At 33.9% G+C, this 72089-nt stretch overlaps 2 protein-coding genes across 3 annotated transcripts; one reads left to right on the top strand and one right to left on the bottom strand.

Moving 5' to 3' along the window:
* Nucleotides 1-16675: 16675 nt before the first annotated feature.
* LOC129953940 (triosephosphate isomerase) lies at nucleotides 16676-17891 on the top strand. The gene is made up of 3 exons (XM_056067498.1): nucleotides 16676-16740; nucleotides 16931-17495; nucleotides 17563-17891. The coding sequence occupies exons 2-3, from the start codon at nucleotides 16959-16961 to the stop codon at nucleotides 17767-17769; spliced, it is 744 nt and encodes a 247-aa protein (XP_055923473.1). The 5' UTR covers nucleotides 16676-16740; nucleotides 16931-16958; the 3' UTR covers nucleotides 17770-17891.
* Nucleotides 17892-28929: 11038 nt separating this feature from the next.
* LOC129953939 (uncharacterized protein CG45076) lies at nucleotides 28930-68264 on the bottom strand. 2 transcript variants are annotated; one of them, XM_056067496.1, is made up of 8 exons: nucleotides 68001-68264; nucleotides 47618-47653; nucleotides 46664-47176; nucleotides 41814-41917; nucleotides 41591-41721; nucleotides 41111-41281; nucleotides 30354-30558; nucleotides 28930-30294 (listed from the first exon to the last, which is right to left on the bottom strand). In XM_056067496.1, exons 1-8 carry the CDS (start codon nucleotides 68076-68078, stop codon nucleotides 29523-29525), a joined length of 2010 nt encoding a protein of 669 aa, XP_055923471.1. In that variant the 5' UTR covers nucleotides 68079-68264; the 3' UTR covers nucleotides 28930-29522. The 2 variants fall into 2 exon arrangements, with proteins under 2 accessions (XP_055923471.1, XP_055923472.1); XM_056067497.1 differs by lacking the exon at nucleotides 41111-41281 and having other exon boundaries at nucleotides 68001-68262.
* Nucleotides 68265-72089: the final 3825 nt, after the last annotated feature.

Here is a 72089-nt window from a genome sequence, read left to right as displayed (position 1 = left end):
AAGACCGCATATAATAACATCAATAGGGACGAGGTGTATACAGCCATGTCTAATTTTGGCATTCCTGCCAAACTTGTGCGTTTGTGTACGATGACCATGGAGAATTCAACTTGCTCCATAAAGGTTGGAAACAGTTAAACCAAACCTTTCGATGCCAGATAGGCTTTAGACAAGGTGATACGCTGTCATATGATCATCCTCCAAAGAATAATTTACGGTCACTAATTGTTTTCCCGTCTTCCCGGGATCTCTAATTTAATCATTTAGGACTTTGGTAGATCCTGGTTGATGCTCTGATCAAAACCAGGGGTAGCAAAGATGTCCTGAAAAGTAACCGACTAAAAACTCAGCGAGTGGAACCAAAGCGAAAGAACATTTATTTGCTTAAAACTAAGGCGAATTCAATATTGGACAAAAATTGCGACTGGTATAATTTGCGCTCCAGATTTAAATTCAAATAATTAGCAAACTATTTAGTTGTTAACAATTTTATGACAATTATTAATTAACCAATTAATAATAAAAATTATAATATTTCTGAAAACTTTATAATGCTCCAACATTCCGCCTCCTTTGAAAGGACTGGCTTCCAAACGGAACAGCTGCCAGCTTTCGAATTTGTCGTCGAAACTCTCCAAGAGCTGTTTTTATATCAGCTACTCTGACACGACCATCTTGACCTTTTATGATTTTTGTGACTCTTCCAAAGAGCCACTTTTCAGGGGATAGGTAGTCCTCGTGGATAATGATGAGGCTACCAATTACGATGTCTGGGCTGTGTGACGCCCACTTTCCTCGACCTTGGAGTTCTTGTACGTATTCAGATGAACACTGCTTCCAGAAGTGTGTTTTGAAAGCGTTAATTCTTCGCCATCTCTGTAAATAGCTAATGTGAGAGACGTGTTGCCAGCTGGCTCGGGAATTGCTTTAAGCGATGTCCCAATGAGAAGATGTGCTGGCGTTAGGGCTTCGAAGTCGTTGGGACCAGTAGGCATGGGACCGATAGGCCTGGAGTTCATTTCATCCTCAATCTCCACCAGCGCTGTCAACAGTTCTTCAAAGGATAACTTTGCACTTCCTTAATTGCAGTATAGGTGGCCCATTGCTACCTTTACGGCCACTTCCCAAAGTCCACCAAAGTGGGGTGCCCTGGGGGGTATAAAATAAAAATATGTATTGGCATTAGAACAAAAATTTACAATATTTTTTGGATGAAATTTTTAAACAACATATCCCGTAGTTGCCTAAGTTTTGACTGAGCGCCAACAAAGTTTGTGGCGTTGTCACGGTGGATGTATCTTGGAAGACCTCTACGTGTCTGAAACAGCTTCGAGATGCACTGCTTTCGACGAAAAAAAAAAAACAGCAAAATAGGTTTTGTACGGAACCTTGCCTAGAATCTTATAATAAGTGCAAATTGGACCACAGAAGTCCACCCCACAATGGACGTGATGGCGTTAACCTTTCTGCAGACAAATCTCCCATAACCTGTTTGAACAATTTAGGCCTATAACTCGAACAATGTGCATATTTTCTACCTTCTTGATATCTCCCGAATATTGACCATCCAAAACCTTTGCCTAGCTATATCGACAAGAGTTTTTGGACCAGCATTTTTAGGGATCTATACAAGATTGTACTTGCTACCCGTGCGTTTAAATTTAACAGAACTCTATGACTCATTTGAAGAAAATTCTCGAAACCTGACACATTGAACTCTTAGATGGTTTGTTTTATTTAAATTAAAATGCACCCTTTACTTTAATGGCGTATTTAACTTTATGAATTGTTTCACTTCAGTTAGTAATCAATTTTAATACTAATGAACTTTTCCTAAATCTTTGAGGTTTCGTACACAAATTTGGTACTCAATATATTCCAAAAGACTTTTTCCACCTGGCGAAATTTGTTTTGCTTTGAATAAAAAGAGAAAGAAAAACAAACTCCAGACTTTTCTGAGTTAATAATAATTTTAGGTGAATATCCAGAATAAACATACAATCTTAGGTACCCATAAATTAACTTTCTGTAGCTTCAAAGCATCATAGACCAAACCTATACTCTTTTGTATATTAAACCAGAATAAGACCGAGAGCAAGAAGAATGGAGCTGTTGATGATGATGAAGAAGAAGATCCAGAAGAAGAAGATCCAGATGACGAACCAAAAAATTATATCGATAGCTAGATTGCAGCAAACGTCTTTTGGGGGCTTCATTTTGAACTTGTTTGTCGAGCCGTCCCAGAGTTGAGGATAAATCAAAAATCCAAAAAGCATTCTTTGTTGCTGTTGTTGTTAAGTTATGTGTTTGGTCCAAAACTTTGACTTGCACTCTCCCTTTCTCTTGATGCCAGCTCCATCTCTAGACATCTGAAAATCTCTACTTTATATCCAATGATGTGTATCAAAAATGTGAAGTAAAACGAAGAAGAAGAAGATGAGATTGTTTCTTAAAAGAGGATCTCAATCTCAAGTACTTCTTCTTCTTCTTCCTATACCTACCGCTACCTTAAGGGTTTTACCGAAGTCTGCAAGGAAATTGATATAAAGAGACTTTGCTTACTTTACTTTCGCTTCGCTTCAATTTTCAGTCAGTTTTCAGCAACTTGAAAAATTGAAATGGTTTGGTGTGGGTGAGGGTGAGGGTGTAGGATTGGGAGTGGGAGTGCAAGTGGAAGTAAGTTAAGCTCCTAGCTTACGTCGCCATTGCCGTCGTCATCTTCGTCATCGTCCAACAAAACCAAAAACCAAACATCAACCACCCGCTGGTATTGCAAAGATACTAAGATTTACCCTACTTCAAGGCGCACCACACCTGATCTAAGCTGGGATGCTTTATGCTTTATACCTTATGCCGTATGGTTGATGATGGAAGAAGGATGAGTTGGTTGTTGGGATGTTTAAGTAATTGGATGCTTTAACTGCTGCTGTTTGGATCCTTTTCACGGTGTTTGCTCCTTTGAGTTAATTATTGACTTTGAAGAGATGTTCAAGTTGTTAATTTATGCGTCGACGCGGGACATATGGTTTTGCAATATACAATAATTGTATATATTTTGTTATATACAACTTTATACCTTTATGTATCCCATGATCTTAGAGAAAGCTTCAAGACAGAAACAGAGAGGAGCGTTGCATTGCCGCCGAGCCTAGCCGGAACCTCCTCCGCCACCACCGCTCAGCTCCGCCAAGAGTAAACATGAGGTGAATATGTTTTTAATGGTGCTGCTTTTGAGAAGTGTCAATTAAATTAATGGAATATTCATGCTTTTGTTTGTTTCTTTATCACAAGCAAAACACATTTCTATTCAAAGGCAAAGATTATGACAATGCGGAGAAGGGAAATGAATAGATTAATTTATGACAACCGCCGCATAAACGTGTTTGTAATTTTAAATTGTTTTTTGAAGGATACATCAGGTAAAATGTTAATAGGGATGTATGAATTTATTTCATTCATTATATTGAATGATTTGAATTTAATTAAGAATGTTAGAGTGGAAGACCGATGGGAGACGACATCAAATCTTTGAAGTAAATACAATGAATATATTTGTTTGTTTCTTAGAGTTTTATAGAGCTATACCAGAGCTTTCATTTGTACTTTTATAAATCTCTAACGACCTTGCTTTGTAATTTTTCATAAACTTTGATGATTATTTCAGGTTTTAAAAGATTTAAGGGTTAAGATTTATGAACTTATTTTAATACTCATACGCCCAAGTGAGTAGATTTTGTATAATATATCTAACATAAAATATTATAACTACGTGTTTTTTTTAACCTAATAGCCTTACTTACTAACTTAAGGTCTTTTCATCAATGCAGACAAGACCAAAAACAACCGAAGAATTTTTCTCTGGAAGCATCCTAAGATGAGCTCTTCTTTCTTTAACAGCGTCCAAGCTTTGCACCATAAATATGAACCGGGATGATGAGAGTCTTATAGAAGGTGACTTTGGCTGTTCTAGAAAGGACTTGACTACTCAATTACGTTCTAAGTCCAAAGAAGCAGCGATTTGCAAGAGTTATTCTTCGTTTGATTTCAGCGCTAGAGTCATTGAATTTATGCGGTGCATTGGTCGCAATGCTCAAAAACGCTACACTGACATCACGCTTTGAACTTCCAATTATATCAATATTATCGGCGTATCCGAGTAATTGGATGGACCTATTAAATATTTTGCCTACAAGGTTGACGGTTGAGATTTGCACAGTTTGTTTTAAAACGATATTGAAGAAGTCGCATGACAATGCATTCCCTTGTTTATCTATTCCGACCCTAATAAAGCAGCATTTATTCCCCATCGTCATTCTGCACAAAACAATAAGTTTGATAGGGATGCCAAAACTAGACATTGCTCTGTAAAGCACTTAAAATTAGATGCTGTCATCGCGGCTTTAAAATCGATAAGCAGATGGTGTGTATCGATTTGAAGTTCCTGGGTCTTTTCCAAGATCTGTGGTAATAAATATTTCGTCAATGCTGGGCTTTTCTGGTCTGCGACCTGACTGATATGGACTTATCTAAGGATTTTTGCGCGATTTTCAGAGATTGATGTAGGTCTCTTTTCTTGTCAGCTGCATCAGCTTTGTTGGACTTCAGTTTATGTGGGGTCGATGTGGGGTAGTCGGAATTGTTATTCTGCGTCCTCTTAGTTGAGTGGTTCTATCTCTCTTACAGCGGGATTTGATTCGTCTTTCCGTTATATAATTTGAAAAAGTTGTCTTTCCGTATTCTCAGTGGCAGTGTCTTGAGATTGTAGCCGTCTAACGTCGAATCTTTTCCCAGTGCTTCCATTTTTGGCTTAGATCGTGATATCCTTAGCCGTACCTAGGCTACAACGAGGTAGTGGTCCGAGTCAATGTTGAATCGTCGGAATGCTCAGACATCCTGTATACTGAACAAATTATTACTTAATAGAAGGCAATAAAAACCATGAGTTGATTATGATGATAAGAAACAACTGAAGAATTGAAATATCTGAAGAACCATTAAACGCCAACGGCTTTAGTTTAAAAAAAGAGGCTGGGTTAACCAAAACGTTCGTACGTCCTTACGTTCGTACGTTCGCGACATTTTTTTCGTCGTCCATAGCTCAAGAACCAGAAAAGATATCGATTTCAAATAAATTTTGTTATACAGATAATAAGGCAGAAAGATGTAGAAAGGGCTCTCAAGAAAATTACGTGGGTGGTTTTTTTACCATAGCAGTTTGAAAAAAAGTTGGACATTTTGGTTAACCCTTAATATCTTACGAACCAAAAACGCTAGAGCCTTGAATTAAATTTTATATAATATATTGAAACGTGATATCAAAGAAGTATATTTTTTCCATTTCATCCATTTAATGGTTTTTTTTTATAAATCAAAAAAACTGAAAAAAAATGTGTCACCTCGAAAATCTTACGACTAAAATATGATTTCATCTCCAAAACAATTTTGTGCAACGAAAAATAATGTTTTTGACATCTGATAAAATTTTGAGAAAAATCGAATTGACAGTTTTTTTTACAAAAAATTGAAAACCGAAAAAAATTAACAAAAGTTGGTAAAAATTGATTTTAGACTCAAATATCTTTTTAAAAATTGTAGATATTTGTGTTAGAGTTTAAAGAATTAAAACAGTCCACGATTTAACAACGTTATAAAAGCTGTACTTTATTCAAAGAAGTATATATTGAGAGTGATTAACATAACATAAGAAAACAAGAAAAAAGCAAATACTCTAGAATTGCATTGCTATATAATAGACGTGAATTTAGACTTTTATAAACAGCGCACAGTAGTGCTTAAATGTTATGAATTATAACAGTCCCCCTCAATGCAATTATCAAAAGCTTATACATAAGCAATATTTAAATTTTAATATTTGATTCCCATTAAAGTTGAAAGCTTCTCGTGTTTTGTTCTGGTCAGATTTTTTGTAAAGATATCAGCGATCATCTCAGATGTCGGGGTGTACTTCAGCTCAATCAAACCATCTTCATACAGTTGACGCACAAAATGATATCGAATGTCTATGTGCTTGCTTCGAGGATGAAATACAGGGTTTTTTACAAGCTGCTGTGCACCTAAATTATCAGAATGGATTAAAATAGATTTAAATGATACCTTTTCATATTGGAATTCATTTAACAAATTCCGAAGATACGATGCCTCTTTAGACGCCTGCGAAAGAGCCATATATTCCGCTTCTGTGCTGCTCAAAGCGACAGAAGTTTGTTTCTTCGATTCCCATGATACTGCTCCACCTCCCATCAGAAAAACAAAGCCGGTATTCGATCGACGGTCATCAATATTACCAGCCCAATCTGCATCTACGTATCCAGTAAGTTTGGTTGGTGTACTTCCATAAGTTAGCTTAGCATTGATGGTCGTCATTAGGTATCTCAAGAGATGCTTGGCTGCTACAAAGTGCTCGGTATACGGTTCTACGTTGAACTGTGAGAGTTTACATACAGAGTACATTATGTCAGGACGGGTTGATACCGCAATGTAGAGAAGTGCTCCTATCAACGACTGATACTTCGTTGAATCTATGCGTTCTCCTCCACTATTATTACCTTTCACTAATTTCATGCCGGGGTCCAAAGGTGTATATCGGGGTTTACTTTCCAATAAGTTAAACTTCATGGTAAGTTCCTTGATATATTTTTGTTGATGGATTTCGATTTGATCACCTTGCCTTTTGATTTGAATGCCCAAGTAATAACTCAGCTCACCTTTGTCCACAATGTCAAATTCAGAGCCGATCAGAGACTTGACAGATTTCAAATCTTCATAGTTTGATGCAGCAATTATCATATCATCAACGTATATGCCAACAATACATAACACATTACCATTACATTTTGTGTAGACACACGTATCGCCATTACAACGCCGAAAACTGAGTTTTTGCATTGTGTCATTTAGTTTTCTGTTCCATTCTCTTCCTGCTTGCTTTAGCCCATAAAGGGATTTTTTAAGTCTGCATACACGATTAGGGAACTGCGGATCAACAAATCCTTCAGGTTGATGCATGAATACACTTTCTTTCAAATCACCATGTAAGTAAGCGGTTGTTACATCGACATGGTGTAAATGAAAATTGAACTGTGCAGCCATAGCGATTATAAGACGAATTGTAGAATAGCGAACGACAGGGGCGAATGTCTCGTAATAATTGATCATATATTTTTGTGAACAGCCTTTTGCAACCAGGCGGCATTTATAACGATCTATAGAACCATCTTCGTTATGTTTAATGCTGTAAACCCACCTGCATCCAATTATTTGGCAGTCATCGGGAGGGTCAACCAATTCCCACGTTCCCATCAATGAGAGTGCATCAAACTCAGCTTTCATAGCTTCTCTCCATAGGTTATTTTCGGGGTGGTTGATTGCTTCAGTAAAAGAACAGGGAATGGACATACCTTCTTGAACAGCGTTGATGACCTGCTGGTTAAATTGCTTTGCTGGACGGCCAACCTTTCCAGTCCTTACGATTTTCGGACGACCAGGTAAGTTTTTTGTCTGGGGTGCGACACTGGAACACGATGTTGTTGGCTGTTGGGACAGTTCCAGTTCTTCTTTCTCTGCCTTCATTGGATGTTCTTCGTTTGATTCTGTCACATTTTGAGACAATGAATCTAAATCTGTGTCTAAAAAATCATAAACGTTAGGACTCAATTCTTTATCGTTTTCAAAAAAATGAACATCACGACTCTTGACAATTTTACCTGTAGCCATGTCTAGTAACCGATAGGCTTTTGGCTCATCGGAGTAGCCAACAAACGTATACTCCTTACCTTTTGCCTCAAACTTTGACTTGCCAGGTTGCTTCATTAAAACTACTGCCTTGGATCCGAACACACGAAAATGACTAACTGAAGGTTTCGCACCACTCCAGACTTCATAAGGTGTTTTATTACCCAAGACTTTTGTTGGACATCGATTTCGCAAATAAGCAGCAGTGCATATCGCCTCAGCCCATAAAGTTTCAGGAAGAGATGAACCTATGAGCAAACATCTTGCCATCTCCACAAGTGTCCGATTTGCCCTTTCGGCCACACCGTTTTGCTGCGGTGTGTGAGCTACAGTTAACTGCCTCCTTATCCCGTTATCTCTTAAAAAAACAGAAAACTGATTGGAAACGTACTCTGCTCCATTATCGCTACGGATCATTTTAATTGCTCGCCCTGTCTCTCGCTCTACATCTTTCTTGAATTGCTTAAAAATTCCAAGAACCTCGTTTCTTCTTTTAATGATATAGATGTACATTTTACGTGACTTGTCATCAATGAAGCTCACAAAATAGCTACCACCTCCAGCTGAAGCTGTCCTCATCGGTCCACAGATGTCTGTATGGACTAAATCAAGGATTCCCTTACTCCTGCTGAGTGATTTCTTAGGAAATGGTTGTTCGCTAATTTTGGCCTTTGCACAAACTACACATTCAAGATGATTTTCACTACCAAGCTTGAGACCTAGGACCATATTCTTCGTAGAAAGTTGTTTTAAGCTGCTTCCATTCAGATGCCCGAATCTTTCGTGCCATCTATTAAAAGAACTTGGATTCATTTCATGAGTCCTCAAACTAAATGCTAACTCATGGCTCACACCACAAACAACGTACAAATCTTGACGTTTTTTAGCTTTTAAAACAACTTTATTGTTTTGGCCTCTTACAATTCCAAAATCTCTACCAAATTCAACTGCATGTCCACTAGCCGTAATCTTACTCACTGATAAGAAATTCCCCCTCAATTCGGGAATAAAGAAAACATTTCTCAGCGTTACGTCACAATCATCAGTACTAATTCGAACCGTTCCTACGCCACTGGATGTAACACACACATCTGTTGCGAGTTCTACTGGTGTCCTAGGAGCATCTTCTAAAGACGAAAACAGATTTTTATCACAGCACATATGAGATGTGGCACCGCTGTCTATGCACCATTCGTTTCTACCCAAAACTCCATTTCCATAGGCAGTATTAGAAACTATGCCAAAAGCTGCCTCGTTCCGGTTGCTCATTGATGCGGTGCATTGAGAAGCGAAATGACCTCGAACACCGCATTTAAAACATTTGCCACGTTTGTTTAGTTTTTTATCCAAATTGCCTTTTTTTGAGTGTTGAACTGGACCTAGCTTTGATTTTGCTCTTATAGCTAACACATGCTGACTACTGCTACTCACGTGCTCTTTGTCCCTATCATTTCTCCTTTGTTCCTCCTCTGTCAATTTAACCTTTAGAGAAGCCAACGTGGGCAATCTATCGCGACTCTCAATAGCTACTATAAAATTCTCGTAATCATCAGGAAGACTACAAAGCAGCATTATGGCAAGTAACTCATCTGGCATCTTAACATCGATCTCATAAAGCTTCTCAACAGTAAGGCAAAAATTATTGATATGGGCAGACATAGATTGCCCTTCATGCATTTTATTTGATAATAATTGCTTGAATAAACTTACTTGTCTGGCTGGTCCAGATGGCTTATGAATCGATGCAAGAATGTCCCATGCCTGCTTTGAACTTCTGCTCTGCTTTACGTGAATGAGCTCTGATGGTTTCACGCTGAGTAGGATTGTCGAAAGCGCCTTACTATCCGATTTATCCCACTTGGTTTTTTCCTCCACAGTAGCATCTTCCTTGAGTTTGGTCTCACCGCTAACGTACTCCCAGAGATCACAATGCACGAGCACGCTCTTCATCAAAACCTCCCATGCACAGTAGTTATCTTTATCAAGTTTCTCTATTTGATATAATGATGCCATGATTTTTAATTTAAGAAAATAAGTGATATACGACAAACGCAAAAAATTATTTTGAAACTAATTGAAATAAAACTTTTAATTTAGATAGACTTTTGTTCTTAAAAAAAATGTGACCTGGGCCCATAACCTGTTAGAGTTTAAAGAATTAAAACAGTCCACGATTTAACAACGTTATAAAAGCTGTACTTTATTCAAAGAAGTATATATTGAGAGTGATTAACATAACATAAGAAAACAAGAAAAAAGCAAATACTCTAGAATTGCATTGCTATATAATAGACGTGAATTTAGACTTTTATAAACAGCGCACAGTAGTGCTTAAATGTTATGAATTATAACAATTTGCTTCAAACTAATTTTATTTTATAAGAAATGTTGTTTTGAACATTCGATAAAATTTTGAAAAAAACCGAATTGACAGTTTTTTACAAAAAAAAAAAACAATACTAAAACTTGGTAAAAATTTACTTTCGACTCAAATAGCTTTTCAAAAATTAAAAATATTGGATTCGAACTTATTTTATTTCACAGAAAATATTGTTTTCGATATTCAGTAATTTTAATATAAAAATCCAACAGTCCGTTTTTTCATAAAACATGTTTTAAGCAAGACAAATTGACAGACGGGATGGCGAGTTATCAGTGTGGGTCGCATCCCAGCCTCTTTTTCTTATAGAAATAATCCAAATTAAGACCACAAAATTTAGAGTAAGTCTAAGAAAAATCACATGTTTGAACCAAACAATTATTATGGGGTCTGCTGTTATTTTTCGTAATTATAAAATTTAATAAAAAATTGATGATCTCTTATTCAAGGTTTCTTCTTAAGAACTTGAATATTTACTCTTTTTCAAAACAATTTTTATGAAAATAATTTAAAGCATGACTAAAGTTTTTTCAAATTCTAAATTGAGTAAAAACAAAAGTTTTAGTTGTTTTTGACAGCAAACCACTTTTTGGTGAATATAGTTGAATTACTAACAAATCTTTAGATTAAATCTTTACTTATACAACTTAACTGTATAAGCTTTATGACTCAAATTGCCCTCCCCCCCCCCCCCTGGATCGTCCATTGGTCGTTGAAGAATTTGTGCTGTGTTTTTGGAATAGGGCTGAATATCCGATTCATATTATGATCATGGTCTAATCTTCAGTCAAAATTAGTACTTTTAGCAACAGAGTTTAAGGAAGTAAAATACAAATGTTGTTTTCATATACAAAAAATAAATAATTTAAAATATGATGGGGATTAGTTTTGAATTGAAGGGAATTCCTTCGAATACCACAATTCCTACGAATTACCGCAATACGACTAGTTTCGAATTGAAGGGAATTCCTACGAAAAAGCAAACAAATTATCTCCCAGGGGGGTCATGACCCCTACGACCCCCCCCCCTGTATCTGCCATTGGTAGGAACTTACGTATACACGCACGTACAGACATATCTAAAAATCTTTTATTTCGACTCTAGGGACCTTAAAACATCGAGAAATGTCAAAATTTTCAATTCGACAAATCGGACATATAACAATAACTTTCTATGGGAAGTTAAAAACGCCTAAGGCTCTGGCCACGCAATGAGAGACGTACACAAATTTAAACACATGAAAACAAATGGAGGTGGCCACATAAACCTTGTGCGACTAAGCGAATTTTTTGGTGACAGAGGGACGTGGCACTATGGTAAAGAGCAGATGAAAAACACTTTTTAAAAATGTTGTGAATAATAAATGATTTTCGTCTTAATTGTTGCTTTATAAGTTGTAGTTTATTATTCAATGCTTTTTTGTTGTTAAAAATAATAAAAGCCCACAACTAGCGTTAGAAAATGATATTACGAAATTAGGGTAAATCTGAATGAAATAATGCAAGTCTTCAAACTTTGATTACTAGTAATAGTTGCAGAAAAAGTCCTAAAGTGTTACACATATTTGGAAAGCTTATACATTGTAGATTTATAAGCAATTGTTGTTTTTAAGCTTTAGAAATAGTCAATGACACAGTAAAGTTAAACAAAAATAAACTCGAAATTCCTTGATGTTTTAATTTCGACGAAAATTTTAAGGATTAGCTGGACTTGACTAGATTCTAACATGTATGTAATTTTGTAGACATGGTATATACCTATATCATGTATAAAATTCAGCTGCAGCTTTTTGCGGCCCCTGAAGTTACGACTTATATGATGAACTACAAAACTGCAAATGGAGTTATTGTAAAATTACTATTATTGATATAAAAAGTCCCATACTTTGTGTACAATCTTTTGGTATATACCTTCTCTCTATATTCTTAGAAAAAAGGGGAAAGGTTATTCTTACCCTCCCCTATTTTTGGAAGCTTTCTAGTTTTCAAAAGAAACTCCAGAGAAAACTAAAACAATTGTAGAAAATATTAAAATAAAAATTACGAACTCGTTATCATCTTTGGTAAATAACAATGGTTTTGACAAATACACCATCAACTTCCTCATGTACTTACGGCTAGACCAGATTATGAAAATTCTCTCCAATATGGGCTTTTAACCTTGCATGCCTAAATGTATGGTATTTATTTTACACATATTGTAAACAAGGAAAGAAAATTTTAGTTTAAAAGCGTTTTCGGGATGAACTTGGTTTATTTATATATGTATAAACCAAAACAAATAAGAGGGAATTCCAACAATGTATTTCCATTCCAACAAAGACGTCTAGGATATTTTTTTATAATCCCAGTATTCTTGCACAAATAACAGGTGTAGATGAGATCCTTTTTTAAATGTTATTCATAATTTTGAAAGCTTTGTCATCTGGCCAAATGATTGACTTTCAGAAGTTTGGAGAATATGCCCCAGAAACGACAAGACTTTATGTAAATACATATAACTCGTGTTATATGCCATTATCTGTGCACAAAATTTTGATTTACAGAGAGAGCATTATTTGCGGTACTACCAATTGGACAGCTTTCAGAAGATGCTCTCGAAACAAAAACTACACAATTCTAGACTGCATACCGCCCGTAAATGTTTTAGAGCATCAACAATTAAAGACGTTTTTCATAGCCTACCGTATACATCAGATCCATTCATCTCAAGTTCTCAAGTATTCGAAACCCTAAAACTTTTAAAAAGGAATCTGCTTATTTCAGATCCCAAAGTTGTGATAGAATGAAAAATCAGCTTGCTAGATTACTCCAATCCTTTAATGTCTAGGAAATTATTTCCGATTTTAAACCAAATTGTTTCGTAAAACGTTTACGGGTCCTTCTGCTTTTATAGCAGCCACCATTACTTTGTTTTCCTCTCCCAACCACCTCGATTGTTGGAAACTTTTTGTCAGCATCAGCTACAGCTTGCAGTAGAATAGGAAAATAATGCAACTTGCTAAAGTAATGAGAGCCAGAACCAGAATCAGCTGAACACTGAGTTTGGCAATGTCTGCCATCAATACTGCCAAAACAGTTTAGGAAATTACCAGCGCTGGTAGCAATCGTTTATAACAATTCGAAGGTGGTCAGCTGTTGGTAAAGGCATATATTCTTCGACAAGTTCTTTCCATATGTTACGTACTGTGCTTCTAACGAAAAGCAAAAACTAAATCTCCAAGCGAATGACCTGCGAAAAATTTGAAAACATAGAGAATACAAAAATCGTTATAATTGTAAGTATAATCATATTTTAAATTTTAGGAGCCAATGTAAAACTTAGCTGGAAGAACTCTAAATACACTATCCAAAGGGCTCTTCGAAAAGTTCCACGTACTGTATCGAGATCCGAAGCTCCACCAACAAAAACGAGATGGCCTTTTTTTGAAACGATGGCTTTTACGAAGCAGACAATTGATTCAGATCCAAATGTGGGAAATCAGAAAATTATTTAATTCCTCAAAACATTTTTTTCTCTGAAACAATATCAATATTACTGGACGAAGACGATGTGGCTTTTTCAAGTGTCAATTAACAAACACTCCTACTAGCACCAGCTGACTTAAAAATTTGAGAAAAAATATAACAAGAGAGCGTCAACATACAATTTGGAATTTTTAGAGTTAGAAAAGTAAAAACTCCACGTTTTAAAGACAGAGGGAGAAAAAAAGAAGAATTTTTCGAAATTCTTTTGCCATTTATGGGACAATTTAAAAATTTCCAAAAACTTTAGATAAAAGTCATTTAAAATAATATATTGGTAAAGAAGAAGTATACAAAAAATAACCTTTAAAACAAAACCAGACGTTGTTCTGGACTAATTTATTTTTTTGTCATGTTAATTTTGATCCAACTTTTTTCCACAGCAAATCAAAAGATGTTACGGTCATACAACAATATTTTCAAAATCTATCTGGAAACCTGCGAACATTTTGATATAAATGATGAAATTCACCGTTATTTGCCCTTCGCGATTTATGGAGTGTTCACCATATCTACGGATTCTCTATCTTATTAAAAATCTATAAATATGAACTCGACTTTCAACTAATAAGCTACGAGGATTCGCACTTGACAATGGCATTTTCCCAACTAATCGCTCAGCGACGTCGATTAGAAATGGCCACCCATCGCTCAGAGACTCGTCTTTAGTCGCTCATTGTGTGGTCGGAACCTAAGGCAAATCGCTTTAATGGCTAAATCACAAACACGCTTCAGCTTCGGCTTCGCCTGACGTTTACGAGTTCAGCCATAGGAATTTAATGCATGCTATCACAATGGAGCTTCGACCTCACGTTCCGTTTGACAATCGTAAGGAAAATAACGTAATGTGACTCCAAACGAAAGCTCAAGTTCAATTATCTGAACATTTGCTTTGTCTGACAACTCAACAGCTGTAAAAAAATGTCAACAATCAAAATATTTGCTCTTTATAGGGATGAAATAATAAAAATGTCATTCAAAGCAACCTCGAAGCAGGCCCATGTTTACTGACAGAAATCTGTCATTGGAATTGTGTGAAATAGGAACCTTTTAAATACAAACACTTACAAAATTAAAGAAATCCACTTTTTGAAGTGAATTTTATTTGGATGCTCTAGAATTGAGACTTAAACAGATTATTAAATTTCGCTGAACGAATAGCTAATTGAAAACCAATAATCGTTTCATATCCATTAACTTAATTCAAAAGCTTTAAATCTCTAGGGATCTGAAGGGACTTATTTTTTACTTTAATTTATTTTTATTTAATTTTTGAAGAAATTATGTATGTTTTTCAATGTAGCTATTTTCTTAAATTCAAGAACCAAACATTTGTCTCTCCACAATTTTTAAGTTTTGTTGACTTAAATATTTCAAAATATTTTCAAAAAATTCATGCATAACAGTAAATATTTAAGGTTTTTCTTCTAGCATCAGACTGATAACGATAATAGCTTACAAAACGTTGCTACGCAAAAAGTTGTTTCTGGAAACTTCATCATTTCCTGTATTTTTATATCTAGCGTTCTCCGCATTTATAGAAAAAGCTACATTTCAGCACAATTTTTAGCATTTTTGAGTGCAAAGCACACCTCCCCCTCCCCCTGATTAAAAGTCTGGATTCGCCCTTGACACTTCTCGAGTAATATGAACGCAATACCTCATAAGTATTGTAAATAAAAATGGAGTCTCTTTTCAGGTAATTGACCTGAAAAAATATCTTTCTTCCGTGAGCGCTATAGAGCTCATATCTGGCAACACTATACATCATTTGAAAGGTCTTGACATAACCTACAAAACAACGCTATGCATGATTTGTTTCGATATATGCGTTCAACAGTTGTAGACATGTAAACATGGAGTTTCGACCATTCAGAGCCGATGAAACAACACCATGGATAACCCAACCGGCAGAAGACCGCTGTTGACGAATACCAATCAAACCATGGAAAATATCGAGTAAGACCGACATGTGACATCTCGTGACATCGGCCGAGAGATCGGCGTTAGTCCCCACACCATTTTAAACCATCTGCAGAAGGCTGGATACAAAAAAGGTTGATGTTTGGGTGCCGCATGATTTGACGCATAAAAACCTTTTAGACCAAATCAACGCCTGCGATATGCTGCTGAAGTGGAACGAACTCGACCCATTTTTGAAGCGGATGATGATTGGCGACGAAAAATGGATCACAAGACAAAACGGTCGTAGTAGAAGGCCGTTGTATCGTCCCAGACAGTGACCAAGTAGGGATTGACAGCCAGCAAGCTTGTGGAAGGGGATCATCCACTATGAGCTGCTCCCATATGGCCAGACGATTAATTCTACTATCTACTGCGAACAACTGTACGTCTTGAACCAGGCGATCGACCGGGAGCTACATCAGCTCGGATGGGAGGTTTAATCGCGTCCACCATAAAGCCTGGACATATCGCCAAGTGATTACCACCTGTTCCTGTCCATGGCGAACGCCCTTGGTGGTGTAAAGTTGAACATAAAAGTGGCTTTTGAAAAGTGGATGTCCGAGTTCTTCGCAAATAAGGAGGACTCCTACGAGAGGGGCATTATGAAGTAACCTTCTAGATGGAAACAGATTATCGAACAAAACGGCGCATATTTTAACTAAATCCTTAATGCTTTTTATTAAATTAAATTAAGGGAGATATTTTCCAACCTTTATGGTCACCATAAATTATTTCGACGTAAATTTTAATAAATTATTCATTTAATAACTCGGAACAACTAAAAATATTTATTTTTTTTTTATTTTAAATAATTTTGTAAAGAGTTTTTTGCATTTTTGAAGAACTTGCAAAACCGCCGATATAATTTTACAAAGTAAATAACTACTTTTAAATTTCAAACTCAACGACTAAATCCTAAAACAAGATGTCATCCTACATCCGGCCATCATTTATCAGAGACAAACACCTCATGCTCCGCCATCTGCCTTTCAATTTTCTAACCACACTTAATTGATAAGAATTTTTTTGCACTAATTCGAAATGTCAAAATCTCGCCGAGTAAAAACAAGGTCAAAGAAAGGTTATTCTTATTCTGTTTCAGCATTTCATCAGCAAAGGTGTGTTTTTTCTCGTTGTTCTTTAATTAAAATAAAATTAAAACAAATATTTTTCAATTATAAAAGTCATTCAAAATGTTATTTACAATAATCTTCACATTATTCCATCACCAGATTACTTTATTTTACTTGAGAATTATGTGAAAAGTCGAAGAGAAAAATTGACGAACCTCTTTTTCTTCTAATGTAGGCAAAAACTCATCCTCAAATAATTCAAAATGGGTCGTAAATTCTGTGTCGGTGGTAACTGGAAGATGAACGGCAACAAGGCTGAAATTGCCGAAATCGTCAAGACTCTGGTTGCCGGTCCCCTCGACCCCAACACCGAGGTGGTCATCGGCTGCCCGGCTGTGTACATCTCCTACGTGCGTGGCCTCCTCCCTGCCACCATTGGAGTTGCTGGCCAAAACTCGTACAAAGTTGCCAAGGGTGCATTTACCGGAGAAGTAGCACCAGCTATGTTGAAGGATGTTGGCGCCGATTGGGTTATCTTGGGCCATTCGGAACGTCGTCAAATCTTCGGCGAAACTGACGACCTCATCGGAGAGAAGGTCGCTCACGCCCTCGCCGAGGGTCTGAAGGTTATTGCGTGCATTGGTGAAACCCTGCAGGAACGTGAATCCAACAAGACCGAGGAAGTTGTCTTCAGACAGATGAGCGTACTCAGCAAGTACGTCAAGGACTGGACAAACGTTGTCGTCGCCTATGAGCCAGTGTGGGCCATCGGCACCGGCAAGACTGCCACTCCAGAACAGGTATAGTCTTTCTTTCTCAAAGGATTTCAAATTCCAACTAAACTTTAATTTTGTTTTCTATTTTAAGGCACAAGCTGTTCACTCTGTCCTCCGCAAGTGGTTGGTTGACAATGTCTCCCAAGCCGTCTCCGATTCACTGCGCATTCAGTACGGTGGTTCAGTGACCGCTGCCAATGCCAAGGAACTCGCCTCCCAAGCAGACATCGATGGTTTCTTGGTTGGTGGTGCTTCCCTCAAGCCCGAATTCGTTCAGATCGTTAACGCCAAGCAATAAACGATATAATTGTCATCATCATTGAAATCAGGAATTTCAGGTTATCCATCATCTTTCCTAGAGTAGCAAAATTAAATTTAGATTTCTATAAGAATAAAGTAAACAAAAAGTTAAGAGCAAAATTTTGTATTTTTGTCGAAAGTATGTTTTGTTCTATAGCCCTATCATCTCAATGTTAAATCGGGCGTTCATGTCATTTCGTAGAGTGTTTTAAGTAGTTTAGGTGTTCCATTATAACAAATATGAAACCTAGCCTACAATAGACGAACTACAAAGTGACGGGAATGCTCATAATGTTAAAAATGTTTATAAAATAATGTAAAAAAATAAAACTCGATCTAGAATCGTTAAAAAAATCAAAGAAATACAAATTTGTCTTATGTTTTAAATGTTGGGATATTTTCAAAATTCTATAAAGAATGGGCGTGCAATTTTGTGTACGATCAAAAGGGCACGTAGAACTTGAGTTCTAGGATCAAACATTAATCACCAGGTGGCTTATCATTTGCAAATTTAAATTTCTTATTGTTTTAGTGTTTTACAGATTACGCAATCAGTTTTTGTTGCATTATTTTATTTTCGAAAACGAAAGCAAACGGATATAAATAGAATATCTTTGTTTGTGATTGCGAGTGACAGTACTTTTGAGATGATTATGATGAGCAGAAAAGAAATAGTGTTCCATTCTTCTTTAAATTGTTTTATTTATTTTATCTAAAGCTGAGTTATGACTAAAAGCTTTGAGTCGTTAATTTAACCCAAATATTAAATTTTTTCAACTAAATACCTACATAAATCTAGGGATATTTCGATAAAGAATTCATATGGAAAATTCTACAAGAAGAACACGAAATGCATAATGTTGGAGTCTCCTAATTTTCTTATGTGTTATATTAGCGCGATTTCCGTATATTTTATAGTTTCGCATCGTGTATTTCTCCTGAAAAAAAGTTGGACAGTGTAAATGAGATGTAAGTTTGATATGCGCACATAGGGGAATTTTGGTACCCTTTTAATGCCAAAAGCACAAAGCAGTGCAAGTATAAGGAAAGATGAAAATAATTTTGAAGAAGGCCTCTGAGCGAATTCGTTCTGAGTTCATGAGAGTGTAGAAAACGGGACTAAAGAACGAATTTCTGCTTTAGAATATGATTGAAGTTAGGCTCGAGTACATGGGAATGAGTATTCTTGGATGTACGATTATTACGGCAGAATTACTGAAGATCATGAATCCTATTGGATATGCAGCTAGAGCATTATTCATTGACAAAAACGATAACAAAAAGTGAGACAAGAAACTTTACGACGACGTTCAAGTACCTTCAATAAGTAAATTATGCTGGTGGTCGCATTCGCAAAACTAGTGGCTACATAGTCAAGAAATTCTGATTGGCTAAATCTAACTACAAAAGTAGTTGAAATTTCCCCTCCGACGTAGTTTACAAAATTTCGACTACATGCTTGGTAAGGACACAAGAATTAAAATGGAAATTAATATTCCGGCATTTAAATACGAATGGTAGACATGTGCATTCAAGAGGACACAAGCGTCCACAGGTTTTTTTCAAAACCCACCTCTGTCTATCAACTCCTACTCTCACCTCCCCGCGGGGAACATCGGGTGCCTAGTACCTCAACAGGAGATTGGGTTCCAACCTCAGTGGAAAGTTGTTGGCAGCAAACGAGAGAGAGGGGGAATGAGGTGTTTCCACTAAGGCACCTCTCGTTATCCAGACGGCAGAGGTAGAATTCTCGTGATGGAATCAACGGTGGCGTCTACAGTTCCAGTAAGGTTGCACTACTTAGTGAAGACCTTATAGGGCTTCTTCGACATATTCGGAGCCCAGGAGCGGTTTATCCAGCTCCCCGTCCTTGGAGTTATACTAAGGAGCTGGCCCTCTAGGTTGGGGGTTGTGCCGTCGGGGTGACTTCCTGGCCACGTAAAAAATACCTTTAGTTGCGAAGCACCAACAAGCCTCGGATACGGACGGATTCACTGTTGACAGCCCACGCAAACTAAATAAGGATAATGAACTTCGGATCTGCACGTGGAATGTTAGGTAGGGCCGTACTTTGCTACCGAGAACAAAGACACCGTCTATTTAGGTGTGGATTTGTTGTTGGAACTAGACTCAGGCAAAAAGTCTAGAGTTTCAACAGTGTGAGCGAGCGCATCACGAAAATCAGCATCAAGGCGAAATTCGCTAACATAAGCCTAATAAGCGTGCATGCCCCAACAGAGGGGAAAGATGAAGACACCAAAGAAATATTCTTCGAGCTCTTGGACAAGACATATGAGCAGTGCCCTGGCTATGACATTAAAATTGCTAGGAAGAGAAGACATCTTTGGTGGGATAATCGGGAGATACAGCCTGCACGACATCACCTTCAAAAACAGATTCAGGCTGATCGATTTCGCTGCGGGGCGAGACGACCACAGTCGATGTTGAGAATATGGAAAGACCACTTCTCCAAATTATATAACGGCTCTGACGAACCGTAGAACCACACAACCTAGGGGACGAAGATGAACAATTCCGACCTCGACGAAGTGAAGATACCTATATCTAAACTTAAGTCAAACAAAGCTGCTGGAGCTGACCGCATCGCTGCCGAACTATTCAAAACAGCAGGCGATGACTTGGTAGGGAGCATGCAACAACTCATCTGCAAAATATGGTCGGAAGAAAGCATGCCCGATGAGTGGAATCTCAGCATAGTGTGCCCGATACATAAGAAAGGAGATCCTCTAAATTGTGCCAACTACAGAGGCATCAATCTTCTTAACATTGCGTATAAGATCCTCTCTGCCGTATTATGTGAACGTCTGAAGCCATTCGTCAACAACCTGATTGGTCCTTATCAGTGTGGCTTCAGACCAGGAAAGTCCGCTATCGACCAAATATTCACACTACGGCAGATCTTGGAACCAGGAGCTTCAAATCGATACCCACCATCTCTTTATCGATTTTAAAGCCGCGTATGACAGCATCTATACGGAAGAGCTCTACCGAGCAATGTCTTGTTCTTTTGCCATTCCTGTCAAACTTATCCGTTTGTGCATAATGACGATGGAGAATGCACGCTGCTCTACCAAGATCGGAAAAGATCTTACCGATTCATTTGATGTCAAAAAAGTTTTTAGACAAGGCGATGCACTGTCATGCGACTACTTCAACATTGCTCTCGAAAGAATTGTGCAAAACTCAACCATCAACACTAGAGGCACAATCTTCCAAAAGTCCATCCAATTACTCGGATACGCAGATGATATTGACATATGTAATTGGAAGATCAAAGCTTGATGTCAATGAGGACAAGACCAAGTATATACTGTCATCAAAAAAGGACACTGAACACCAACGTCTTGGACAAAACGTCACAATGGACAGCTATAACTTCGATTTAGTTCCGTACTTTGTCACCAGCGCTGAAATCAAACGAAGAATAACTCTTCCAAATCGCTGCTTCTTTGGACGTAGAGGGCAATTGAGAGTCCTCTCTCGAGCATCTAAAATCACCATCTATAAGACACTCATCATCTCGGTTCTCATTTATGGCGCTGAGGCTTGGACCTTGTCAAATATAGATGGGAGCGTCTTAGGATGCTTCGAGAGAAAAATTCTTCGGGTGATTTTTGGTCCCATACGCATAGATGGAGAATAGAGGAGAAGATATAACGACGAATTGTACGAGCTGTACAGAGACACTGACCTAGTTAGCAGAATTAAAGTCCAACGGCTTAGATGGCTAGGTCATGTAGAGCGGATGGACATCAACGCTCCAGCCCGGAAGGTCTTCGAATCCAATCCCGTGGACGGCGCAGTAGAGGATGACCGCGACTCAGGTGGTGCACCCAGGTGGGAAAGGACCTCAACCAAGTTGGCGTGCGAAACTGGAGACCGGTAGCTAGGGACCGAGCTGGCTGGAGACGCATGTTGGTTGAGGCCCAGGTCCGCCCGCAATGTAGCGCCACTTTAAATAAGTATCATATATTGATACCAAATGAATGTATATTTTGAAAATAATCCTATTAACGGTTTGTTTTATAAATCTAAAAAACTGAAAAAAAAAATATTGTCACCTCAAATATTTTTGGATTACATAATGAATTTATCTCCAAAGCAATTTTGTGCAACGAAAAATAAAGTTTTTAACATCTGGTAAAATTTTGAGAAAAATCGAATATACAGTTTTTTTATAAAAAATAAAAAAATAAAAAAAATCATTACTCAAAGTTGGTAAAAATTGAATTTCGACTTAAATATCTTTTCAAAACTTTGAGATATTAGCTTTTAACTACTTTTATCTTTTAGAAAATATTGTTGTCAATATTCAAACAAATTTTGAGAAAATTTAATTGACAGCTTTTTTAACAAAAATTAAAAACTAAAAAAACAAACAAAATGTACTTTCGACTCAAATAGCTTTTCAAAAATTAAAAATATTGTCTTCAAACTTTTTTTGTTTCACAGAAAATTTGATATTCAGTAGTTTTGTTATAAAAATCCAACAGTCCGTTTTTTCATAAAAAAAATAAAATCTACAAAAAATATTACGCAAATTTGGTAAAAATTTATATCGGTTCTTGATATCTTTCAAATTAATTTCATTCATCCAGTGTGTACAAATTTAAGAAAAGCTACTGAAATTGGTAAACATTTGTTTTCGACTAAAAGTCTATTTAACAAAACTAGATTTTCAAAAATGTTGTTGGTAATTTAAAAATATTTAAGAATAATTCAACTAAAACTTTGAAGCAAGACAAATCGACAGACGGGATGGGAAATTATCAGTGTGGGTCGCATCACAGCCTCTTTTTTTGGAAATTCTATTAAGGTAGCGCAGTTAATTTCGTTGGGTTGTTTAATTATGGTCGTACGGTTGATCCTGTGGTTAGGTGTTTAGAAGTTGGGACAAAAGTTTAACAGATGTTCAACTGTCATTTTGTTTGGGTGGTTGCAGAATAAGAAGGAATTGTTGGTTGCCGTTTTGTTAAGTAGGTGTTTATGTGTGAGGTTTGTATAGCCTTAGCCTGATGATTGCTCTTGTTTCGTGGCGAGTAAAGGTATCTGGTATGTGAACCGGAATACGGAAAGGATTAATAGAATTCGTATAATAGTTATTAATGTTTTTGTAATTGCTTAGATATTTTTGATTTTGATTAAGAAGTCGTATGGATTGACAGCATTTGATGAGATTAGTGGTGAGTTGGCAGCTAACTTTGCAGCAGTATCTACCGCTTCGGCTTCAGAGATAAGAGGCTATAAGAAAAAATGCAAAATTTGCCATTCCTTTTTTCTGAGTATTCTATAGCATGTATACTGCTGATTCGGCAGTTAAGATGTTGCTTAATTAGTGAAGGCTACTTGTTTGTACATTATTGTAGTTTGAATCAACTACCGCATATCTTCTCTTGAATAAACATTTATCGTATGTGAAAAATTGAGGTTTTGAGGTTTAAATGCAGTTTTGTTAATCGATTCTTTGTCTACAATTCTTTGTTATCGGTTTTTTTTGTATCTATTTAAGTTTCCGAAATAATCAGTGTGCCTTATGTCGTATATCTAATTTCACTAACGGTTTGAGTCATTTTTGTATCGTATGTGTCAAAAACAGGTACACATACGAAAATTTTACACATACGACAATTTTTCTTATGCATATCAGGTTTTCCCACGATTCGTTAAATAATTGTCGTATATGCCATTTCTTTGAACACATACGACAATAATTTACTAAATACTAGTATGTGTTTGTCGTATGTCCCATAGGCCATAGCCCATAACTATTAACACAGATGAGGGTGAGGGTAGTTTAGTTTTTGAGTTCAATATCAGTTGCAATTAATATGTCACAGATGCAAGACGACGATTCTCCTGCTCCAAGTTTTGCGGAAGAAATGTATGCGTAATAACTATGAAAATGCATGCAATGAGTGTATGTTTTAATTCTTTTTGTCTAATTTTTTAAGCATGGGTGACGAAATATTAGGTGAGGACTTTTCAGCTGACGATGAAGGCAATGATCCATCGTACCAACCTCCAGCAGCAAACGAAAAAAGTACATTAAAACATTTTTATGATTTTGCCAACTCCACATTCTAATCAAACTCAAATCCGTAATCTTCCATCTGATTATATTACAAGAGTTACAAGAAAAAGAAACAGGAACCCATTGTTGTGGAAACAAAATTTAAGAAAAAGTCTTCGAGAACAGGGTCTTTCGTATGAAGTAAAAAATTGAATAACAAGACCTTCTAAGGTGTTGGGTCCGACCTGTTCATCACTTTATTTCTATAATTGTTGCAATAATATTACTGATAATCAAAGACAGGACATCCACACCTATTTCTGAGAGTTAACGTCTGAAGAAAAAAAAGATTGGACATTTCAGTAGAAAGGTTGACATAAAACGGAGGCGGGAAAAAAAACTAGAAGTTCGTCCAAAAAAAGGTAAGTTTTAAATATTATTTCCAGGTCAGAGATGAAGAGTTACAAGTATGCAAAAAGTATTGCCTAAACACGCTAACTATATCAGAAAAAAAACATTTCCTATTTTTTCTCAAAATTTTACGATAATGAGCAAATAAAAAAAGGCAAAAAGCGCGGGCGAAAGTGTACTGATGAGGATCGTATTAAGAACGTTAAAGATCATATTTCCAGCTTCTCCGTTGTCGATTCTCATTATTGTCGTTAGACAACTTCACGGCGATACTTAGAATCGCACTTAAATTTACAACGAATGTACGATTTACGAGTATATAAAGTTAAATTTGAAAATCCAGTTTCAATTGGCATCTACCGCAACATTTTCAATACAGAGTTTAATCTTTCTTTCCACCACCCAAAAAAGACTTGTGCGATAAATGCTCTCCCTACAAAGTAAACAAAGGGTGCTGTACAGAACGTGAAACTTCTTGGGACTTGGAGAAAAGATATACTAAAGGAGAGAGAGATAAAGATTTACAAAATATTGATGAGAATACTGCCACTTTGATGTATGACTTGGAAAATGTTTTCACCTTGTCGAAATGTACACTTCAAACTTTTATTATAAAAAGAAATCTGTGTTTATAATCTCACAGGCACGCTTATTATTCCTAGATTTGCTAAAGTGACTTATTGTGTTATGTGGTATGAAACTGTTTGCGGAAGATCTGGGAATGACATACGAGCAAGTGCACTCAAAAAAATGTTGAACACAATTATGGAAGATCATCCAAATATAAGCACTTTAATCTTGTGAATTGATTCATGTGTTCCACAGCGTGATCGAAAAATATCTAAGAAATATTAAAATACCAAGACAGCTAACTTTAATCCGTTTTATGCAAAAAAAATAACTTTCCTTACGTTTTGTGAAATACAAAACAAATGAACCAGAAGGACTTTAGAAATTAATCTTTAAAATCTGAAAAACTCAACTTTAAGCAAGTTCTATATTTTAAATGCAAATCGATCTTTTACCACTAAGACTATTTAAATGAAATCGGGATAAAAAAAAGACATTCAAAGAATTATGTTATAATAACGTTAAATTACATACGAAATCTCGTTTAAAAAATTCTACAAAAATAAATCTATGGAATGAAGAGCTCCGCATACATTCAACCAAAAATATGGATGCGAATAAGAAAAACGATTTTAAAACAATACGTTTTTTTTAGTTTTTCTTAAAATAATTATTATCAATTAATCAAAATGTGCTCTGAAATAACGCAAATTTATGTTCAAAAATAATTTATTTATTTAATTTTTTTACTTTATGAGAGGGTTTTGTTATTAATTATTAAAGATGAATGTATTTATTTATTTTTGTTCAATAGAATTGATTTAAGTTTTTGTTAATAAAAATAAATTAATTAAAAAAAACGTTTGCCTTATTGCATTTCTATATCCTTTTGTCGTATATAGAAGACTATTCTATTCAAACATTTAATAAATCTTTGTCGCATGTGTACAAATTTTGTCGTATGTGTATGGGAAACAAGGAAATTTTGTGAAATAGTCGGCATTCTGATCAAAATTGGCTCTATATATATTATTTTAACGCAATTGAACTAACAATATCGCGTTACATAAGTCATCCAATTTTCAAGAAAATTTGACGAAGGGTTTCCGAGAAATAAAATTCTTAACTTTAATGTCGATTTCCCAAAAGTAGCCAAATGTAACATACAACAAACGTTTATCCAAGCGACGATATGCAATTTTGTTATTATTAACTGAGCCGTCGGTATAAAGGAATTTACATTTTTTGTTTCGATAGGTTGTTGTACATTTCATTGAACAGTTGCCAGAAATTGATCGGATCGATATTCGTTTTTTTTTTTAAAGCTGCGAGTACCAACACTTTTTTCCTTTAATGTCCAAGTTGGAAACACATCTGGTTTTGTTTTTATAAGTAGAATATCCACATCGTTTGCATTTTGAATTACTTTATAGACAGATAAAAGATATAAAGGGTGATTTTTTTGAGGTTAGGATTTTCATGCATTAGTATTTGACAGATCACGCGGGATTTCAGACATGGTGTCAAAGAGAAAGATGCTCAGTATGCTTTGACATTTCATCATGAATAGACTTACTAACGAGCAACTCTTGCAAATCATTGAATTTTATTACCAAAATCAGTGTTCGGTTCGAAATGTGTTTCGCCATTTACGTCCGATTTATGGTCTACATAATCGACCAAGTGAGCAAAGAATTAATGCGATTGTGACCAAGTTTCGCACTCAGTTTACTTTATTGGACATTAAACCAACCACACAAATGCGTACAGTGCGTACAGAAGAGAATATTGCGTCTGTTTCTGAGAGTGTTGCTGAAGACCGTGAAATGTCGATTCGTCGCCGTTCGCAGCAATTGGGTTTGTGTTATTCGACAACATGGAAGATTTTACGCAAAGATCTTGGTGTAAAACCGTATAAAATACAGCTCGTGCAAGAACTGAAGCCGAACGATCTGCCACAACGTCGAATTTTCAGTGAATGGGCCCTAGAAAAGTTGGCAGAAAATCCGCTTTTTTATGGACAAATTTTGTTCAGCGATGAGGCTCATTTCTGGTTGAATGGCTACGTAAATAAGCAAAATTGCCGCATTTGGAGTGAAGAGCAACCAGAAGCCGTTCAAGAACTGCTTATGCATCCCAAAAAATGCACTGTTTGGTGTGGTTTGTACGCTGGTGGAATCATTGGACCGTATTTTTTCAAAGATGCTGTTGGACGCAACGTTACGGTGAATGGCGATCGCTATCGTTCAATGCTAACAAACTTTTTGTTGCCAAAAATGGAAGAACTGAACTTGGTTGACATGTGGTTTCAACAAGATGGCGCTACATGCCACACAGCTCGTGATTCTATGGCCATTTTGAGGGAATACTTCGGAGAACAATTCATCTCAAGGAATGGACCGGTAAGTTGGCCACCAAGATCATGCGATTTGACGCCTTTAGACTATTTTCTGTGGGGCTACGTCAAGTCTAAAGTCTACACAAATAAGCCAGCAACTATTCCAGCTTTGGAAGACAACATTTCCGAAGAAATTCCGGCTATTCCGGCCGAAATGCTCGAAAAAGTTACCCAAAATTGGACTTTCCGAATGGACCACCTAAGACGCAGCCGCGGTCAACATTTAAATGAAACTATCTTCAAAAAGTAAATGTCATGGACCAATCTAACGTTTCAAATAAAGAATCGATGAGATTTTGCAAATTTTATGCGTTTTTTTTTTTTTTAAAAAGTTCTCAAGCTCTTAAAAAATCACCGTTTATAACGTTTTCACATTTGGGTTTGGTTTTACGTTTCATTGAAAGTGAAAGATCCTTTTGTATAGGTGATCCATATGAAATCAGGAATTTCGGTATTAATTTGGCAGTAAGAAGGTCTCTTCGTTCTTCAATTGAAAGGAATCTAGCTTTGGCTAGAAGATTGGGAATAGGTGTTGTAGTTGAAGGGAAGGCGAATAGGGCAATTCTGAGTGCTGAGTGAGTTTACAGAACTGAGTTTTTGGGCAGTTTCCGAAAATAGGGAGCCCGTAATTGAATTTTGTTAAAATGATCACACGTACAACGTTCAAAATTGAGCTGGGATGAACCCTGCTTTTTTGTTACAAAAATATTTTATTATAAATTTAAACGTGATATGAGAGCTATATTTAATTGTTTAATATGCGAAGACCAGCGATAAATTTTGTTAATGGTATGGCCAAGAATTTTTAAAGCATTTTTAAACCATTATCAAGTACCCAAAGTGTTGAGTACTCATTATTAACCTTGGTGCTTAATTTACGATTTATTAAGAAGTGATTGATGATTCTTATAATTCTTGGACCAAGCTGCCGTTCTTTCAATTGTTTAAGTATAGTGTGTGTACCAATTCTTTCAAATGTTCTTTTAAATTCCAAGGAAATAATAGAACCGTGATTACGAGTTGATAGAATTTTGGAAACGGTATAGTCTATGTGTAGTAGAGCATTCATTGTACCTCTGTTAGGTCTAAAACCTACTTGTGCTTTGTTTATTAGGTTGTTTTGTTCTATGTACCACAGAAGTCTCTGCTTATATTTTGTTCAAAAACTTTACTAAGGCAAGGTACCAAAGATAAAGGACGGTAACTATCTAGTTTATTGTTATTTTTTTGGCTTCAGTATAGGTACTATAGATGCCGTTTCCATTGGTTTGGATGTATACCGCATGAAAACATATTGTTGTATAGATTTTAAAGGCGTGATTTGGCAGTTTTCGAAAGATGAGAGTTCATGGGGTACGATATTCGGTCATATGAAGGGGTTGAACCTTTTAAGCTTTTTAGGGTGAAGTCCAACTCTGATATGGTAATGGGTAATTAATTTTGTTGGCAGCACTGGATGGCGATAGTAGATTTTGAATACTAGTTTCTAGTTATGTTTATTATCTAGAAAACGGGGATGATAATTCGAATATTTTGAATAATTTGACCAAAACTGTCCAAAAAGTTCCAAAATTGTTTTTGAGTTTGCAACTGGTCCTGTTTCTGTATCAATTACCTTAATAGTTTCACCAGAATAAGGGCTAGAGAAAATATTTAAATATTTAGTGAGAATCTTCTCAGGAATATTCTAAGTACTAAGATTTATTAAAATTAACCTTAAATAAAATTAACTAAAACTCATTACACACTTCTTTTTTTGTTTGTTTTCTTTATTAAGAATTGATCTACATAAGTCATTTATATCATTTTGTGTTTAATAATAATACACGAGTATACTTTAAAATAATTACTATGTTTTTGTTTTATATAAATTTTTGTTTAAACAAAAAAGAAAACTAAATCGTTGGGCTTGGCAAGCGAAACATAAAACTAAAAATTAAATTGAACAAAAATTCATCAAATGCATTTGAAAAATAAAAAGACAGACAAAATGCTAAAACTGAAAATAAAGGCAGAGTATTCCTTATATACACCCATATGCTAAGCTTTAATGTTAATATTAAGTTCATAGCATTTTAAAATTATATAAGGACCTTGATCCCATTTCAGATATGCCAATTTTATAAATAAAATTTAATTTCTTAAAAATATTTTTTGTTTTTCTTAGTTTCTTGTCTTTGTTAGATTATAATGTAAGTTAATAAATTAATCGAAAATAAAATTCAAAACTTAAAACAATTTTGTTTATAGATTTTTAAGCTTATTAGAGAAAGATACAACAAAGTCTTACTTTAAAAGTCAATTAAAGAGAGAGAGAGCGAGAGAGGATGATGGACATTGTTTATTCTTCAATATCTGACTTAACTTCGTCAATGCTGACAACAGATTCAGCAGTTTCAGCTTCTTGTTTCTCTTCGACTGGGGATTGAGGTTCCTCAATTACAGGCTTTGATTCTTCCTCTTCAGCAACTTCTTCGGCATCGGCAGTAGATTCAGCTGCTGATGGTTCTTCATCAGCTGGTACTTCGGCAGTGGAACTTTGTTGCATGGCTTGCAATTCCTGGGCAGCAATTTCAGCTTCTTGACGAGCCATTTCGGATAATTCAGCAGCTTGGCGGGCCAATTCAGCTTCACGTTCTTCTTCGGCGATCTTTTCTATTTCAGCCAAACGGCTCATTTCTTCTTCGCGGGTCTTTTGTTCTTCAGCTAAGCGTTGTTCTTCTGCTTTGCGAGCTTCTTCAGCTTGTTTAGCCTCTTCGGCAAGTCGGGCTTCTTCAGCAAGTTTAGCTTCTTCAGCTAAACGAGCTTGTTCTGCAAGTTTAGCAGCTTCAGCTTGTTTAGCTTCCTCAGCTAAACGAGCTTCTTCAGCAAGTTTAGCTTCTTCAGCCAATTTAGCTTCTTCGGCAAGACGTGCTTCTTCAGCAAGTTTAGCTTCTTCAGCTAAACGAGCTTGTTCAGCCTCTTCAACAAGACGTGCTTGTTCAGCAAGACGAGCCTCACGGGCCTTTCTAGCCTCTTCATCAGCCTTTTTCAGCTCTTCAGCGAGTTTATCAGCTTCTAACTTAGCTTTTCTTTCAGCTTCAGCTTTCCTCTTCTTGTCTTCTTCTAAGGCTCTAAATCAATAAAAATAAACATTTAACGTTATTTTATAACTACTTTCGAATGAACTTACTTTGATTCCAAACGTTTCATTTCATCGTTACGTTGTGCCTTCTTCTTTTCAATAGCAACATCATCAATGGAAGCTTCTTCGTTCACAGTCAAAAGACGCTCTTTCCTGAGGCGCTGTTTTTCTTTGGTCTCATCATCAACTGGATCCTCTAAAGGCTTAGGAGCAGAGAACTTACGCGATGGCCTAAATGGATCTAGGTCGGGAACTGTAATGATATTATGTTGTGTAGGTTTAAATTTATTATTTTAGTACGTGTGCTGGGGGCTTTAATGAGGAGGTGTGTCAATTAAATATTCTGCATGATTACTAAAAAGTGCAAATTCATAATATTTGCTACATTTCATGTGTTTTTGTGGGTTTTATTTAAAATTTTATAAATTATAACTATGATATGTAAAATGGTGTAAAATAAACGAGTATAATTTGTTGTGTGTTATTTACTTACATAAAAGTGATTGAATCCCGGCTATGATGACATTAGAATGCGGCCTTCTGAATGATGGTGTCAGAGGTATTGGGACATTTTTATTTATTGGGTTTAATTTTGTTCAATAAAAAAAATGTTAAAAACTATGCAACTTAAATGCAATTGTTACTTTGACAGGTGATTTTTACAAAACAAAATTCTTGTAAGAAATCCAATTAAAAAAAAGTTCAAAAATAATAACATTTATACAAAATTTAAAAAGAAAAAAATCGTTTGTTATATACTTTTGGTATAAACTCTGATTTATCAAGAGTTGTTGTAATGAAATTTTTATAATGAAATGTCAGGAATTCATGCATATTAAAAAAAAACAATTCTCAAAATTTTCAAATGAATGTGGGTTAATGAAAATGTAATCCTCAAAATTATTTGTTATGTCATTAAAATTGTTCTTAACAACAGAAAATAATTCATCGATTAAATACGAATAAGATTTAAAACTCTAGAAACGTTCCAACAGTTCGTAGTTTGTGAAGTTTTGAACGTCTGTGTTTCGTAGTTAAGACTTTTGAACACCTTTTTTGCGTTCATAATTTAGATCTTAAAAATTTGTCTCACAATGGAAAAAATATAAAGAAAACATTAAATAAACTAATTTGAACTAAAACAGCTATTATTGAAGACAAACGACTTTAAATGCAAAGATTTCCCTGAAAAGGTTTGCCATATTTACTAAAATTTTAGTTCACGTAGAAGTTTTAAAAACTCACTATTTCGCACACAAAAAATTATTCATATTTTTGCTGAAATCCAAACACGGAAAGTAGATTTCTTATTTTGGATTATAGTATGAATGAAATTTATTTATTTCCGAAACTTTTCAATTCATTTTGATACCTCAAATCATAATTTTTACTTTTTCTATAAAATTTCCGAATTAGCCATTCCGCAAAAAGTTTCTTAAAACATAGAAATATCTTTCTGTAAACATAATCCGTTGTTTTTCGATTTGGAACAAATTTGAAAACATAATTTGAAGATGAAGAGCCATAATATAATGTTACATTTTTGTTAAATGCCCACAAGTTATTATTTTAGGAAATAGCGAACCATTTCGAGTTTTTCTAAAATCTTGGTTAAAGTTTCTTAAGAAAAAGAACTCTTGTTGATGAATATTTCGCTATCGTTACCAAATGTTTTGTCGTACTTTGAAGAAATTTTAAACTGCGAAAGAAATGTAAGTTGTGAATTATTTACTTTTTTTAATTAATATATTTTATTTTAAGACCAAAGTCTAGACTCCACTTTAGTGAAATTGGTTTCAGTCAGCACGTTTTTGGGTGATATTGCAAGTGTGAACTTACTATTTAGAGTGACAATATTGCTAAAAACATCATTGGCTGCGTTCAATCTCAGACAGATAGGGTATCCGGATACCTTTTTGTTAGTGTCTTACGTGTAAAATAACAGCTGATCAAAAACAGCTGAGATTTTAAAAAAGGAATCCAAAGGTATTCAAGAATTTCTGGGGTATGGTTGAATTTTAAGAAACTTGAAAGTTGATTTCAGCTCAATCGTTAGTTGAAGTTGTGTTTGGAATGTTGTGTACATAATGGTCGATGAAAAAGCTTTTTCCTCCGAATTTTAGAAGGTAATTATCATATATTTTTTAAACTTCAAATTTGCTAGGTCTTATCTCCAGTCTAGTGTCCAGCATTCTGAAGTTGAAGAACATCATCCTATTCCAGAGGTAGAGCAAAATATAGGTACATAATATTTATTAATCTTGTTTTATGTACAAAAGCAGACAGAGACTGACAGCTTGTGGAGCTACAAGCAAATAAAGCCACTGAAAGGAAAGGTAAAGTATTCTTTAAGATGATTTAAAACCCCAAAAAGGAACCATTTTATTCCCTTTTGTTGGAAACATAAAGCCATTATGCTTTTCTTGGAGGAGTGCAGAAAGAGAAAGGACCAGTCCGAGACCCAAAAACCCGGCGAAGAACGGGTCAATTTTTGATGAGAAGGAATTAGAAATAAAAATATGAAAAGGCGCTACAACATTATCATAGACAATAACAAGAAAACGTCGAAGAAGCAGTGGAATGTCTGATTTCAACAAAAAAAAAATTCTCGACATCGAAGAAAGTCTCCAGCTAATAAGAAACTTTTTTGCTTACTCAAGACCCAAACAAAAAACAACAGTTTTTTCTCCAAGTTAAACCTTCTTTTATTTTGCTGCACTTTGTTCAAGACATCCGAATAATTTGAAATCGTTAATAAGCAATTCAATATGGATATCGAGATAAATTTTATTCACATTTTATTGGCTTTTCTATTTGAAGTTGCCCCTTAAATGGTTTTTAAAGAAGCATTGGATAACCAAACTGATATCACAGATAATAAATATAAATATAAATTTATTATCTGTGCTGATATATCATTCAACAAAAGTTCTTGCGTTGGTACCACCATTGAGCTAAAACTTTATCTACTGTGAACAAACCAACTCAAAATCTTACCGCAAAACAACTTCGGAAGCTCATTCGGAAATGAAATCGAAATACTTCCAAACTATATGTAGGTATTGTCACTTTATAATAGTCCTCGTTTCTGTAAGGATAGTTTTCTGTTAAACGTAAATCGTTTAAAACCGAAGATTTCGCAAGTAAATTATCAATCGTCTAGAATTCCAATTGAGCTAAGAGGAAATTTAACATATGTAGATTACACATTAAGGTTATCTCTTATTTATTAAATTGTTATGCATCTATCAATTTGTCATAGCCCGACAAATCAGTTGAATTATCCATTAAATGTTTTATCTCAAAACAATTTTGACTTCGAAGCTTAAATGTTTCTCTGCTTTTTCTGTACACCTGAAAGTTGTTTTTATTTTTTGTCAGCTATCTCAATGCGTTCAACAAGGTATCTAAAAATCCACCTATCCAAAATACCATATTCAACACTAGATTGAACGCTTCCATTGTCAGTAATTGTCAGTTGTCGTTTAGGACATTTGACACCTGATGTCATATAAAATAAATCTTCTGTCAATATGTAAAAAAAATCGAATCAGCTAACCATCTGACAGTTGAATCTTACAAATTTGGAGCAAAATCAATTAACCGTGTGATAAGACATTTTTTCGTTGAATTTGGAAGCTTGACAGAGCAGTGACAGATCTCAAATATTGTAAAGTTTAGAAAAGTGTCTTAATTTACTTTATTTAAACTGTAGGTTTTTTACGAGTGCTTATAATGGGTTGTTAAATTTAAAGGCCAATTTCAGATTAACTCAATTTAACGTTAAACTTATTCAGGCTTATTATGAAAATGGGAACTTGTTCGTGAAATCTGAAAAATCTGAAACCGGGTCTTTATGAGATGTGAAAACAGCAGTGCATCCTCGCACAGCTCGTACTGCAGAAAATACTGCAGCTGTGTGGCTAAAGAGCCGTTCACCTCAACTCGTCGTCGTGCCCAACAATCGCACGCTCGTCGCGTCCTTAATGAAGATTATGCATAAAAACTTGTATTAAAACGCTTACAAGGTTAAATTACTCAAGAACTAAAGCCTCTTGTGCATTTCAAGCGTCGTCAATGGTCAGAATGGTGGCAAGAAATGGTAACTGTGGATGATAAATTTTTAAAGAAAATCATAATAGATGAATCACAATTTTTACCTCAGTGGATTCAGGCACAATTGTCGCATTTTTTCGACTGATTATCCAAGAGTAATTGTTGAAAATCAATGAACCCACAAACAGTGACAACTAACGACACAATTGGCAAGTTCAGACAACATAAGGGACTTCATTTGCAGTCAACTTCATTCTTTCAAAGTGAATTTTCACAAAGCATAGTTCCTGTACAAAAACTACCAAAAACATTATTGTCTTAAAAACACTCCTATGGCAAGCTACAAGTTTATCACGATTTGTATTTTGCATTGTAAAGAAATATTACATATTTCATTTCAAGAAACTATTTAAAAAAAGCATTAAATGAAGTTGTGCAGAATATAAATAAATTAAAGAGTAATAAAGTTCAGGTTTCAGTTGAATGGAAAAGTATGATGAACTGTCATTTTGATAGAAGTAGACCTGAATTAATAGATAGGGAGATTTTTTTTGACTATCTTTCCAGTCAACTTTAAATTGTTGCAAAGTTGCCTTAATTGGAAGGTAATTTTTTGGCAGCTGGCCAATCAGAGACTAAAAACTTGCCTAGCTTGCTTTCAAGTCCCTTACGTGTCGTCTGAACCTGCCCATTGTCCGTAATCCTCGATTGTCAGCTGTCATTAAGGCCGTTTGACAGCATTTGTCACAAAAAGTAAATCTTTGGAGCATACGAAAAATCAAATAATCATATGAAAATTAAATCGTAAAAATTTGTGGCCAAATCTGTAAACAGTGTCAGAAGACATTTTTTCGTTAAATTTGGAAGCTTTTGCCATACCAGTGACAGATTTGAAATATTGTATTTAAAAGAAAGTGTATGTTAAAACGATTGCTCTTTTAGTTAATGAAAGTGTTTTTTAAAATTTGTTTAAGAATTTTGTATTCAATTTTGTTCACATTGCACTTAAGGTCTTTTTACTTTTAAGGGATGGGTACATTTTAAGGACTACAGTTAAACGTCAAGTGTTTTTCCTTATTTTATTTGACATATCTCAAGGTCTTATTCAAATTAAACAGTAGAAAGATACACACTCGAGCAACGCGTTTAACTCATTCAGGCTTATTATAAAAATTGGAAATGTCAAATGGACCTCCTAATATTTTCGTTCAATTTAATCGTCCATTTTTGAGAAAACTAGGTCTGTAGGAGATGTAAGAACACCAATGGCTGCTCGGTACAGCTTATACTCCAGAAAATACTGCTGCTGTTCACGATAATGTGGTTGAAAAACCGTCCACCTCAACACGGTGTCGTGCCCAACAATTGCACCTCTCACGCCCGTCGTTGATGAACATTATGCATAAAGACTTGCATTTACACGCTAACAAGTTGGAATTGACTCAGAAATCAAAGTCTATTCACCATTTCAAGGGTCATTATGGTCAATAGTTAGAATGGTGGCAAGGAATGTAAACTGTGATGGGGCACATTTTCACATCAGTGGATTCGTCAATAAACAGAACTGCCGCATGTGGGCGAATGAGTGATTGTCATCGAGCGGTTTCTTTTTCAAAAATGAGACCGGTCAAGCAGTTACTGTGGATGGTGTTTGCTATCGTGAAATGATATAGAACTATTTTGAAAGTTTAAATGTGGACGATATGTGATTCCAACAGGATGTTGCCACTTGCCACTAAGCTAACAAAACAACTGCTCTTTTGCTCGATAAATTCAATGAACGTGTTATCTCACATGGTGCGTATGTCAATTGACCGCCAAGATCATGTCATTTGAAACTTTTGGACATTTTTCTTTGGTGTCAATAAATTGACGAAAAGCCTAAAACATTGCGGCAGTGATAGAGGGATATAAATGTATTGGTAATAGTTATATCGCCTATTATTTTCAAAACTCTCTTTTGAATTATATTCAAGAAATTGAAAATTGTTTTTGGGATATGTGAGTTAAATTTAAGCTTTGCACTAATGAAGGATTTTTAAATTCCAGCCAGATCAGAAGGGGTGAAACATTTCTTGCATCGTCGATCGAGGATATTCTAAGCATTTTTGGCAATGTCGAATATGTGATCATTCCATAAGAGGTGATCTGTGATACACATTCCGAGTATAAAAACTTAATTATTTTCTTAGACGCAAGTATAGTACCATCAGGGGTGGGTTACGCTTTACAACAGGAGACAACATTGAACATTTTTGAAGCATTAAATTCCGTGCGCAAACGGAATTTTATTAATCTGTACAAAAAATTCCGTTGAAGTTCAACATCCAAAGGACAATCATGTGAATCTAGAAACGAATATGAAAAGCTGAGAGTACTGTCGATACAATGGAAACAAAATCGGAGATGAAAAGGAGCCCTGTGGAACACCAGCATTTTTTTTATGAATTATAGACTTGGAACCATCCAATACAACTTTTATTGAACGGTAAGAAAGGTAATTTGTTATCCAACGAAGAAGAGATTCATCAATACCAAATACACGGATTTTCGATAAGAGAGCTTGATGCCAAAATCTATCAAATGCTTTTAAAATATCAAATGCAATAATATTACTTTCTCCAAAACGATAATGAGATTTGTTTCACAAATTCTTCTCTAAATAGTAAAAACAGAGTAAAATACAAAATGAAATAAATATCGAAACGAAAATATTAAAATATTTTTGTAACAACTAAAGTATTTTGTGTAGTAATGTTAAAAATAAAATCAACCACAATTTACACGATGAAATTATAAACACGTGTACTTTAGTATTTTTGAACATTTAAAAAATATGTTTTTGAAACCTGCTAATTAGATTGTCAATTCTAAATAAATTTGATGGATTAGCCACAGATGTTTTGTTTATGTTATTTTTGTTTCTGATTTATTATTTTCGTCCAAAACAGAAAAGATACACAGACAAGCCTTGATTTTCAAGATGTTTGATTTTCGAACCGAAACACTATAAATCCTTTTAATTTTGTTGTTCTCTTTTTTGTTTTTGAAATAAATATTAGAAACACACAAGAACATAAATATCCATGAATTTTAGCAAAACTAAATATTTGTGTGATGTTTGTAGGAATGTTTTCTTAATCTTGTTGAATAAGCCGTCTTCAAAAACTAATGAATATAAATAATTTTATTCTCCGACGTTAGAGAAGCGTATCGCTTCGACACAAGATCGAATAATCTTTTACCATACTACAAATCTTAATGACGATGGCGGTGTTAATATAATTTGTTTTGTGATAAATTAAAAGTGATTCTTCATCAAAAATTCTCAAACAAAAAGAACATAATTAAATTAGCGAATAACTAAATTCTGACATTGGGTGGTAATAAATTAACGTTACTGACGTAGTTTATTGCTAATTTAAGAAAGTAGGTCAAGGCCATTACGAATTCGCTAATTGATTAGTAGAATGAACATTTTATTGCGCCAAAAATTAAAAAGGCAATGATAGGTTATTATTATTACTTTTCTGTTTCGTATGTGATCCACAAAAATTAGTGTGTCTTTGTTTTTTGAGAATATGAAATGCGACGAAACTGAGCGAAAATACTCGCTATATCGAGGGAAAACAGCGAAAATGACTTTGATCTTTTGTTGATTTTGAAAAGAAACCTCCCAGAAATGTCAAATTTTCGAAGATGAATAATTAAAACGCAATTAACTTTTATGGTTGTACTTAAAAACTTATATACATTTACATATATATTATACAAAAATTATAAAATAATTTACTTACAACAAAGAACTAAAGAAAAAAAACATTTTGTTTTATAAAAATAAATTAATTATCATTGTTTAAGTCACTTTATAATGCCTGACACTATTTTTGACTGATCGTTCGTTCTTTGAAGAAAATTAACTACAATATTAAATTGAAGTAAATATTTGTTCTTATCTTTATCATGACAGATATTATAAGAATTTTTCCCTAAATTAGAAAAAATAAATACTTTAATTACTAAAAATGATCTTATTTTGACAAAAAATATCAAAAAAAGAAAAAAAAATTGTTTCAAAAATAAAAAAAAAAAACATACACATAAAAATAACGAGAACACATTATGAATGACGAACTTTTGACGAACGTGTGTAAAGGGAAGTTGCAATTTATTATTGATTTGATTCTAACTCGTAACACAAAGTTGTGATATAAATCTTTGTTTAAATTAATTATTATTTTGTTGAAAAAAGTTTTAGATTTCTTTGATGTTGTATGTTTGTATAATTAAGAAGTATAGAGAAAAAGAATAAAATTTTTAATTTTATGACAAAATGTTTTTATATAAATCCATATAACAGGCTGTTCTTAGGCTTCAACAGCTCCTTCAACTGTAAAGAATAAATCAATCGAAACATAAAAAAACAAGTTAGTAATAAGAAATAGGAAGGAGTTCAATTTTGTTTTAAAAGATTATTAAAAGTTGTTATGGTATAGTATTAGTTGACAGTTTTAATTTTTCTTTTGTAAGGTTAACGTTCTCTTCAAGTTTAAGGATTGAATTCTAAATTTTTGTTGCGAATGTACTTATTGAATCTGTCAAATACTTTGAATCTGTGAAATGATCCAAGACTGAGGCTTATTCAATAATTGTGCAGGTTGTGTGTTTTGACATTTCTAATATATGTATGTACCAACAGAATTGACAGTTGAGACGTCAAAGGGGTTACCGTAAAAGTGAAAAATGGCTGCGTTCAATTTCTGACAGAAATGGTATCCGGATACCTTTTTGTTAGCGCTTTACGTGTAAAATAAAAGCTGCTCCAAAACAGCTTTTATGTCAAAAAAAAAAGAAATCCAAAGGTATCCAAGAATTTCTGGTAAATGTAGGAATTTCTGACAGAACAGCTGATTCGAAATATGGTTGACAACTAATTTCGAATTTGTGTGTTTTTCGATAAATTCCAGTGAATTATTCAAGTATCTTATTGTTTTCTTTTTTACAATAATTTTAAACGATTGATTGCAAAATTGTTGTTGAGAATTTACCTAACATTATTAAATCTGTCAAATGCTAAGAATTTGTCAAATGATTAGAGACTGAGACTCATAAAACTTATTCAATAAAATAGCAGGTAAATTTGAACACAGAACCATTACTTAAAAAAAAAGAATGAACCAACAAAATTAAACTGATGTTTTCGGTTGACAGTTGAGACGTCAAATAAGTCATCTTAAAATTGACTAATGGTTGCGTTCAATCTCAGACTAATAGGATAACCTTTTTTTAGTGTGGTACGTGTTAAGGAACTGTTGATCTAAACAGCTGGTATGTCAAAAAAGGAATCCAAAGGCATCAAAGAATTTCAGTTTATGTAGGAATTTCTGCCAGAATAGCTAATTCAACATATGGCTAAATTTTAGAAAACCCGACAATTTGTATGTTTTTCCGTAAAATAATCAGTGAATTAGCTATTCATTGTAATTGTATTTTTTACAATAGTTTTCAATGATTGATTGCTGTTGGAATATTGCTACGATTAATAAATCCGTCAAATGCTTTAAATCTGTCAAATGACTAAAACTTTGGCGACAAATTTGAAACGATTAAATAAAATGTTAAATCCATTTTTAGCAATTTACTAAGCTTAAAAGACGATTAACTTAATTTTAAACGATATTAATATTTTACTTTCTTAAAGTTAAAATCACGGAATGGCTTCTTTAATTTTTAGCAATTATCTAAATCCATATGACATTTGTAGACATATTTTTATAAGTGGATGGAATTCCAATTAATAGGTCCATTTAATGGTATTTGCTTTGTTCATTTCCGCGAACTGTCACTATTTAGACATGTTCAGATGCAAGGTTATTAATAAAAGGCAGTTAGCAATTTACTCGTTAGCAAAAGAAAAGAATGAACATAAGAACATAAAAAACTTTGAACAAAAACGCACAACCATTAAATATTTAAAAAAAAAAGAGAATGTACCAAAATAGTTTAATTGTCAAGAGTTGATAGTTGAGACATCAAAATGAGTCATCATAAAAGAGACTAATGTGAACACTGCTTTAGAGCATATGCATCGGATTCTGGGAATCTGTTTGCTTACTCCATCTGTTTCACATTTTAGGAAAATCTTTAATACATAAAAATAGTTAAATAGGAGTTGAAACGAACTTCAAACTCTTTCTAAACCGTTATGTAGTGAATAGTATATACAAACGTAGCTATAAACCAAGAAAAATTGCAGTCATCGAAACTTCAGTTAAAGACAGCATGCAGTTTGAAAATTGAAAGCTGTCAAATTTGTAATGAATTTTTTACAGATTGTTCGCGGATGACGTAACAAGTTACGGTATAATAAGAATTAACACTGCTCTGCACTTTTAAACCTGCACAAAAAGAAGATACAATATATTGAGCTCACTTTAGTTGGATAGAGATACTAGATATTTATTAATACAGATTATAGGAAGTGGAATAATGCAAATTAAGAGCGCAAAAAACTTAACTTTGAAAAGGGAATATAGATGCACTTATGTATATGTTTTGAAATTATATAACATCAAATAATTTAGTGTTTGAACAGAACGTTAACCTTATATTTGTACGTACATAGTTTATTTTTTAAACATACAGACATAGCTAAGCTTTTTTTTGGAAAAGTATTAATAGAAAGATGAGAAGAAAGTAAAAATTGACAGAACAAAAAGAAATCCAAGCATAACAAAAAGCAAACTTACCTTCATTGCTAACGACAACTCGGTCAGAAGCTTCGCTTCTTCCGCGTTTATCTTGAATATAACGTGACAACAAATTAATATCAGTTCGGACCTTGTCCGGATTGTATAGGGCATTCCTTGTATTATACGCCCTGTCGCCTAGAATCCTTACCGATGCTAGATGACTTTTGCCTTAAATTTTTGTTTTGGTTTTTGAAATTATTAAAAAACGTTTTGTTTTTGTTATCGTCAGACGTCATTGCAGTTCTAAGACCTGATCTCATTTGAAAACTTGACAGTTTTTTTTAAACACGTTTTTAGTGTCTTTCTTCATCAATTGCCCTTTCTTAAGTAATGTGAAGTTTTAGAACTACAGTCACGTTTTTTTGTATTTTTTTCAAAAATTTGTATGAATGATTTCCTTTTTTTTAACCGAATTGACTTAAACAGGTTTGACTGTAAGAGTCAAACCCGAAAATTTTTGTTTTTTTATATACATACCGACATATTTGCGTGGAGTTTCTGGATATTGTGTGATATTGTGGACCTCCTTGGCCAAATGGCGTGTTGGGTTCGTTACTCGTGCAACGTAAGCATCAAGAGCTTGCTTCGATGTTGGCTCATATGAGTACCTATGAATATAAAGTTGGGTTTTATTTAAAAATCTTTTAGACATTTAAAAATTTGAAGTTGTTAAATGTTTTTTTTGTTTTAAAAAACTTACGCTGGGAAAGGAGTGACACTGCGAGCACGACGTACTGGTGAATGAAGCTCACGCATAAGATTGTTTGTTGAGTTACGAATCCTCTTAGTTTCCGATTCAAAGTTCTAATTAATTATTGGAAAAAGGATAATTTATACTTATGTTCATTTCAAACAATAATGTACTGATACGGAACTGTTTTATTGTTTTTGTTTAAGTTACCGATGTTCTAACTTCGAAGATTAATTGAAAAACTGAAGAATCGTCCTTTTGAAATTTGAATTCAAGTTTAAACTATTGTTATCAACAAGGACAATCAGATTTTTAAAAATGTCTCCTTTTTGTAATTTCCCAGTTTTCTTTGTTTATGTAAATACTGGTCAACTAAATTTCTGTCCTACAAACAGATCAATACTTTTTCGAATTCAATGTATGTTTCCTTCGAATTTTTCTATTACATGGTTTTTAAAAAAAAAACGAAGAACGCCGTTTTTAAAGGCAAAGTTTAAACCCATAATATCTTATAACAGTAAAATGTATGATGATTTTGCAAAGTACAAATCTTTCTCTTCTAAATGAAATTTAAATCATTTTAGTAGCGTTCTTACTCACTTACTTCTCATTAACTATTTGAGTCTTTATTTAAGAAAAACCTTGAATTTAATACTTGTATAGTTTTGTAAAATATGTTATGGACTTAGATTTTGTGCTGATTTCGAAACCAAATTTTAATTATAAATATTTGCTCAGCTTTTAAAAATATCAGTTTTCAACATAATTTTATTAAAATATTTAAAAAACTTGGTATAATAGAATTCTATAGACAATAGTTTCGTTACAAGAAGAAAACTTAATTTGAAACAGTTTTGCCTTTTTCGATTAAAAATTGTTTTAGCATAAAAAGTTTAGTGTTTCTTTAAGATTTTTTAAGTCATGTGAAATCTAACAACTTATGAAGACTTATAGAATATCATTTCCATTAAAACACTGCAACTTTCCATGCATAATATCTCGATGAACCGACTGCAAACTTGGCAGCACTTTTTTACTTTTGCATGCAAAATGATCTGTCAAATCAAAATGAAGGCAACCGTTATTTCTGGTATGGTTGGAAATCGTTTAGCGTGCCTTTAAAATTGATTTTCGAGAATTTTTTGTTTACAGGGTCTTTTCAATACATTCTTTTATAACTTTTTCAAGTTAGGTGAAAGTTTTGAAACAATTAAGCGTAAAATAAAAAGCTTCCAACACGTCAATTTCGAATGACATCGCGTGAAGCCATCGGAAGTAAGCTGTTTGCTTCTTCAATTAAGGCTTGACTTGCTTGTTTCATCGTGACGTGTTAGACACATTTTAAAAGTCTACACAAACCTTTTTTAAAAAAGATCTAAGAAGTCATCTTTGGATAAAGCTCATAAGTTAGCAAGGCTGCATTTTGTTGAAAGTCACCTTAGCTGGATTTGGATGTCAGTGATATTGGTATGACAAACGTCTTCAAACAGAAGTGAGAATTACTTGGAACATTTATGCTTGAACTATTTCTTCAAATGGAAAGACTGAAATTAAACTTGTGTCTGAAAGGATGAACTCAGAAATATATGCTGAGTTGTTGGAAGAAGTTATGTCTTAGAGACCTGAGAATCTCTTGGGGAATACTAGACTTGGGTTTAAGTTTAAGAGATTCGAGACGCAACAATTGAGCAATGGACCGCAATTGCAACCGTAGAACTGAAAAAAACATGTGGAAACCAAGCTAAGACGAATAATATCGGTCCTAAAATATTGATTTATATAAATACGAGTTATAAAAAGTAATAACTCATAACCCTGACATGAAAAATTATTTTAAAGTGAGATTCGAATTAAAGCCATCAAAACCCATTCGAAAAGTGCACTTACTAGGAGAAAAACTTTGCCGACGAATGAAATAGAAGAACTTCTGGAATAAGATTTTTAAAATAAAATTGTGAGGTTACGACCACTTAAGTCTTCTATTTCTTTTAAAATGAACATGTGTTTCTTTTTTCATAGATAATTTTGAGATACAACTTTGGTAGGGTCTTCTAAGGAACCAGAAAGTATTTATGTACGTTTAAAAAATGTTACTTTTAGTAGGATAAAATGTTCCAGTTTGAAAGGTACATTAACATTTTAAAGTCAGTTCCATAATACTCTTATGAATTGACTATGAGTAGGACGTCCATTGTTACTTGTTAACCTTTTCGGGACTAAAGTTGTACGTTTATACGTACAAATTTTCTTTGTGATACCGAATCACAAACACGCTTCGGCTTCGGCTTCGTCTGCGTTAAGGTGGGCCTGCTTCGAGGTTGCTTTGAATGACATTTCAATTAGTTCATCCCTCCAAAGAGCACATATTTTGTTTGTTGACATTTTTTTACAGCTGTTGAAAATGACAAAGGACATTTTCAGATAATTGAACTAAAGCTTCCATTTGTAGTCACATTACGTTACATTACGTTATTTCCCTTACGATTGTCATACGAAAAGTGAGGTCAAATCTCCATTGTGATAGCATGCATTGAATTCCTATGGCTGAACTCACAAACGTCAGGTGAAGCCGAAGCTGAATCGTGTTTGTGATTCAGCCATGAAGTTTTCAAGACATAAGTAGGTAATGTTTTCACATATTCATTCAAGAATGTTCATTATTATTGTTAATTTTATAAACAATGGCCTCGTATGTATTGTAGACAATTATAAGAAAGAAACAAAAGGTTCTTATTTGGCTTCGTATGAATCAAAAACAAAACATTAAATTATGTCTTGTAAAAATCTTTAAAGCAGTTTCGATTCTCTATGAGGCGCAGGAACACTGCACATTTTTGGCATTTTATAAAGGATCGATATTTGTTACGATATTCTCATAAATGACATTATTTTTTCTTCAATTGCGGGAAATGATCCAAACAATCCGATCACTCGTTATCCAGAGTTAACTCCTGATGTCTGTTTGGAGTGTTAATTGGCATTTTATTGGGAACAAGTGAATTTGATAAACTCTGTGGAGTAGCTACTCGACTTGTTGTTGGAGTACTGGATGTCGGTCTTCCACGATTTCGGACCATGGTTAAAACCTTTCCTGATTTACGCAATTATTCGGAAACTTCAAGTTTGAAAGCAAACAACGGCTGTTGAACCAATTATCAAAACAAATTTTATATTTTTCAAACTTGGGTAACGTCTTTTTACTACATTCAAACTGACCCCAGGATCAGGTGGAAAGCAATTGCTTTGATCTCCTTCAAAAATGTCAAAACCGTAGCTAAACCCTGAAATGCTACTTAAAACTTGATTTTTTAGCTCCAATCAAGAGATTTTGCAGTCTTGTTCGTGACAGGATTTGGTTGCTTTTATTTGCTCATCCACCGATAAATATTCTTTTGGGGGCACCAACAGCAAACGTTCCCGGATTTTACTCAGAAAAAGAGGTCTGACTATTAACATCTGTTTTACAAGATTTAAAGTGTTCATTGATATTAAAGTGTAGGTTTTTTTTATGATCTTAAATCTGTTACATGTCATGGTTTAATAAAGACTTAAGATCGACCAAGACATTAAATTTTTCGTTATCGTTTTTCGTGATACTAAAGGCTTATTGATTTTGTCCTAAAAAAACTTCAAGTTTGATGTTTATTATTAATCGTCAGTAAAAAGGAATTTAAAAGATTCCTGTGGCGTATCTTAAAGTTTAATTCTATCGGGAAGGTTAGTATTCCCCTTGAATTCAAACATTTGATCAATAAATTCTGTCATTTTGGTGTTTCAAATTTTGTTTTTCTTTAATTCTACATTTTTTGCCTTTGATGATGTTTGACAGTGTATAACGTTATTTTCGTTGTTATCGGAACTTTGAGAATTAGTTTCAGGAATTGTAACAATATCTTGTCTTTGAGACAAATGGGAATCGCATTCATTATCGAAATTTGAAACCAGATCATTATCACTTAAGAATCCATCTTCAGAAATGGGATTAACCAGCTTGGAACATTCATAAAAGCAGACCGCCCCGGGTTTGTGGGGAATACATACGGAGCCAAATATGGCAAGTTATAGATTGATGACAATCACAAAAAAAAGGCTTAGGTTAGGTTAGGTTATAGTGGCTGTCCAAGATGGAAACGGACATACTTAGGCCAGTTTAATGGCCTATTGTGATACCACATGAATCTTGAGACTTCCTCCTAAGCTCAATGGAACCAGCTTGAGTCCCTTACGAAATGTGAGAGGCTGATTATACTGATATGATTTAGATCGTTTAGATCGTTAAAGAAGATTTCTCCTAGGTAATTCTTGAGTTTTCGAGCTAGAGCAGGGCATGTGCAGAGAAGATGACGAACCGTTTCTTCCTCTTCCTCGTCCATACAGCTTCTGCAAAATTCATTTGAGAATACGCCTAGTCTCGTGGCGTGCTTTCCTATTAGAAAAAAAGGCTTAAAATTTAAGGAATCCATATGCGATATGGCTTCCAATGCTGTTAAAGTTGCTCACTGGGACTGCTTCCAGATGCGTTTGGTTCGATACCATAAACTTTATGGCAAAAAACCGCGCAAGGCAACTTAAAGTCACTGGTAACTGGGTGTTGCTCTCAAAATTCAGTTGCCTGTATTTATTTTCTAATTTTTTCTTTGTTCATTCGAAAACGTATTTTAAAAATGTTCTCCGTGTTTCTTTAGAAAAGTCATTTGTGTTATGGCTTTTGGTGTAAAATACTTCAGTTTAAAAGTTCCTTAAATACAAAACTACATCAGCATCGGTAACTTATCAAAAACATCAGTCCGAGTTTATGTTTTTTAAATTAAACAAAATCTTCTAATAAATCTTAAATCCTAGAACATTATATCACTCACAATAAAAGGCTCGGAATTGAGGTAATTGGTAAGTCCGTGGTAGCCATATCCAGGCCTGGTTCTGTGGGCAATACGGTCGAGTTCCTTATTAAGGATGGATGGGAGAGTACGGATTGGTGATGAAATAAAACGCTCCGGACTCAACGAGGAGCGCATCAAACGTGACGAACTAATCACACGAACCGGTGATTCAATCATTCGTGTACGAATTGACGGTGAGTACAGTGACAACGAACTGTACGGCGACAACGATGAGTACGAAGAGGAGTACGACGAAGAGGAGTACGACGAAGAGTATGGTGAAATATAATTCGAGGTTATTATAGGTGATGAATAGACCGTTGTACGGACTGGAGATGAATAGACTCGGGTGGTGGTGGTACGGATTGGTGACGTTATAACACGGGTTCGTACAATTGGGGTCGAATAGACTGTACGGACGGGTGACGTAATAACTCGCTTGGTAGTAATACGGGGCGAGTATGAATAAATCGGATAGCTGGCGCTGTATACCTGTGTGTTGAATTTGTTTGTTTATAGAATTTAAAAAATGTATGTTGTTTTGTTAAAATCTTTAAGTTGTATGTTGTGATTCGTGATTTATGATTCGTGATTTTTGATTTATGATTCATGATTTGTGATTCGTGATTCGTGATGATGATGTTGATAAAGTGAAAAATGTTGTGATGTGCTGATGAATGTGAGTTTGCTAGCTCCGAGAAGAAGAAGAAGAATTCGAGAGGAATAGAATAAATTGTTGTAGAATGCTATAAAGGCAAAAGCAAACAACAAAAGAAGATCGAAATGAGTCGTAATTACGTTCAATTATTTGTTAGTAGCGCAAAGAATATTTATAAACTATTAAGTAGAAAATATAGTGGAAATGAGATGCATGTTATGAGGTATGGGTGATAAATGTTAATGAAGTGATGATACTTTTGGTATTTTACTTACTCGTGAAGAGCCGGTTACGGTCCGTGAAACAGGGTACTGAAAATTAAAAATTTAATTCTTAGCTAATTTGTTTGATAATTTTTAATAACACACATATTGTATCCACCTTGAACTTTATATTATTTCCTTTAATCAAAATATCAACTATTGAAATCGTTTTGAGCAATTTTTCTTTTAAATTTTTTCATATTCTAAAAAAGTGTAGCTTTTTTAATGTCCTATCTGATTTTGATTCAAAACATACTTTCAAGAAATAGAACGGAAGGCTGAATTCTCAGGGAAAACAATCATAGGAAGAATTCATTGAGATTTGTATCTGCAGATGAAATGTTCCAAAATTCTAACAAAGAGTTTTAAGCTAAAAACAGATGGTAGGGGGAATTTCGTAGAAGATACATAATCAGTAGTGAAGATGTGGAAGGAATGTTTTTCTTAATTGCGAAATGGTTTCCAGAATTCAGCCAGTGGTGCAATCCATACCTGTTTAAAATTAAAGTTTTAACACTGGAACTGTCTGTTGCACTGAAATATCAAATTTTCCAAAATTTATAATTGTCATGAAAACTGCTTTCCTATGTTGAACGTTCGGATTCGGCATAAAACTGTAGGTCCCACAATATCTGATATGGTTGGGAATTTTTTTCTTCACATGTTTACCCCTTTTACAAAGTATTCCATATTTACCTTTATCAATCTTAAAGTCATGTATGATTACAAGAATGAACTATACAAAGCCAGGTATACTTAATCCCCGCTGAATTCGTTCGCTTATGTAGAATGAAAGTCATAAAGAAGCTTTATGTTGTTATGTAACCCATAAAATATCAGAGAAGTATCCTTGTCAGTTTTGTTCATACAACAAAGGAAACGTCATATAAAACCCTTATTATTGCAGTCCTGCTCTGCGGATCAGAAGCTTGAGTCCTGAAATATTCGAAATAAAATTTAACTGCTCGACTTTTCGTCCTGTGTATATCAAAAACGATAAGCCTTATGGACTAGAAGCCGACATTCGTCGGTACCTTCGTCTTCACAGTTGGTGAAGTTTTATCACGTGTTTTCTACAAGACTAAATTTAAATAGTTATTTAATTGTCAATTTGACCAACCAAAACTAAATTCTTAAATATGCTATGACTTATTAAAGTTGATGTATTATAACCCGTGTTTTTTTGAAATTCTATAAATAGTATAGTAGAAAATTCCCAAGAAAACGCATAGGCAGTAGCCAGATTTTTTTATTTAAAACTTGGTACTGGATCTGTCAGAATAATAATAACAAAAACACACAAAAAGAAAAAAGTTTTGTGAAAATAAAAAGTAAAAATTAACTTACAAAAAAAACTAACCATAACTAATAAAATCGACAATTTTCAATAAGAAATGGTAACAAAACATCTGGAAATTGAGATTCTATAAAAAAAGTTAATTTAACAATTACAGCTTTGACATTAAATAGAACTTCAAGAATAGGGCTTGTTCGGAGACTACTACATTAACATGTGGTGTTGAAGCGAGGCTTTAGCCTCAATCCTTTATATACCTGAATCGAGTTGAAATGAACTTGAATTCCCGGCCGGAATCGAGTCAAAATTTGTATAGAAAAACCTGTGTGTGGGAGTTGGTTTTACAGATAATGCATTATGATCTGTTTATTTGCATGTTTGTGTACAACAAATATAGTTTTGTTTTAATCAAATTAAAAAAATGGTGCTGAACTATTCAGTTCTTCATTGTTAAACACGAATCAAACTATCTCACTTGCACTTCATAAAAAACATCGAAACACCATTTGCATCTTAGAAAGTGCTGTCAAACTTAATCATTTTTAAATCTTCTTGTGCGGTGGAAACACCAAAAAGATTTATTTAATCTAAACTGAGATAAACCTTTGGTGGAAACATAGCAAAACTAAATTATCTTTCCTATTGTTTTCAATTGCAAAATAAGCCCAGTTAGTCCATTTTCATTAACAAAATTAAATAATATCAACAGTACCATGGAAAACACATGCACAACTACTCAACGAACACAGCCATCGAGATACAAATGCAATATCAATCGTACCAACATTTGATAACAAAATCGCATAAGATCCATTCGAGACTCGTATAAATGTCAAAAACCCATCCGTAGTAAGATTCTACTTTGACTTTTATCGGTAGTATTCATACTCCGGATATTGTTTTTGTTGTTCGTGTAAAATCCTAATATACTGTGGATAGATTTTCCAACAAAACACGGGTGTTGACAAAGTACAAACTATTTGTATGAATTCTAGACTAATGCAGGACAGCATTAGCATGCGTTCTATGTCATCCGTATTTGATCTGGCTATTACCTTTAATTTAAAACTAAAATAAGTCCAAGCTTTGAGTATACCTCACTTCTGTGTGCTGGTGCTCAAGTTACTTACCTATGTACATATGTAAGTCTTTTGGACAGTATTCAACTTGATGTCATTATTATTCGCACCGGTTGTTAGACTTTTTCGAGACTGTCTCCTGCGAGGAATTAGCTTTTCGGATTCGGCATAGAAATATAAGTCCTTTAAGTCATTAACCCCCAGGTTTTCACCAAACTTTTGCGCTTCCTAATTTATTTACTTTTGTTTGTCAAGTAGGGATATTGGTTCTTTTCTCCTTTCCTTATAATAATCGCAAGCCTTTGGCATAGAAAGGGCCCTACAAACATCTTGAGTGTGCGCATTATTTATAAATGACTCACATATTTCTTATTCTAAAATTAGACGTGCTTTTTCAATTTATTTTCCATTGAACCCTAAACATACTTCAACAGGTACTTTATTAAAGAACTATTTCTGGCATGCTCATATAAGTTCTCATAATTAACATTTAAATTGGATGTGTAACGTAATTTACTATCCACTACGTAAATATTGGTACATTTGTAAACATTTTATGCATACAAATATTTTTCTGCATTTAGGTCTTAAGAGTTTAATTTGTTTATATTGTATTTTATTCTAATTTCGTTCTTGTATTTTGTTTTAGGCAGGAGAACTAGTTATTTGATCTGGAGTTCAAATCAATACAAAAGTTTCACTAAGAAAAACAAAAAAGTAGAGTACTTCTGCTATCAATACAAAATCGATTATGTATGTAAGTAATGATAACAAGTATTTGTGATCTTTAATATGTTCTGTCTTTATTGTGTTGAGTCTTCTTAAAAACTAAAACTTATAATCTACCTTAATTCTACTCTACCCTGTGAAATGTTTCTATCTTGCAGCGTGTGCAAGATATCACATTTCCGTACTTCCCGTCGTCGTATAGATTGTGGTTGACACCAGTGGGAGCTAATTCGTTGATAGAAATAGTTGTGTCAGCATAAATAGTTATTGTCGATGATAGTGACGGTGACGATGACTACGACGACGACGATGACGGCGACGACGACGATGACGACGACGACGGCGGCGGATACAACAACTTTGTTTGCGGCCGGCGACGACCTAGGCGATCGGGTTAACTCCTCCCTCACTTAAATGAAGAACGTCCTCGGTCTTCTTAAGAGCCATGATGACTTTTTGAAGCTCGGAATTTCGGCGCTGTTTGTTCTGACACTGCTTTAGTTTAACGATGGTGTAACAAACTGTAATGAGAGCAAGTGTCGCGCAGCAAGCTATAATTGGATGGGTCGTCAATTTTGTCTCTATTTCACCAATGTAACGTAAATTGTCCATGTTCATTCTATGAAGGAATGGTAGGCTCAATATTTCTCTATGACCGGTGATATTGAGAAGCGTAGATGTTGCGCTACCAGGCTGTTTTTTATTTATGTTATTTCGATTGATAAACTTGGAACCATTGATCCACACCGCATCGTCAAAAGTCAGCAAATACGTCCCGTTGATGTCCGTTTCAAAACCATTCACCTCTCTTATTCTGACATTTCTGTTGTTTATTATAACTATGCCATCATCAATAACCAACACTGATTCCCGATGGTCTGGTTGTGTGTTGCAATGAGCCGTGCCTCCAGAGTGTAATTGTTGAGCGCATGTCTTGCTCGGTAATTCTTTGCAAAATGTTAACGTTGTTGCTATGTTGCAGTCCTCAACAGCCAGTACTTGACTTCCACATTCCGCAACCACATCATCTCCATCGAAGAATATAATATTTCCGTTGTGAGCAACAGGGTAGATAATTATTTTCTTACATACTATTTTAGGTATAGGGTACTTAATAATAAAATGCAATACATTATCATTTTGTAAGATCTTAACATGAGATATTTCCATTAGTTCTGTTACGCTTACATTTGTAAATTGTTCGTTAATTATTGATTTTATATCATCATCTTCTAAAATTATTGGATTTATAATTTTTAGTTTTGCAAGTGTTATTGAAAGCATTAAATTCTGAATTTCGGAAATAAGAATCCTATTTCTTGCCAACAAGATCTCGTAGAGATGGCCAGTGTCAATCTGTTGCTTTTTTGTGTTTGCCAAAATACTATTTACCGTATCTGTTAACCTGTTAATTTGTTCTTGAGATTTTGTGTTAATAATAGCCTGTCTGTTATTAGAATCAATTAACTGGGCCTGATTGAATTTAATTTTTTCAAAGTCATCAAAATCAGGGGTACCAGCCACAATTTTTAGTCCAGTTCCCAAGAAATTAAGACTTCTAGCATTTCTATGATGAATACTAATACTTTCGAAAAGTGTTTCTAAATGTCTTATATCTATTTCCAGGATTTTGCGCATATGTGACTGCGGGAAAAGATCAGTCATGTTTTTCGACTCATCCATTATTTGTTTGTAGGCCGTTAGATTCGATGTGTGACTTAAGTAGCCGTAGACCTGCCAGAGAATCACATCCCCGTCAGCTATTGGAATATAGTTTGAGTTTGAATAGTCTCTTAATTTCGCTGCCTCAGTCATCATCAGTAAAAACAAAATAATCCTGAAAGATGTTAGTTTCTTTAATAAAATCAGCTTGTAAATAAAAATACTAAATAAGTTGTGTTCTATTTAAGGTTGTCCTTATGGACCACCCTCCCTTTAATTAAGACCGTTGTCCCCAAATCGGCTTCTACTTTCTCTTCAACGTATAATGGAGTTAACTTATTACCTAATCTTCTGTTTGATTTCACTAAAACCTTTTCTCCTACATTATAAATTTTGTTCTGCCTCGTTTCGTTTTCCCTTTGCAGCTGAATTTCTTGGGCCTTCTGAACTTTATTTTTTATTTTTTCTCTAAAATCTGTAGGGGACGAATGTATTACATCAATTGGTCTTTGGTTTGTAACAGAATGTACGGTCCTATTATATTCTACTGTTGCTAATAGTATTAATTCAATTGTATCTTCGACTTTTCTTTCAAGTTTTAGACATCTTGCAATTTCTAATAGAGTGCTGTGAAACCTTTCTACCTGACCGTTAGATGTACTGTGTAAAGGTGGAGCATTTACTATGTGAACATTAAAATGATTTAGCAAAATTGACCTAATTGTCTCGGATTTTAAAGAAGCCTCATTGTCACAAAAGATTTGTTTTGTATTTGGGAAGATGTTCATTATCTCCAGCATTGGAACTTTTACGTCTATTATTGTGCGAGACGCTATTAGCATCACAACCGCAAATTTGGAAAACTTGTCAATGCAAGTTAGAAAATACTTTTTATCCGTAGAGAATATGTCAACGTGAAGCATTTCTCCAGCATACGAGGGGATTGGTGTCTCACCAAGCAATTGTTTTTTTGGATGCCGATCGTACTTCGACTTTGAACATATTTTACAGTTTGCCACAACCTCATTTGCCAGTTTTGTCATTTTTGGAAAGAAATAGTCACATAGGATTTGCTTAACGTTTTCTTGAGCTGCTCTATGTGCTCGGTTGTGTTCAGTAATTATAATTTCTTTTTGTTCATTTGGGTCGAATATATCTAACACAAATTTATTAGTATGCCAAAACTTAGTTGATGGAAATAACTCGACTAAATTGTGTTGGATAAAGGCTAGAATTGGCAAGTCACAATAAATTACGTTGACTACATCTATTTTAATTAGGTTTTTTAATTTGTCAATCAAAGTATTCTTTTCTGAAAAGTTAATGAAATGTCTAGTTTTTGTACCGAATATTATAAATGTACGCGTTGAAGCACTTGGGGCTTCCTCTAAAACTATTTGATTTCTGAAGCAGTTTAAAGGCTTCTCCGTAGTTTCAATTGTATAAGTTAGAGATAATTCACAATGCATCGTAGCGTCATTGGAAGACGCATCATTCTCCAATGCATGGATATTTTGCCGAGAAAGCGCGTCAGCGACATAATTCTCTTTTCCTGGCTTGTAAAATATACGAGCATTATGCTCATCTACAAAAGCTTTCCATCGCTTAATTTTAGCGTTAGTATTTTTATCTGAAACTGAAAATGAAAGGGGTTGATGGTCTGTAAAAATATTTAGACTCCTTACTCCATAAAGATAGTTGCGAAGACTTTTTAATGACCAGACTATGGCCAAAAGCTCTCTTTCATTGGTTGCAAATTCTATCTCTTTACCTCTGAGGGTTCTTGAGATCATTGTTATTGGTTTCCCGTTTTGAGATAAAACCGCTCCAAGACCATACGATGAAGCGTCCGTCGTTAGATCGAAAGGCTTCGTGTAGTCTGGGTATAACAATGTTACGTCTTCTGACGCCAAAATATCTTTTAGTTTATTAAATGCATCAAATTGTTTGTCATTTAATTCAATCTTAATTTTTTTCGATTGGTTGGCACCTATTTTACCATTTTCACCCTTCAATATATCAGTCAGTGGTCTAGCTATTGATGAAAAGTCCTTTATAAAACATCTATAATAACTCGCTAGACCCAGAAAAGACCTAAGTCCAAAAAGTGTTGAAGGTTGAGTGAAATTTTTGATTGCCTCCACTTTAGTAGGGCAGGTTTTTATGCCATCCCTAGATACCATAAAACCTAAGTATTCTACGTTTGTTTTAAAAAAGTTTGATTTTTCGCGAGAAACCCTCATATTTGCATCGTACAATTTTTTTAAAACCGTATTGATATCTTCGACATGTTCTTTTTCAGTTTCTGAAAAAACAATAACGTCATCGACGTAAACATAGCAAATTTTTCCAATTTGCTCGCGTAGGACATCATCTATGGCCCTTTGGAAAATGCTGGGGGCATTTTTTAAACCAAAGGGGAGACGGCAAAATTCATACTTTCCTCCGTTAACAGAGAAAGCTGTCTTTTCTCGGTCTCGTTCGGCTAGTTCGATTTGGTGAAACCCTGATTTTAAGTCTAGGGTTGTGAAAAACCGCGCTTTACCTAAATTTGACAAAATTGTTGTTACATTTGGAATAGGGTACTTATCATCTATGGTTCTCTCGTTGAGCTTCCGAAAGTCTATTACTAAACGTTTCTTTTTATTGCCCAACTCATCAGTACCCTTTTTATCAACAACCCAAATAGGATTGTTGTAGGGTGACCTCGATGGTCTAATTATACCATTCCGCAGAAGGTCTTTAACTTCAGTATTAACGAAATCTTTTACACCCATAGGGTAGGGGTAAAATTTTGAGTAAATGGGGTCTTCACTTACTGTACGTATTGTGGCAACGATATTGGTGTTATACGGCAAAGATTCGTTTGAATCTGCAAATGTTTTTATTCTATTACGTATCATATTTTTAAAATCTATGCTTACGGATGGTGGAACCTTAATGTCCTCTACTTTCGTAAAGTTCACATTGTCACATTTATGGAAGAGAATAGTTTCTAACCCTGAATTGAAGCGAATTAAATTTTCTTTTAAGCAAATTGTGGCGTTAACCTGTGTTAACAGGTCAAGACCAATAATTCCGTCAAAAGTTGACAGGTTGGGTAAAATAAAAAAAGTGCTATTTCTCCCAAAAATATTTATAAAACATTTAAGTTCAATATTGTTAAAACCATGAATTGATTTTACTAAAAAAGGTGTGTCTACTGGCACTAAACCTTTTATCTCTTGTAATGGCCTGATGTAATTTTTCGAGGCACCTGTGTCAATCAAAAACTTAACTAACCTCCCTCCTACTGTTTTTTTAATAAACGGTAGTTGGGAGCTTCCCCTAAAAAATTAACGTAGTCAGAATCATGTACCTCAGCTTCCACTTCATCTAGCTGCAAAGCAGCCGTGGCTTCATAGTCACCTTCATTATTCCGTGGAGGATTGTCCTGCAAATAATTTAATCTTTGGCGACGCTGTCCCGACTGTCTTTGACGTAAACGTGATGATGTCGGATCAACATCCATTTTTTCGCAACTGCTGGGGACTTTAGAACTGTTAAGTTCCGATTGTTTGTCATTTTCATAACTTTCCCTTTTGTTAAAATATGGATTTTTGCCCGTCTTATTAATTTGGCTGTTATAATTGAAGTTATTACTATTATTATTGTTTTGGTAACGGTTCGCTGATCGTTTGATCTCGGACCTTAGAGATTTTTCTTCAGAATTTTTCGCATAACTCGCCGCAAACAAATACCTTTCATTGTTTGCTTCAACTTCTTGAGCTAAAGCCAAAGCTGTAGGCATATCAGACGGACGGGCCGAAAACAGAACATCACTTAATGGTTTTTTTAACCCAGATATAAAAACTCTAAGGGCGTCTCTTCTGTATTTTTCATTAAATGCAATGGCTAATGCACTGTCATATGACATATTGGTTTTGTTTGTAAGAAGTGTAAGTTTTTTTTCAATCTCGTCATAATATTCCAGAACGGTAAGGTTTCCTTGCCGCAATGTACTGAGCTCTTGCTCAATTAAATAAATCGGACGTACATCAGCGTACGTAAAATCTAACCTAGCTATGATAGCTTTAAAATTTAAAACTGTATTGAATGAAGCCAAAACAGCATCGGCTGGGCCTCTTATTTTATTTCTTATTATTCCAACTGCCTGGTAATGTCTAGAACTACCATCGTATTTTTCGAAAACTTTGTAAGCAGAATGAACCGCTTGACGCCAAGAGACATAAGTGCCCTGTTTGCCCTCAAACTCCGGGAGAGATTTAACTATGTCGAGACACTCTTCACACCTATTACCTTCCACAATTTCAATTTCTTTAAAAATTTCAACTTCAGGTTTGTTTTGTGTCGATGTTAAATTTTTCACTGCATCACTTAACTTTCTTTCAAAATCCAATTTTTGAGCTTCAAGAGCACCACTGACTGCGGATTCTACTAATACTTTTAAATCTGTAGCATTCATTCTTGTTTCTATTTTTTTTCCTATTTGTAAGTAATTAAACTTTTCTAACAGTGTTTCAAAATTCTCAGGTTCACTCATTAACCGTTAAACCGTAAATAATATTTATGTGCAATTTAATTAATTTCAATATTATAAAAAAAAATGAATAGGAACACTCACAAAAAAAAAAAATAACACTTGCAAGCTTTACAATTAAAAATATTCAAAGTAGGTATAGATAAATTCTTACATTTTTAAATAAAAGAAAATAATTCTTAATACTGATGAATGATGATTAGGTTTTTTTTCCAGAAAGTTCTTATAAGTTGGGCGCCAGTAATGATAACAAGTATTTGTGATCTTTAATATGTTCTGTCTTTATTGTGTTGAGTCTTCTTAAAAACTAAAACTTATAATCTACCTTAATTCTACTCTACCCTGTGAAATGTTTCTATCTTGCAGCGTGTGCAAGATATCACATTTCCGTACTTCCCGTCGTCGTATAGATTGTGGTTGACACCAGTGGGAGCTAATTCGTTGATAGAAATAGTTGTGTCAGCATAAATAGTTATTGTCGATGATAGTGACGGTGACGATGACTACGACGACGACGATGACGGCGACGACGGCGGCGGATACAACAACTTTGTTTGCGGCCGGCGACGACCTAGGCGATCGGGTTAACTTGTACGTATCGAATTAATTCGTCTGTTCCTTGAAAGCAACATAAAATTTAAATACTGTAAGTTGTAGTCCAGGAAAATCCTGTTTTCTATTTCGAAATACTTATGAATAGCTTAATTTTGGTGAAGATCTTAAGTTGCATGTCCTGAACACAAAATATTGGAAACACCATCTTGAAATAAATATTGCTTTCGTTTGATAACTATTCTAATTACAATTATCTATAAAATGGTATATAATTGACGACTGTTCAGTTCCTAGTTTACAGCGGTCCACTAGACTTATTCAAATGTACCTCAAATAAATTTGGTTTTATTTTGGATAATTCTGATAACCTATTAATATTAGAAGGAGTATCATCGCACACTTTTACCTTATTTACTTACGGTTTTGAAATAAATGGGGCGAGAATTTAAATTTACCTATTTAAGAAAAAGGCCATACGAACTAACAAAACAGTGAAGATTTTTGAAAAACTCTTGTCAGATATCGTCTAATAACCAACCTTAAGAAATTTGACGTTTGATAATATTAAATAAAAAAAATGTGATAGGACTATTGTAAACTTTCCATCTAACATATTTTCAAATGAACTTTAATTCTCCAAAATATTCTTTGGAAAAAAAGAACTATTGGTCTTAATAAAATTCTCAAGCCATTTTTTACAATTTTCTAAGCTTTAAAGATGATTAACCTAATCTTAAATGATTTTAACACCTTACTATCTCTTAACAAATTGCTAAAGTTAAAATCGCGGAATTGCTACCTTTTGAAACTTGCTAAATCTATATGACATCTGTACAATTATTGGACAGGGACTTGAAAGTAAGCAAGTTTCTAGTATCTGATTGGTCAGCTGAAAAAAAGGCAACTTAAATGGAAAGTTGACTGGAAAGTAAGTGAAGAAAAATCTATCAAGTAAGTCTACTTACGAGTATGTTGAAATGACAGTTGATATGATTTATTTATTTTATCTGCAATTCCATTTAATATTTTGTTTAAAGGGCTTATTTGCCAAATTGAAACGAAATAAGTATTATTTCCTTGCACTACAAAATACAAATCGTGACGGGCACTAAGCTTACCTGAGGAGTGTTTTTTAGGCAATAATGTTTTTCTACGATGAACTCAAAGCTGAGTTTAGTAAAGTAAAGTTCTAAACTGGAAATATAGTACACTTGAAGAACTAATGCAGTTGATTGCAAATGAAGTCTCGTATGTTGTTTGAACCTGCTTATTCTTATAAGAACAGCGGATGGAATGGTCCAGTTAACAATTAAGGGCCTTGCACATGAAAGCGATCAACGAATGAACGAATGGACGAACAACGATGATTTTACACATTTCAAAAAGTCAATTTCAAAGAAAAACACATTTAAATTATAAGAAACCGATTAACACTTATGTTAGGATAATAAAATTTGCATTTTGTTCTCTAAAGCTGCATTCACATGAGCGTGACCAACGAAGGACGAATGAATTACAAAATGTGATTTTATATACATACGTTTGAAGACATATTTCCATATAAATTCTTAACAAAACGATAGCAATATAAGTTCTATTTGATTTATGATGCATACTTTAACTTTTCAATATCATTTATTAATACATTTATTCGTCGCGAAAAAAAATTGAAGTTGATACCAACTGTCAAACTTTATTCGCGTTCCACATTATCCACACTCGCAATGGATAAAATAATCACGCGTACTTAACCTAAAAAATCATTCTTTTTTTTGGTTTCGGTGGTGAATGGTGTTCGGCTGTGGCTCATTCGTAACGAAATAAAAACTCCCATGTGAAATAAATGTCAAACTGGACGAATATTTGTTCATTCGTTGGTCGTTGGTCGTTGGTCGTGCTCATGTGAAAGGTGCTTAAGACAAGACAATTTTGTAAAAACAATTTGGTAGTAACGAATTGCAGTGTAGTTGCTACGGACTGTTAAACTCCATTCGCTTTCCAGATACCATCCACACTGCAACGAATAAATTGTCAACAGGTCCGTTTATGCGTACTTGCTTTGTTTATTTTCAGAAACTGTCACTTTTGAGTCATGTTTGGACCATCATTTTCAAAAAAAAGATTATTAGCAACACGAAAAGAAAGGTTTAAAGAGTCGTGCACACGAGAGCGTACAACAAATGAACGAATGGACGAACAACCGTGATTTTACACATTTCAAAAAGTCAATTTCAAACAAAAATACATTTAAATTATAAGGAACCGGTTGACAATTATGTTAGGATAATAAAATTTGCATTTTGTTCTCTAAAACAAGACAATTTTGTAAAAACAATTTGTTAGCAACGAATTTCAATGTGGTTGCTACGAACAGTCAAACTCTATTCGCGTTCCACATACAATCCACACTGTAACGAATAAATTGTTCGCGCTCAACTTAACCTCAAAATTATATCTCTCTTATTTTGTTTGTTGAAAAGGGTAATTATTAATTGACAGTTCGTGGCAGTCTGCGAATAGAAACAAAGCTCATGTGAAAGAAAAGTCAAAATATGCGAACATCCACAGTTCGCAGTTCGCAGTTCGTAGCTCATGTGCAAGGTACTTAAGGTTTCGGACTCTTAGTAAATTTCAAAATTGCAAACTAGTAAATTGTTTGTAAACTAGTTTTATAATTTTATAGTAAGAAAGTATAAAGCAGTTCTCTTTGCTGATAAGTATATTCCGAACATGTCCAATAAGTGTCAGTCGAAAAAAAAAACATCAAACAAACCTAAAAATAGGGAACGGATTTGTTCATTTTTTAATGTAAGAATCTCTGAAACAAATTAATAAGGGTAAAGTATCCATTTCATGATTTTAATTTTAGATGATGAAATCGTTTACAACTACCAAACTCAACTTTTTAGCTTAAAAATTTAAATTTAATGGCTTCCTACGGACCGTTTTCATTTTTGGTCAGAATGATTGAATTCTGTTTCCTAATTTCCTAACCAGACCTATATAAATGTGTCAGTTAAAACCTAATGGAGGTTTTAAACTTTATTCGTATTTTGTATTTCAAGAAGTTAAAGTAATTACGAAATACTGTATGGCTTATTATAATATATTCAAAATATTATAATATGTTTTTATTTTTTTTTTGTACAAAATACTGTAAATTATAATTCTGTACTTTAAAGTGCTGTCAATATGCCAAAAATGTTTTTTATTTCAGATTATTAACAGTATTTTGAAGTAATATTATGCAAAAATACACTTTTTGGAATACTCCATTATTGATAATAAGTTTGACATACAGGGCTCTGTTCAAAAAGTAATGATATAATCGTTATTTTTTACATACAGTATTCTGAAAAAAAAAATAATTGAATGTATACAAAATTAGGACAAAACAATTTTGAAACACAGTATTTCGAATTGCTCCAAATCTTAAAACTTAACTTAGTTATTAATGTTATTCTAAAAATTTGATTTTTAAAGTTTAACTTTACAGAGTTCTATAAGATCAAAAAGTAAATATGTTGATTTTTTAAACCTGTTTGAAAATTATTTACTAAGGACAAAAATTGGGTAGATTTTCCTAAAGATGGGTAAATAAAATAAATCAATGTTTCCCCCCTATGAAAACTCTCCATGAATATCGCATTTTATATTAAAAAAATATTTAAATATTCCTGTTTTCTTCTTTAAATAAAACATAATCATTTTTACCAAACAAAATTTTAAATTTTATTGGCCTTAATATTTTGTATCACAAAAATGTTATGGTAGTTTTTTTTAAAGCTTTTACAATATTCTACATTTCTATAAATAATAATAATTAAAAAAAAAAGTAAGTTAAAATGTTACTTGAATAAAATATAAGTAGGTACTATTTTTACTTTTGCATGGCTTGATTTTGATTTGTTTTTATATTTAAATACAAAAAGGACTTTTTGGCGCAAAACCGTCTTCTCAAGGATATTTTTGTACACGAGCTTTTAAGAAGAGATTTTAATACAAAAACAAATTAATTATTATAAAAATTTGTATTTTAGCTAAATTAGTTTTTTCTTTTGTTAGTTGAATGATTTATATAATATTTATAAAAATTGTTCGTTCGGTTTTGTTATTTTTTAATATTGTTAAATAAAAATGTTGTTTCATTTTTGAACTCGAAGTTTAATTAAAATTAAACACGGTATGAGAAGTGACGGTAAGTGGTGCCACCTGGCAAACGTCCCGATGCTGTTGATGAATAGCTGTAGCCACCTGGTCCAGAACCAGCGGTGCTAGTCCTCTCAGTGTTGTAGTTGTAACCACCTGGACCGCTGCGTGATGACTTCTCAACAGTCGAGGAGTATGAGGACCTCTCTGGCCTGTAGGAATGGGGATCGTTTGAGGAGCTCTTTACTTCCGACTTGTATTGGTATGAGTAGTCGGATGAGTTGTGAGAACGGTGAGCTCCTGGCCTTTCTGTGACCAAGTCGTAACGTGGGGTCTACAAAAATTCGATGGTTTTTGGTTTTTGATTTTGTTAAATATTCAAAGCAAAAGGGGATAGAATTTTTTTGTTTTTTAAATTGAAGCCAACTTGCTGCTGCATTCGTAACCGTTTGTTTTAAGAGCCTTGGTTTTTTTTTAAAGAAAAATTGATTTTCATAAAATTTTGTTGTTTTCTTTTTAATGCCAGGAAATTGAAACATGTTTGAACAAGGATGAAAATAATATTAAACATAAATAAACAATACATTGAGAATATTTTAACATACACAAAAGTGAAGTAACATAAATTTGCATGATGAAGTTTTGTATGATAAACAAAAAGTTATGAAAAATGATTGAGGTTAAAAGATAGGTTAGGTTTTCGTTTAGTAAAGTCGTAGGAGGAGTCGGTGGATATTTTATACTTATAAAGTTTAATAGTTATATTTCGAAAAGCCATCGCCGTAGTTGTAAGTGTTTCTGTATTTTGATTTTTGTTCCCTCGAAACTCCATGCAAATGTGGCAGAAGCAAGTCCATGCTATCTTTAGAGGTGCGTGCAGCCTGATTGCCGCCAGCTTCGACAGTGTCAATGTACCGGCGAACCTCTTTTAAAACTCTTTCCCTGGTCTGATCCCTAGCCGAGATGTAAGGCTTGATTGGTTCGCTGAGAACCCTAGCACTTGGTTTGATAGCTGCCCTATTGATTGGGTCAAGAATTGATGGTCGCGATTCGGTCCTGTTCTGACGTGGCTTGCCGAATGCTGTCACCGGATCTGAGATAAGTGTTGGGCGGGGTACAAAAGGTACCTTCTCCCATGGAATCTCCTTCTTCTGCAAATTCCAAAACATTTCCCACAGGTTTGTGTTATATGTATTTAAGTGCATAGTTCATATTTTGAGTGTATTATTCTAAAAGTTACAATTTCTACCAACCAAAATTTGTGCAGGATGTGTTCAGCGAGTGCCAGTATTTACAGGGTGATCTTTTTATATACAAATATTTACACTGGAGAAGATCTTTTTGGCTGGGCTACATATTTACAAGGTGGACGTTTTGTTTGATCTTTTGTTTGCATATTTACAGGAGCGGTTTTTATGATCGTTCACAATAGAGTTAAGGTAAGTTTTATTAGATTTTTAAAAATAAAAGTGTGAAAGCAAATATAAACAAAATTGCAGTGTGGTTGCAAATGTGATGTGATTTATTTTGTTAATCAAAACAAAAAAATGATTAGAAATTGTTAAGAGTTATTTTAGGTTTTCAATTTTCAAATAGCTTTAGGTACTCATAAAATTATGCAACTGTCCTTAAATGTCATTCTATTGACATTTCAGAATTATATGTCAAACTTAAAATTCAAATAAATGATAGTCTTTTGACTATTTTATTTGTTTTTAATGCTTAAAACTATAAAAAAAAATGCCTAACAGTCTCACAAAATTTTTAATTATTATTTAAAATGAAAATGAATAAACATTTCATCAAAATGTTTTATTTTTTTTTTTATTTTTTCCAAACAGAAATAAAATATATTACGTATCATTAATTGTTTTTGACTGTGAACATTTTTATTTAATTTTTTCACACCCATAATCATGAAATCATGGAAGAATAAAACAACAAAATATTATTTAGATATTTTTAAATTTTCGAATGCGCGCGCATATAGAATTACCATCAGAAATTCTCTCTATGATTTTCAAATGTTCGGTTTTATTTTATATTTTTATATTGAGTTTGTTTAAAAATTTTGCTCAATGTGGAATGTCCAAAGATATACATTTTTGTTTTGTATATATAAAAATGAATGTATATGATATGGCTGGGATTCTTAAATTAGATTAAAAAAAAATTACGAGGTGGTTGGTCTTCTAATTAATTACACTCTAGCGGGGTTTTTGGGAAAATTTCAAAAACAAACATAGTTTATTGCGGGTTTTTGAAAATGATTTTTTTGATTTTTTTTAAATTTTGAAAATATTATGCTATGCGTCAGCAGATATAAACTTACTGTGCTTATACACATTTCAATGATTTGTGATCTTGTTTATAATTTTAAAAATTTGTATAATGATTTTCACACAGATTGTCTTTTCTGTAAACATTAAATTTGTTATGTAGAAAATTTTAAAAACTATGAAAATAGTTGGGTTTTGTATATCATCATCAATGTATAAATATACATTAACAGGTAGAAAGTTTAGAGAAATCAGCTAAGGCGATAAGTTTGATTTGAAAATAATTTTTGCTTGATATTTCAAAATCTTATGTAGTTTTGAGGTTTTTGAAAAATTAAAATATTTCGACATACAAGTATTGAATTTGACAACATGTTTAGCCAAAGATTTTGTTAGAGCCTTTGCACTCACGAACAAAATCTCCAAAAATCAACTTACAATTTTAAAGCTCAGAGCTTTTGCTTGGAACTATTGACTGACACTTTCAATGATGGCAAATTTGTCAAGCGTGTATTTCACAATACAAATACTTCACATTTGACCACAACTGTCAAATTGTCACTGTGGGAAGTTGAGCCATTTGCAATTTTTCCACAATATTTCAATTGCCCAAATTGTTAACTATGACTTTTGACGTTGACAGATTCGCTCTGTTTTCTTCTGGATAATGGATTTTTCGTTCAGTCATCCAAAAGCAAACAACACCTTCTTTACATTTGACACATTTCAATATACACAAGTAATAACGCAATAAATATTACTACTCATTTGCTCACAAATGTCAAATTATTAAGTTTGAGAACTTGAGCATATGAATTTGAATTTAAATGACAGTAGCATTCAACTGACACTTTTGACGTAGACAGATTCGTTCAGTTTTTTTCTGGATAATGGATATCCAAAAGCCTACAAAATGACAGCTTTTTACATAAAATCTACTGTTTTTAGAGTGACACCTAGTGGCTACGGTGACATTGTAAATAAAACTTCTAAAACCACCTTGAGGCCCCAGCTAACGTTACAAAAAAAACAACTCCAAGATAATACTATAATTTTATATACAAAGATGACAGTTCTTTTTTAGCTATATGGTTCTAGTTTTCTTGCACATGTAGACTCCTTGTTGCCAAAGGAATAAGAATTGTATGATTCTTTTCAATTTTAGTTTATGTAACCTATTTTTGTATTTACACTTTGATTCGTGTGAGTTAATGTCGCAGATGACATATGTCAAATTTAGATAGTTTTCAATTGCGTCCAGGTTACCATGGCAATAAACAGTAATTGTAAAAAAATGGATCTAAGATGTCCAATAAGGTTATTTTATGTATTTTATTGTTATAGTTTGTTTATTTTGAATCGATATTGTGTAAGATGAACCACTTAAATAAACACAACCTTGAAACAATATAATCTATCTAATTAAAGGAGTTTTTCTTGGCAGCTAGCTGAACACAATGGTGAAGCCGAACCTGAAACTTCTCGAACTGTCAAAGTTAAAACGTACGAAAACAACACAAACAACCAAAGCTGTAGCGCAAGTTGGGTAAACTATTTCTTTTGATTTCATTATGCTGATCACATTTTAGACATTTGGGATCAACTTGAAAACTTTTGATTTGATACTGTGAAGCTTGAAGAACTGTCAAAGTTGAAAAGATGGAAAACAACACACAACGCTTCACTGCGAAGTTTAAGCTGAAGCGCAAGTTGGGTGAACTTTTACTTTTAAAGATTTTTGACATTTGTATGGTTTATATCGACAGTTGAATGATCAAGTTGGAAACTTTTGACTTGACGCTGTTCAGATTTAATTCTTATCATGTTTCACTATTGTCGACTTCCTTTGCTTCTAAATGCACGTTTTTAATGACACATTCAGCTTGAAGGGTTTTTTTGCGTTCAAGTTTCACTTATTGTGTTCAGGCGGTAACCCCGTCAGGTATTCCAAAAGTGTCGCATGCGTCAAAAGCCAACTTTTTGAAAGAACAAAACAAAATTGAGCAAAATGTTATCCAATGTCATAATGCAATTTAATAAAGTCATTGTGTTTGACAATTTCAACTGTGGCTCAGTTTTGAAGTAATCGGATTGACAAACGTTAAATAAAATAAGTCAGCGAGACTTGACAAGCAGAACGAAAAACGACAATCAATTAATATAAAATAGACGTTTCCCGAAAATGCTCCACTTCACTGAGTGTCAGACAGAGTTATTTGCGGGAAAAGAACAATTTATAGGAAAATAAAATAATGTCAAGAATCTTAAAGATTCTAAAACCAATAACATGCATTGACACATGTCAAATAGTGCTTAAATAACTGTCAAGTTTCTTTTAACGGGTGTCATTTTCAAACTGACAGATTGAGATTGAGTACAAATTTGAAATAAAACTTGTTTTGAAAGCAAAAAAAAAACGATCTCAGAATTGAAAGCACATATCAAAAGAGGAATTTTTATGATTATGAAAACTCAAGGGATCTCACAAAACTCATTTTCCTGAACATACCCATTTCCAATACACTATTTAAACTATAAAACTTATTTAAATTGATGTTCTAAATTCACTTTAGATTTCCGTTTTTAAATTAAAAACTTCAAAAGTATTTTCAACAATATATAATGACAGTTTGCTATTAACCTATTTGCAATTTTATTTACTTTTCACCGATTTCTCTTCCAAAACTTTCATAAAAATGTTTATAATTTAAGACTCTCAAATTTAAATTGTTATTTTTTTTTTGTTCGATATGTCTACGTCAAGCTGTCAGTTTGGTTTGACATCTATTTGACAGTAGTACAAGAAGTATCTACTTGAGTATTTAAATTTTAGATTTGGCAATACTGATTGTTTGTATAGTTAAGTGGAAAATATTTAAGTGATTTTTTTAAAAACTAGCTATGATCTGAATAATAAATAGTGATGCAATAATTATATTTTTACAAAAATATAAAATGACTAAATATTTAAGAGAAAACAAATTTCATTGCATTTGAATTTGCCTTGAATTTAATTTTGGCACTAAGACAACAATATTAATGATTCAGAGATTTTTATTACCATCATTGTGCAGAAATATAATTTTCTAATTTTGTTATGGAATCAAAAAAATATTCTAATTAATTTAACTCTTGTGTATTTGTATTTTTGAGTATGTATTCGTATTTGGAAATTGAAAACTCAAGCGTTCAAAAACACTCAATAAATGATATTAATAGAAACATGCATGCGGTGATGATTAACTTAAAACAATAATTTATTTTTCTTATACCTCCTTAAATTATTTTTATTTCTTATCCTTATAAAGTTTATTTCTTTCTTTTTTATTTTTATTAAGAAAGTGTTAATATTTAATTTATTTTTTGATTGACAACAAAAAGATGACAACAATTAATGTCTTACATCAAAAATCAAAAGTAACGATAACATAACATAACATTTTTTACTGATTTTTTTTTTGTTTCAACAAATTCAAAATGATTTTTAAAAATTTTTTGAAAATGTTTTGAACAAATAAGTTTTTCCAACAGTTGATACTCCAATGTTTAACATAAAAATGCGATATTCATAGATATATATGTATTTTAAAAAAAGGACGACAGTATCTGAGGTTCACTTTTGGATACAAAAACTAATGATTTCAGAGACGACAACAAAAAAGACTCAATGTTTCAAACGTGTTTCAATTCCATTCAATTCGATTGGTTTTCGAAGTTATTTTTTTTGAATAATGTCCTTAATTTGGATTTAATTTTTATTTTTTTTCAACACAGCAAGGTGGACACAAGCATTAAATAATAATTTTAATAAGAAAATTAAAAAATGTCTACTGATGACTTAAAAAATATTTGCAATTTTCACTTGAAACTGTTGTATTTTAAAATTTTCTAAATTTTTCTTTAACATTTATTTTTATTTTCAATTTTCATTTTTTGATTTGTGCACACTTGAAAGTCCTTTTTTTCCACTGGTTTTTCAAAATTTGTATATTGCAAATATTTTTATGTTCACTTAATTTTGGGAAACCACACTACACTACTGCTATTTAATTTTTCTATTTAATTAATTTTGTTTTTAATTTAAAATTTATTCTATATCGCTTACCGATACGGAATACGACGAAACCACGGGCCTAGTAGAGTAGGACCTACGGGTGGTGTAGAAATCAGTTTCATAAACCATTTTCGTTCGAGAGTTTTTTGTTTTTTAATTGGGTTTGGAAAATAAAAATTTCACTTATTTTAAAGTAAAAAAGAATTAATTTAAATTTTAGGTTCTTGTTCTACTCGTATCGTCGTAGTATGTCTTCACTTAACGCCCGTTCGAGATCTTCTGAGTTCTGGTCAGGATTTTCGGGTGATTTTGAATTTTTTGTTTTTAAAAAATTTCACTTCATTGCTGAATTATTTTTGGAACACACAAATACATTTGAAGAGAAAGTAAAATTTTCGCGCGCAGTATTGTGAAGCAGATAGGTCTAGCGCTAGGTATAGCTAGAGATAGAAAAGTCTAAGAAGTTTAAATTGCTATGAGACAACAAGTATTTTTATTTTATTTTTTTTTGATTTCTGTGGGATTACTCTTTATTTTTTTAAAATGTATTTTTGAGTTTTTTTGAATTTGCTAATATGTAAACGATTTCATTGATATTTTTATTTTTGTTTTATTTGCGGGAAGGTGATCGAAGGTTTTCGAAACGAGTATGAGTGTGATTAGTTTTTATTTTATTTTTATAGACGAAATGATAAATTGTTGAGAAATTATGAAAATCTAATTTAAGCAGAGCATTTGCGCTTCTGCTTAATTAGATGGCAGCTATGGCATATTGAGTGTTTTTTGTGATTTGGATATTCTTAAGTTTTGTTGGTTTAAAGAGGATAAGTAAAATCTGCTGTAACTTTTCAAAGTAAATTTTAAAATTATATATTTCCTGCTAATGATGGTGCATACATTGATTAAATGCATTTCGATTACTTAAATCTAGTTCAACAAACCTCAGTGAAAAAAGAAATGTTTTTGAGAATTGTTTAATGTGTTTTAACTCTTACGCTTCGTATCCAAAATTTTGGCAATCCTTATTTCTACATTTTTTTTGTAGTTCATTTAGAAAACTGTAATTTAACAGATATAAGTATTTTTGTTATTATTTATTTATATTTTACTACATAACTCTTAAGTTAATCTGAATTTGAAAACTTAGATCAACGGATGAATTGATGTAAACATATTTTTTAAAAATAACCATAGCCAAGGTTTCCTTAATTCCCAAGCTTTACGAAAGAATTGTCTACGACTCTTTCTATTTTTATTGTAAACCTAGTTTTTCTTCCCAACAACATGGCTTCTTAAAAGGCAGATCCACTACAATCAATTTGACTGAATTTGGGTCCAAAAGACTAAAGGAGTAAGAGAATGGGAATGATTTGGACGTTATCACTAGAGATTTTAGTACAGCCTTTGATACAAGCAGTCACTTAATTATTTATCCTAAACTTAAAGCCCTTAATTTCTTCTCTCCCTCTTTTTATTTCATTGTTCAGATCGTACCTTAAAAAACGATGATAAGGAGTTTTTTTTCAGGTTTTCAATCTCCAATCATATTTATGTAAACTCAGGAGTCCCTCAAGGGAGACAACTTGGTCCTTTGTTATTTGCCTTAATTATCAACGACGACGTTATTAACGTCATTTTATAACTGTCGTAATTTTAAGGGTTTGGCTAAAGCTTTCAGTTAAATTCACTAGCAAAATGTGTGTTCTGTATTTTTGAACCTGTAAGAGTTTTGTTTTCAGCAAAAGATTGATTCTTCAAAATTGACTGTCATTCATAAAAAACCTCTTATTAGAAAACTTTTATTTGTGTGTAATGTTTATTAATAAAGTAACTTAGAAATTTCGATATATTTTTCGATATAGTTTTAAGAGTTAAATGCAGTCTTTGGTTGAAGAAAATTAAGAAAGCTCGAATTGGTTGAGAAACATAAAAAATACACTTTGTGTCACATGGATAGGGACAAGCTTTTTTCGTTTTTTAATTGGCGATAATTCTTAAACCCTTAAGGTTTTTGGAAAAACTCAAATGTGCAATGAATGAGGTATGTATTAAGTTTATATTGCACACAAAAATTTTTGGATTAAGTTGATAAATACAAGTTTTATGACGGCTTGTCCAAAGAAGGTCATACAAAGTACCTGTTTATTTGTGTCACATGGATGGAGACAAGATCTAAATTTACCTATTAGCATGTTTTAATTCAGATAAAAGGATATTCTGATTGTTAAGGAGCTTAGTACGAGTATTAATTTGATAGAATCAAGAAGTGTGGGTCTAACCAAGGAGGAAATAGGCCAAATTCGAGCTTACCTGTATTTCGGCAAAACCATCCGTTTTATAGCCAGACAAATTAGAAGAAGTTTAAATGTTGTATACAATTACCTTAAAGATACAGAGAGATATGGAAAAAACCACAAAGGAAGAGTCAACAACGCCACATCATTTCAATCAAATTCAAGGCTTTCCATTAGTAAAATCAAGGCAGAAGCTAGGGTAAATGCTAGTAGATCGACTGTTGCGAGGTGATTTAGAAGGCAGACAATATACGGCACTAAAAAATGTAGAAAAAACTACCATAGAATGCTGCATGCAAAAGCCAATGCCTTAATTTTGCAACAAATCACAGTAGGTGGAATCAAGCTTTGCATACCGTCGTCTTTTCCGTAGAAAACAATTTAATTTGGACGGACCTCATTGATGTTCAAATGGTAGACATATGCATTCAAGAGGACACAGGCGTACACAGGTTTTTCTCAAAACCCACTCCTGTCTATCAACTCCTACTCTTACCTCCCCGTGGTGAACATCGCGTGCCTAGTACCTCAACTGGAGATTGGGTTCCACCCCAGGGGAAAGTTGTTGGGGGCAGCAAACGAGAGAGGGGGGTGATGTGTTTCCACTAAGGTACCTCTCCTTATCCGGACGGCAGCGGAGGAATTCCCGAGATGGAATCAACGGTGGCGTCTACAGTTCTAGTAAGGTTTAACTACTTAGTGAACACCTTATAAGAAAACCAAGAGCGTTTATTTGGATGCGGCTTCGTCATTGGCGCCAGACTTAGGCAACAAGTCTTCAGCTATAGGTGAATCAATAAGCGCCTCATGACTATACGCATCAAAGCTAAATTCGGCAACATTAGCTCTTAGACAAAACATATGAGCAGTGTCCCAGCTACGATATTAAAATAGTCCTGGGCGATTTTAATGCCAAGCCAGGAAGGGAAGACATCGTTGGTGTAATAATCGGGAAGAACAGCCTGCACGACAACACTTCCAACAACGGATTCAGGCTCATTGATTTTGCTGCGGGCCGAAACGTCATGGTAGCCAGTACGCGTTTTCCACACCTCAACATCCACAAAGGAACTTTGATTTCTCCAGATCAATCTACCGTCAACCAGATTGACCATATTGCGATCGACGCCAGACACGCTTCCAGCATCATGGATGTACGAACTTTCCGAGGAACTTACATCGACTCGGACCACTACCTTGTTGTAGCCAAGGTAGCACTTCGGATTTCCAGACCCAAGGCAAAACAGAGATGTGCTGGGAGAAGGTACAACGTCGAACGGCTACAATCGCCAGAGATCGCCAAATCCTTTTCTGACCGAGTTACAATTACAAGTAACGTCTCTCGAAGTTCTCTGCCGCTAATACAATGTATCGAAAACTAGTGTCAACATTGCCAAGATGCAATCAGAGAAGCCGCCTCTGATGTGCTAGGTTTTAAGCAGTTACAAACAAGGAAACCCTGGTTTGATGAGGAATGTTGGCAGGCAAATGCAGCCAAACAACATGCACGCAAAGTGGCGATGCATAAAAGGACAACAGCTGCTCATGAGCTCTATGAGGAGGTGAGAGGAACGTCGACGAAGCGTGCGGTCGAAGATGTTGAGAGGTTTAAAAGCAGGAATGAAGTTCGACAATTTTATGAACAGATGAAATGAAATTCACAGATAGATAAACCTAGAACCGAAGGCTGAAAAGTCGAAAGTGGAAACATCATAGTGGAACCGCTGTCAATGTTGAGGATATCGAAGAACCACATTCAACATAGACGACAAAAGCCAACAATCCCGTCCTACCGACTTAGACGAAGTAAAGATTGCCATATCTAAGCTGAAGTCTAATTAAGCCG

The sequence above is a fragment of the Eupeodes corollae genome, chromosome 1 (assembly GCF_945859685.1).
Source record: "Eupeodes corollae chromosome 1, idEupCoro1.1, whole genome shotgun sequence".
Taxonomy (NCBI): domain Eukaryota; kingdom Metazoa; phylum Arthropoda; class Insecta; order Diptera; family Syrphidae; genus Eupeodes; species Eupeodes corollae.
Note: the sequence above shows the minus strand (reverse complement) of the source record. Positions and strands in the feature narration are given on the sequence as shown.

Bases quoted from the DNA above. Each gene is read 5' to 3' on its own strand.
- LOC129953939 (XM_056067496.1), bottom strand. From the start codon at position 68,078: ATGGTTTATGAAACTGATTTCTACACCACCCGTAGGTCCTACTCTACT. The intron at 47,654-68,000 runs GTAAGCGATATA...TTTAATTTTCAG, and splicing joins TTTCGTCGTATTCCGTATCG to TACCCTGTTTCACGGACCGT. The intron at 41,722-41,813 runs GTAAGTTTTTTA...TTATATTCATAG, and splicing joins AGTGTCACTCCTTTCCCAGC to GTACTCATATGAGCCAACAT.
- LOC129953940 (XM_056067498.1), top strand. From the start codon at position 16,959: ATGGGTCGTAAATTCTGTGTCGGTGGTAACTGGAAGATGAACGGCAAC. The intron at 17,496-17,562 runs GTATAGTCTTTC...TTCTATTTTAAG, and splicing joins AGACTGCCACTCCAGAACAG to GCACAAGCTGTTCACTCTGT.